Source organism: Ascaphus truei, chromosome 2 (assembly GCF_040206685.1).
Source record: "Ascaphus truei isolate aAscTru1 chromosome 2, aAscTru1.hap1, whole genome shotgun sequence".
Classification (NCBI taxonomy): Eukaryota; Metazoa; Chordata; class Amphibia; order Anura; family Ascaphidae; genus Ascaphus; species Ascaphus truei.
This window is the reverse complement of record NC_134484.1, coordinates 84,019,702-84,091,790: the sequence shown is the minus strand read 5'-3', so window position 1 is coordinate 84,091,790 and position 72,089 is coordinate 84,019,702. Positions and strand designations below refer to the sequence as shown.

General features: G+C 45.4%; 1 protein-coding gene across 1 annotated transcript; it reads right to left on the bottom strand.

The window, feature by feature from the left end:
• Window positions 1–24,457: 24,457 nt before the first annotated feature.
• Window positions 24,458–42,153, bottom strand: SNX16 (sorting nexin 16). Its single transcript, XM_075583020.1, has 8 exons — window positions 42,051–42,153; window positions 41,268–41,693; window positions 36,531–36,617; window positions 35,600–35,748; window positions 32,350–32,419; window positions 32,021–32,157; window positions 31,145–31,261; window positions 24,458–30,669 (listed from the first exon to the last, which is right to left on the bottom strand). Exons 2-8 carry the CDS (start codon window positions 41,628–41,630, stop codon window positions 30,564–30,566), a joined length of 1,029 nt encoding a protein of 342 aa, XP_075439135.1. The 5' UTR covers window positions 41,631–41,693; window positions 42,051–42,153; the 3' UTR covers window positions 24,458–30,563.
• Between the last annotated feature and the right edge of the window lie 29,936 nt (window positions 42,154–72,089).

Here is a 72,089-nt window from a genome sequence, read left to right as displayed (position 1 = left end):
TGTCCACTGCCCCCCCCCCCTCCTGTCCACTGCCCCCCCCTCCTGTCCACTGCCCCCCCCCTCCTGTCCACTGCCCCCCCCCTCCTGTCCACTGCCCCCCCCTCCTGTCCACTGGCCCCCCCCTCCTGTCCACTGCCCCCCCCTCCTGTCCACTGCCCCCCCCTCCTGTCCACTGCCCCCCCTCCTGTCCACTGAACCCCCCTCCTGTCCACTGCCCCCCGCCCCCCCTCCTGTCCACTGCCCCCCCCGCCTGTCCACTGCCCCCCCCTCCTGTCCACTGCCCCCCCTCCTGTCCACTGAACCCCCCTCCTGTCCACTGCCCCCCGCCCCCCCTCCTGTCCACTGCCCCCCCCGCCTGTCCACTGCCCCCCCCTCCTGTCCAATGCCCCCCCTCCTGTCCACTGCCCCACTGCGCCCCCCCTCCTGTCCACTGCCCCCCCTCCTGTCCACTGCCCCCCCTCCTGTCCACTGCCCCACTGCGCCCCCCCTCCTGTCCACTGCCCCCCTCCTGTCCACTGCCCCCCCCTCCTGTCCACTGCCCCCCCTCCTGTACACTGCCCCCCCCTCCTGTCCACTGCCCCCCCCTCCTGTCCACTGCCCCCCCCTCCTGTACACTGCCCCCCCCTCCTGTCCACTGCCCCCCCCCTCCTGTCCACTGCCCCCCCTCCTGTCCACTGCCCCCCCTCCTGTCCACTGCCCCACTGCCCCCCCCTCCTGTCCACTGCCCCCCCCCCTCCTGTCCACTGCCCCCCCCTCCTGTCCACTGCCCCCCCCTCCTGTCCACTGCCCCCCCCTCCTGTCCACTGCCCCCCCTCCTGTCCACTGCCCCCCCCTCCTGTCCACTGCCCCCCCTCCTGTCCACTGCCCCATTGCCCCCCCCCTCCTGTCCACTGCCCCCCCCTCCTGTACACTGCCCCCCCCTCCTGTACACTGCCCCCCCCCTCCTGTCCACTGCCCCCCCCTCCTGTCCACTGCCCCCCCTCCTGTCCACTGCCCCACTGCCCCCCCCCTCCTGTCCACTGCCCCCCCCTCCTGTCCACTGCCCCCCCTCCTGTCCACTGCCCCCCCCTCCTGTCCACTGCCCCCCCCTCCTGTCTACTGCCCCCCCCTCCTGTCCACTGCGCCCCCCCTCCTGTCCACTGCCCCCCCCCCTCCTGTCCACTGCCCCCCCTCCTGTCCACTGCCCCCCCCTCCTGTCCACTGCCCCCCCCTCCTGTCCACTGCCCCCCCCTCCTGTCCACTGCCCCCCCCCTCCTGTCCACTGCCCCCCCCCTCCTGTCCACTGCCCCCCCCTCCTGTCCACTGCCCCCCCCTCCTGTCCACTGCCCTCCCCCTCCTGTCCACTGCCCTCCCCCTCCTGTCCACTGCCCCCCCATCCTGTCCACTGCCCCCCCTCCTGTCCACTGCCCCCCCCTCCTGTCCACTGCCCCCCCCTCCTGTCCACTGCCCCCCCCCCTCCTGTCCACTGCCCCCCCCCCCCTCCTGTCCACTGCCCCCCCCTCCTGTCCACTGCCCCCCCCTCCTGTCCACTGCCCCCCCTCCTGTCCACTGCCCCCCCCTCCTGTCCACTGCCCCCCCCTCCTGTCCACTGCCCCCCCCTCCTGTCCACTGGCCCCCCCCTCCTGTCCACTGCCCCCCCCTCCTGTCCACTGCCCCCCCCTCCTGTCCACTGCCCCCCCTCCTGTCCACTGAACCCCCCTCCTGTCCACTGCCCCCCGCCCCCCCTCCTGTCCACTGCCCCCCCCTCCTGTCCACTGCCCCCCCCTCCTGTCCACTGCCCCCCCTCCTGTCCACTGAACCCCCCTCCTGTCCACTGCCCCCCGCCCCCCCTCCTGTCCACTGCCCCCCCCGCCTGTCCACTGCCCCCCCCTCCTGTCCACTGCCCCCCCTCCTGTCCACTGAACCCCCCTCCTGTCCACTGCCCCCCGCCCCCCCTCCTGTCCACTGCCCCCCCCGCCTGTCCACTGCCCCCCCCTCCTGTCCAATGCCCCCCCTCCTGTCCACTGCCCCACTGCGCCCCCCCTCCTGTCCACTGCCCCCCCTCCTGTCCACTGCCCCCCCTCCTGTCCACTGCCCCACTGCGCCCCCCCTCCTGTCCACTGCCCCCCTCCTGTCCACTGCCCCCCCCTCCTGTCCACTGCCCCCCCTCCTGTACACTGCCCCCCCCTCCTGTCCACTGCCCCCCCCTCCTGTCCACTGCCCCCCCCTCCTGTACACTGCCCCCCCCTCCTGTCCACTGCCCCCCCCCCTCCTGTCCACTGCCCCCCCTCCTGTCCACTGCCCCCCCTCCTGTCCACTGCCCCACTGCCCCCCCCCTCCTGTCCACTGCCCCCCCCCCCTCCTGTCCACTGCCCCCCCCTCCTGTCCACTGCCCCCCCCTCCTGTCCACTGCCCCCCCTCCTGTCCACTGCCCCCCCCTCCTGTCCACTGCCCCCCCTCCTGTCCACTGCCCCCCCTCCTGTCCACTGCCCCCCCCTCCTGTCCACTGCCCCCCCTCCTGTCCACTGCCCCACTGCCCCCCCCCTCCTGTCCACTGCCCCCCCCTCCTGTACACTGCCCCCCCCCTCCTGTACACTGCCCCCCCCCTCCTGTCCACTGCCCCCCCCTCCTGTCCACTGCCCCCCCTCCTGTCCACTGCCCCACTGCGCCCCCCCTCCTGTCCACTGCCCCCCCTCCTGTCCACTGCCCCCCCCTCCTGTCCACTGCCCCCCCCTCCTGTCCACTGCCCCCCCCTCCTGTCCACTGCCCCCCCCTCCTGTCCACTGCCCCCCCCCTCCTGTCCACTGCCCCCCCCTCCTGTCCACTGCCCCCCCCTCCTGTCCACTGCCCCCCTCTCCTGTCCACTGCCCCCCCCTCCTGTCCACTGCCCCCCCTCCTGTCCACTGCCCCCCCCTCCTGTCCACTGCGCCCCCCCTCCTGTCCACTGCCCCCCCCTCCTGTCCACTGCGCCCCCCCTCCTGTCCACGGCCCCCCTCCTGTCCACTGCGCCCCCCTTCCTGTCCACTGCCCCCCCCCTCCTGTCCACTGCGCCCCCCCTCCTGTCCACTGCCCCCCCCCCTCCTGTCCACTGCCCCCCCCCCCTCCTGTCCACTGCGCCCCCCTTCCTGTCCACTGCCCCCCCCCCTCCTGTCCACTGCGCCCCCCCTCCTGTCCACTGCCCCCCCCCCTCCTGTCCACTGCCCCCCCCCCTCCTGTCCACTGCCCCCCCCCCTCCTGTCCACTGCCCCCCCCCTCCTGTCCACTGTCCCCCCCTCCTGTCCACTGCCCCCCCCTCCTGTCCACTGCCCCCCCCTCCTGTCCACTGCGCCCCCCCTCCTGTCCACTGCCCCCCCCCCTCCTGTCCACTGCCCCCCCCCCCTCCTGTCCACTGCCCCCCCCTCCTGTCCACTGCCCCCCCCCTCCTGTCCACTGCCCCCCCCCTCCTGTCCACTGCCCCCCCCTCCTGTCCACTGCCCCCCCCCTCCTGTCCACTGCCCCCCCCCTCCTGTCCACTGCCCCCCCCTCCTGTCCACTGCCCCCCCCCTCCTGTCCACTGCCCCCCCCTCCTGTCCACTGGCCCCCCCCTCCTGTCCACTGCCCCTCCCTCCTGTCCACTGCCCCCCCCCCCTCCTGTCCACTGCCTCCCCTCCTGTCCACTGCCCCCCGCCCCCCCTCCTGTCCACTGCCCCCCCCTCCTGTCCACTGCCCCCCCTCCTGTCCACTGAACCCCCCTCCTGTCCACTGCCCCCCGCCCCCCCTCCTGTCCACTGCCCCCCCCCCTCCTGTCCACTGCCCCCCCCTCCTGTCCACTGCCCCCCCCTCCTGTCCAATGCCCCCCCTCCTGTCCAATGCCCCCCCTCCTGTCCACTGCCCCACTGCGCCCCCCCTCCTGTCCACTGCCCCCCCTCCTGTCCACTGCCCCCCCTCCTGTCCACTGCCCCACTGCGCCCCCCCTCCTGTCCACTGCCCCCCCTCCTGTCCACTGCCCCCCCTCCTGTCCACTGCCCCACTGCGCCCCCCCTCCTGTCCACTGCCCCCCTCCTGTCCACTGCCCCCCCCTCCTGTCCACTGCCCCCCCCCCCTCCTGTACACTGCCCCCCCCCTCCTGTCCACTGCCCCCCCCTCCTGTACACTGCCCCCCCCTCCTGTACACTGCCCCCCCCTCCTGTCCACTGCCCCCCCCTCCTGTCCACTGCCCCCCCTCCTGTCCACTGCCCCACCCCTCCTGTCCACTGCCCCCCCCCTCCTGTCCACTGCCCCCCCCCTCCTGTCCACTGCCCCCCCCCTCCTGTCCACTGCCCCCCCCTCCTGTCCACTGCCCCCCCCTCCTGTCCACTGCCCCCCCCTCCTGTCCACTGCCCCCCCTCCTGTCCACTGCCCCACTGCCCCCCCCCTCCTGTCCACTGCCCCCCCTCCTGTACACTGCCCCCCCCTCCTGTCCACTGCCCCCCCTCCTGTCCACTGCCCCACCCCTCCTGTCCACTGCCCCCCCCCTCCTGTCCACTGCCCCCCCCTCCTGTCCACTGCCCCCCCCTCCTGTCCACTGCCCCCCCCTCCTGTCCACTGCCCCCCCTCCTGTTCACTGCCCCACTGCCCCCCCTCCTGTCCACTGCCCCACTGCCCCCCCCCTCCTGTCCACTGCCCCCCCTCCTGTACACTGCCCCCCCCCCTCCTGTCCACTGCCCCCCCCCTCCTGTCCACTGCCCCCCCTCCTGTCCACTGCCCCACTGCGCCCCCCCTCCTGTCCACTGCCCCCCCTCCTGTCCACTGCCCCCCCCTCCTGTCCACTGCCCCCCCCTCCTGTCCACTGCCCCCCCCTCCTGTCCACTGCCCCCCTCTCCTGTCCACTGCCCCCCCCATCCTGTCCACTGCCCCCCCTCCTGTCCACTGCCCCCCCTCCTGTCCACTGCCCCCCTCCTGTCCCCTGCCCCCCTCCTGTCCACAGCCCCCCCCCTCCTGTCCACTGCCCCCCCCTCCTGTCCACTGCCCCCCCCTCCTGTCCACTGCACCCCCCTCCTGTCCACTGCACCCCCCTCCTGTCCACTGCGCCCCCCCTCCTGTCCACTGCCCCCCCCCTCCTGTCCACTGCCCCCCCCCTCCTGTCCACTGCCCCCCCCCCCCTCCTGTCCACTGCCCCCCCCCCTCCTGTCCACTGTCCCCCCCTCCTGTCCACTGTCCCCCCCTCCTGTCCACTGTCCCCCCCTCCTGTCCACTGTCCCCCCCTCCTGTCCACTGTCCCCCCCTCCTGTCCACTGTCCCCCCCTCCTGTCCACTGTCCCCCCCTCCTGTCCACTGTCCCCCCCTCCTGTCCACTGTCCCCCCCTCCTGTCCACTGCCCCCCCTCCTGTCCACTGCCCCCCCTCCTGTCCACTGCCCCCCCCTCCTGTCCACTGCCCCCCCCCCTCCTGTCCACTGCCCCCCCCCCTCCTGTCCACTGCCCCCCCCCCTCCTGTCCACTGCCCCCCCCCCTCCTGTCCACTGCCCCCCCCCCCTCCTGTCCACTGCCCCCCCCCCTCCTGTCCACTGCCCCCCCCCCTCCTGTCCACTGCCCCCCCCCTCCTGTCCACTGCCCCCCCCCTCCTGTCCACTGCCCCCCCCCTCCTGTCCACTGCCCCCCCCCTCCTGTCCACTGCCCCCCCCCTCCTGTCCACTGCCCCCCCCTCCTGTCCACTGCCCCCCCCTCCTGTCCACTGCCCCCCCCTCCTGTCCACTGCCCCCCCCCTCCTGTCCACTGCCCCCCCCCCTCCTGTCCACTGCCCCCCCCCCTCCTGTCCACTGCCCCCCCCTCCTGTCCACTGCCCCTTCTCCTGTCCACTGTCCCCCCCTCCTGTCCACTGTCCCCCCCTCCTGTCCACTGTCTGTCCCTCCCCTCTGGGGGTTGGAGAACGGAGAAAGAGGGGGATCACAGAAATAGGGGGATAGAAGGGAGCGTAAAATTTAACTCACGGGCAACGCCGGGTTTCTCAGCTAGTAATATATATAATCTTTAACTGTGCATGCAATGCCTGCTATATAATATATACCCTGTTCACTTGCGTAACTATGCATTTGTAACCATGTATTATTTGTCATCATAACTCTATGCCCAGGACATACTTGAAAACGAGAGGTAACTCTCGATGTATTACTTCCTGGTAAAACATTTTATAAATAAATACATTATGGTCTAGGAACCTTTGTCATAGTGATCTTGATTGTAATTCAAATTCTTTGTTATCCATACAGTTCCTCTTTAACCTTATGAACTGTCCATAGGGTATATTGTCTACCCATCTTGGATGATGACAACTGGTTTTTAGTTGTTACTATCAACAGGTATAAAAAATGTTTTCATTTTTATTTTCCCCTCCTCCACATAGATCATGAGATCAAGGAAGTCAACTTTCATTGGACTATATTGATATGTAAATCTTACATTTACATAATTGATATTGATAAAAGACATGAACTGTTGAAGACTTTCTGAATCCCCCTTCCAAATAATTAAAACATCTATGAACCGCTGCCAGAGGACCAAGCTCGCACCGAGCCCAGCATAGGGCCAGATGGTGTTATCCTCCCAAACCCCCATTGTAAAGAAGTTAGCCTAGCTCCGTGCGAACTTGACCCCATGGCGATCCCACATTTTTGTAAAAAATATTATCCATTGAAATTTTTTTAATTTTTTTTTATGGTTTAACATAAAATCTATACTCTCCGGTATCAATCCTGTCTGGATCTCCAACATTTCTGGGTCTCTATTTAAAACTTGCTTTATTGCTTCACATCCCTGCACATGTCCAATTGACATGTGCAGTGATGTTATATAGCCGGTTGCTGGAGTAGACCTTCCTATCATTTAAAATTCTCTATAACATTCAACACATCTTATGTATCTCGTAAGTATGATCTTAGGCTTTTCACGTATTTTTGCAAGTAAATGTCAATGTACTCCGATAGATTTTGTGTCAATGAGTCAATCCCGGAGATAATGGGTCTGCCTGGGAGTTTTGTCAAGGATTTATGGATTTTAGGCAGGAATTTTTTAGAATCCCTATTTCTTTGCATTTCATCAAAATTGATGTAAATTCTCCTTGGTAACCAGTAGTAGGCTCGAGTTAAGTTTTTTTTTCTTTATCTCGCAATAACCTCTCTGCCTCTTTTACTGTATATAGTCCTGCCTATTCATTATAACCAACCCCACTTTTTTCAGCCTGTTTAATCACAATACTTGTATCATCTGTTAACTCTTTCAATGCTTCCCTTCCCATTTTGTTTAAGTTCTGTCTATAATTTTTTTTGTTGTTGTTTGCTAGCTCTTCAAAGTCATTTGAAATTAGCTATGCAAAAACGTCTAGGAAATTACCTTTACTACCTCTCGGATAAAAGGTGGATTTCTGCCTTAGCTTAGTGTGTATAAATTCAGGTGCGTCTTTTTCAATTACCTTAGGCAAGTCAATTCTGGGATTCACCCAGTTCCTCAGCTCTGCATCTTTACTTAAGAAAAACCTTTTCACCGTTAGTTTCCTTAGGTATTTGTTACCATCAATAAATAAATCGAAGCCACTGGGAAAACTTGTTGGTGAGAATGTTAAACCTTTAGAAATCTCTCTCTCTGTTAGATGTTAGTATTTTTGAGCTAAGGTTAAATATATTATTGCTTATCTTTCTGGTTTCTTTATGGGATTTTGTTTGTCCTCTCCCCCATTCCCCTCGCTGTTTCCTTCTCTTTTCCGGGTGACTAGAGGATCTTTTTCCTTCAAAGAAAAAAAAAAAAATCTGTTGGTCTCCGATAGATTGGGGAATCTCGCGTTCTCTTTAAAAACAAAAACCGCGTTCTTGGTGAATTGCTAGCCGCTGAATTGAATCTGCCTTCTTCGTTTGGTGTCTCTCCCCCTCTTTTTTCTCTATTATGTTTTTTCTAGAATAGTATCTAGGTTCCCATGATGTTTGTCTCTTATTTTTTTAATAATATTCCTTATTCTGGTTTTGGTTTGAACATTCAGATTTATTTTTATAATGCCTGTGGGGAGACCATTTATCATGTTGTCGATCATACTTTTGTGGGGACCTGTATATATCTGGTATGTGGGAAGGATGATTACTCCATTTGTGGCGTGTATCATACCTTTTAGCCTCCCTGTGGTTTGACTGGTCACTCTCAGTTTCATGTTTTCTTTTTCTGAATCCCCACTTTGTAATCCGTTTCATTTAAATTTTTTATAGTCTTTAAAGCAATATTCCCCTTTTCTAGCAGGTCAATTTTCTTTTGTAAATCTTTATCTCAATTCTTTATAATGTCCAATATATGTGGTTATTACCACACACACACACACACACACACACACACACACACACACACACACACACACACACACACACACACACACACACACACACACACACACACACACACACACACACACACACACACACACACACACACACACTAATTTTGACCACCTTAGATTGTAGTATGTAATACATTAATCCCGTTTTGAAATTGGTCCTAACATTTACTAAGGGAACTGTAATATTGCGGTCTATGTTAGACAAACCAGGTCGGTTCAACATATAAGGCCGAGTCCATAGATGGACAGGCCGTGCTGAGGCGTGCGGACGCTCTGCGCTGAGCCCCTGCATCCTCAATGAGGATGCCTTGAGAGGGGGCTCACGCGAGCGTCCGCAGGCGTGCTGACGAGTTGGATGTTTCAGCCGAGCGCCAAGCTGTTTTTCTTCGCGCTGTCGGCTGAAAACCTCCAATCACAGCACAGTAGCGTCAACGTCACGGCGCCGTGACGTCGGCGCCGTGACATTGACGTCAGTGCGTCGCGGGCAATTGGCCCAGCGACGTCACTGCCCCGCCTCCAACCACCTCCCCCCGGCTCCCTTCGCGCACGCTGGCTCGCCTGCAAGTTTGTGCAATCGCGCTGACTGAAGCAGGCGAGCCTCAGCGTTAGCGCGCCTCCGCTCTCCCCACCCCTCTATGGCCCGGGCCTTAGTCATTCTTGTAAATCCAATGACTGCAAGTTTTTTTTTTTAAGTAAAGGAACAATTCATTTCAACCAATGGCAACTTATAGATGTCTATTTAAGCCTATCATGATATGGATGAAGAATAGGACTCCTGACGAAGCTTGTGCCCAAGCAAAACGCATAGCGTTCGAGAAGAGAGGAACATCCGATTGAGGGAGGACCTCTGTTCAAGGCTGTCGAGGTTTCTGGGTAGCCGTAACCGGAAGCAGCACTAGCCGGCACTGAACAGCTGTCCCGACCAGCGTCGCAGAGGTGGTGCGACTGCCACTTCCGAAAGGAGGAAAAAAAAAAAAGTGTGGTGCTCTAAAAAAAAAAAAAAAAGCCAAGAAATTGTATAAAACAAAAAATAAAGTTCAATGAAGTTGAATGATGATTCCTGTGGTATAACCCCCCGAATAATAAGGGAATTATTCATTTTTATGGGTACACGCTCTCTTGGACATCATTTATTTTTCCTTGTTTCCTGAGTACCAGTCCCTTTTTTCCCCCATTACCTTGTGTTACTTACCTCAGAAAAAACGGAAGCACACCCCCTGCTGTGGAAGAAGGCTGGATAGCCATGAGGACATCACCAACCCCAACGTGAGTCATTTATCATCACATGCAAATCCTCCATTCCGATATCATATGTTTGGACACTTTATTGTGAGGTCCCTCACTGCATTGCTCGTGGGGACACTAGCCTACTAGTCGGATTACAATGGAGTAGTGATGACCAATACGGTTGTTCCACGTGTTTATGGGTTGGTATTCCCTTATTCATTATTCGGGGGGTCATACCACAGGAATCATCATTCAACTTCATTGAACTTAATTTTTTGTTTTATACAATTTCTTGGCTTTTTTTTTTTTTTTTAAGAGCACCACACATTTTTTTCTTTTGTATTGTATGTCTTTATTTATATAGCGCCATAAATGTACATAGCGCTTCACAGTAGTAATACATATCATATAAATAACAAATATAAATAACAGATCATGGGAATAAGTGCTTAGACATACTGTAAAAGTAACATTAAGGAAGGAGTCCCTGCTCCGAGGAGCTTCCAATCTAATTGGTAGGGAGAACGTACAGACACAGTAGGAGGGAATTCTAGTAAGTGCGTCTGCAGGGGGCCAAGCTTTATGTATCATGTGTCCATGATTATCCAGTGCTATTCATATGCTTCTTTAAGCAGATGTGTCTTAAGGTGAGTCTTAAAGGTGGATTTTCTCCTGTATACTACTACATGTGAGGTTGCTCAATCAAGCCTTGTTAAAACATTATATGGATTTCATAAGAGCGTGTTGTATCCCATTATATATATATATATATATATATATATATATATATATATATATATATATATATAATATTTTTTTTTTAATCTATTTTTTTTAATTGATTCCAACAATACTGGGAGTGATACTGAGGGTGACAATCCTATGCAATGTGCTTTTTGTTGCTCAGATAATTTCAAACGAGCACGTAAGGCAGAACAAGTTTTTGATAACACACTTGAGCCAAATTGTGATGATGTGTCTGATTTAAGAATACAATTCACCAAATTGGAGAAGTTAGTTACAAATAACATACGTACCTGGTGGGACATTATTGCAATACAAAATTATATACAAACAAAGAATAACCAGGGGTTTGCGTATAAAGAAATCTCCCACATTTGGCTTTGTTGATGCGGACTTTGAAAAGAATTGGAAAGATGCCCTAAATTGCTGTTCTTTTAAACTAATGGATCTAATTGTAGAAGTAAGAACCAAAGAGAAGAAAAATTTGGATAAAGAAATACAAGTACTTCAAACTGAGTTACGTCAGTATATTTCTATAGAGGGTTTTAATGAATTAGATCAGATCCTCTCAAACAACATAGAATCTATGGAGAAAGATGTAATGGCCAAAAAACAACTAAAGTTTGAAAGGGACAAGCAGGATTATATCTGCAACCAGGTGTATGTCTGGCAAAAACCTGCCCCTTTTAAGAAGTTTAATGCCTCTACTCCACAGAAAACAACTTCTCAAAAACAACAACATAAATCAATTTTGAAGAAAAATATTTCTTTTCATTCAGCAAGCGGGGAATCTGATCGTTCTGATTATGAGATCCCTTCCCAGGCTACAACTTCTAATCATGAGGAAGGTGGCGAACGAGACCGTCGGAATGACAGCAGAGGAGGATCCAGTAGTACTTTTCCATTCAGATTCCAACAAAGATAGAGAATATGAGAACAGGACATTCTTTGGAGCGTCAAAAAACCAGAGGGGTTCCAACGGACAAGACGAAGCAGAAAGAAAAGATCCCAAAAACCCACAAAAGAGAAAAAAGAATTCTCATTAGAGGATATGGGGGTGATCAATCTATCGGGTACACCCTTTCCCAAACAGAAATATCAGTACTCAATAAGGGACTTAAATTAGCTCTGGACTCAAAATTTAAACTTTTTGACACAATAGATTTACATAAGTATGTGTGAAAATTAACGCTAAAACGGTTTTTTTTGAGAATAAGGGTTCTGATACAGGTGTCCCTAGCGAAGATGGCGACAATGCCATTGATTTAGTTTCGGATGATTTATTAGATGATATGGGGGACACTCCTAATACTAAGTTCACATTTAGTGAATATTGTTGTGCACATGATTTGAATTCTTTGTTGGAAGAGAATGAGAAAAGGGATGTACAGTAGTTGATACCAACAATATTCTGGGTAGCATTGGTTCTGGTTTCAAGAAAAAGTCTATCTTCTTTCCAGTACATATGAAGGGACATTTCCTGACCACATTTGAGAAACTTGGAGAGGGATTTGGTTCTACTCTCCAGGGGTTACACTTTTGAAGTGTTGCCCCTGCGGAGTAGATTCGGGAATCTCTCTCCACCAGAGAGGGAGGCATTATTATCTCTTAAGTCCAATGACTCCCTGGTTATTGAAGGGGCTGACAAAAGGGGGGGGGGGGGCTGTGGTAGTCCAGAGTAGGACCCAATACAGAGATTAGGCTTTACGCCAATTAAATGATGTGTCGTCCTATTCTGTACTAAGGGGCAACCCCACATCACATTTTCTCAAACAGCTTAGATCTCTCTTAGATGATGGATCTCATTTAGGGGTCCTTGATCATAAAGAGTTATAATTCTTATTTCAACCATACCCTACAGTCCCCATTTTTCACCATCTCCCAAAGGTCCATAAGACATTGGTCTCCCCACCCGGGAGGCCAATTGTCTCTAGCATTGGTTCTTTGGGAGATGGTGTTTTCAGATATGTGGATCATTATTTACAGAGCTTTGTAAGAGAACTTCCCTCTTACGTAAAGGAAAAACCAGGGGAGCGAAAATACCTAGGAGAAAATATATAAAACTACCATAGTGCAGTTAATGTTAACAAAACAAAATAATGGTTGAACTCTCAAATTGGCAAATAAGACACGCTAGATAGCAAAAATTGAGGAGCAAAAAATAGGAGGTAGTGTAGAATTCAGAAGAGAAACACAGAGCCCAAATAAAATACCAAAAGCGTTTATCCAACACTGGTAAAAATGAAGGCTTACAAGATTCCAAATTGGTTACAGCATGGGTGTAGGGGTAAAGGTGGTAACCGAGTCGCGTTCTCGGGATCCCGTCACACCGCCGCTGCGTCCACTGGTCTCCGTCCTGCACCTCTGCTCGGAGCCGATACGTCACTTCCGGTTCCTCCACCATCAACCGGAAGTGACGTATCGGCTCCGAGCAGAGGTGCAGGACGGAGACCAAATGGACGCAGCTGCGGTGTGACGGGATCCAGAGAACGCGACTCGGTTACCACCTTTACCCATGCTGTAACCAATTTGGAATCTTGTAAGCCTTCATTTTTACCAGTGTTGGATAAACGCTTTTGGTATTTTATTTGGGCTCTGTGTTTCTCTTCTGAATTCTACACTACCTCCTATTTTTTGCTCCTCAATTTTTGCTAATCTGAATATTCATTGATGGACATTCACTGATGCTATCTAGCGTGTCTTATTTGCCAATTTGAGAGTTCAGCCATTATTGTGTTTTGTTAACGTTAACTGCACTATGGTAGTTTTATATATTTTCTCCTAGGTATTTTCGCTCCCCTGGTTTTTCTTTTACGCTTCTATTTTGGACCTTGAAACAGTCCTCCAAGGGTTTGAGTGTTTTATTTACCACCTTTTTGCACGGCACATTATTTTGAGTATTTGTCACTTTATATGTTCACATTCACTGTTTAAGAGGTTGATAGTGTGTTAGAGCGCCATCTAGTGTTATTTTTGTATAACTTCCCTCTTACATTAGGGATACAGTAGTAGCGACCTATTGGAACAGTTGGAATCTATCATTTGGCAAAAAGGTTTCATATGGGTAATGTTGGACATTACATCTCTGTATACTGTTATAGACCATCAAGGGATGGCAGCTGTCAGACATTATCTTGAGCACTCCACTTTGTCACTTGTACAGAGCACTTTTATATTAGATTGCATTCACTTTCTACTCACTCATAACTACTTTATGTTTGATGGGGCTTTCTATCTCCAAACACGTGGAACCGCTATGGGCACTAGTTTTGCCCCCCTCGTATGCAAACCTATTTTTAGGTTTGTGGGAGTCGGACCACGTGTTTGGTGATAGAAACCCCTATCGACAGTATATAACTTTTTATAAACGATATTTAGATCACCTTATTATTATTTGGCACGGGGATGTATATTAACTTTTATTATTTATAGAATACCTTAATGACAACAATTTAAACCTGCAATTCACTCACATCATTTTCATCACATACATTATCTGGACGTATTATTATTTATTGACATTAATATGTTTATTAGTTCAGATGTCTATAGGAAACCTAATTCACGCAACACCTTTTTAAGAGCTGACAGCTGCCATCCCAAGTCCCTTCTGAGAAACCTTCCGAAGGGTCAATTGATAAGATTAAAAAGAATTTGTTCCAACAATAAGGATTTTATCAAACAATCCCATGAACTTCTTACCAGGTTCCAAGATAGGGGCTACTCACCCACAGATATGGAAAAATCATTAGAGGAAGTTAATAAAATTAGCAGGGAAGAATTATTGGTTAAACAAAGGAAAAAATCCCCCAAACACAACAATAAGGGTATTAATTATCCTTTATTCATCACTCAATACAATACTCAAGTTGGTCAAAGCAAACACATTATTAAAAAACATTGGGAGATACTTCCGGGGGATCCTCTTCTGAAACACGTCTATGCGGAGGGTCCCCAGTTCGTTTTTAAGAAAGCCAGAACCATTGCCAATTCAGTCTCCTTGAGTCTTTTTCCAAGCAAACAAACAAAACATTAATACTAGACGTTACCTAAGGGCAGCTTCAAATGTCTTAAGTGTATCTCATGCAAATATATGTTGCCTGATTCATCATTCACATCGTTTGTCTCTAGGTGCAAGTTCCCTATTACATCATTCATCAACTGTGATACTACATTCACGATTTATATTTTAAATTGCAGATGAGGTAAACAGTATGTGGGCCGCACCACTCGTGCCCTGAAAGCTCGTATTAGGGAACATATGAGACTTATCAAAAGGGGAGATCTTGTTCACCCAGTGGCACAACATTTTACCAACTGCAGATTAGGAAGCATTGATACATTTTCTTATATGGGGATAGAGCATGTGCCAAATCCCATCAGAGGGGGCAATAGGGTGGAACTTCTAGATAAACGAGAACTTTACTGGATTTTTACACTTAAGACCAAAATACCCTATGGCCGCAACTCTGATTGGGATTTGGCACCATATCTTCATTGATTAATAATTGTGTGTTCCGTTGCCATTGTTGTTGAATTTGTTGCCTTATGATTTGGGGGTTGTCCTGCATGTTATGCAGGTTCAGTCTGGAGAAGGGAGGTTTATGATTATAGATAATTTGTTTATCACATGAGATAGTTGGACTACTACTCAAATTCTATATCTATATCTTATTGGGGTCCACACATTCTCATTTAATTTCTAGATCAACTTTCCCTATTCTGTACATTGTCCTCATCTATATTCATCCCTTGTGTGTTATAGTTTTAGTTCTATCAATACCTATATGGTGTGGATATTGAATCTAAATATGAATTCCCTAAGTATACTGTTCAAGCATATGGTTCTCAATACTAGTAGTATATTAATTAATTAACATATAATATTTCATTATAACAACTATGATTAATTTATACATTTATTCTGTTTTTTATATTATTGAATACATTAGTCAGCCTCAGTAACTACATTCTCAGTCTCTTTACAGCTCATTAGACGATTTTTCCTTTTTTCAATAGATGTTGACATTTTATACATATGTGTATGTATTTAGAGCGGTCATTATTTCGCACTATTATAGGCCTATATGCATTTATCCATGAGTTAATTTGTCCGTCTTATTGTTAGGTATTTTCTTTCTTTTAGTAGAGATATTCAATAATTTATGTTTCTTTTTAAATATTTCCTTTTTTCTTTGTTTTTCCATTTTTGAAAGTCATACCAAGTATTCTAATTTGTGTTTGTTCCATTGCAATTGTTTTAATGTCTTTCATCAATAAAGTTGTAATGTTTCGTATGTTCCACGGTACGCGCTGACGTCATCACGTTCGCATCACTCCTGAGGGTTTCAGGAAGTGAACGGCGAGTGGACAGCTGCGCAGCTCATGGGCATTTAAACAGACTGGTGAGTACATTTGATAGTCACCTTGAGAAAGAGCTTACACTTGAAACGCGTTGGTGGGGGTCTGTGTGCCACGTAATGTAGCTGTTTTTTGCATGATCCATTAAATTATTAATTTTTATGGGTACATGCTCTCTTGGACATCATTTATTTTTCCTTGTTTCCTGAGTACCAGTGCCTTTTTTTCCCATTACCTTGTGCCACTTCCCAAAGAAACTGTTTTTTACTCATATTGCTTGAAAATATCAGTCACAATGCAAGTTTGCATTTGAGAGGCTCGTTTTATACGGTCACAAGTTTTGGTGCATATATTTGGTGATTGTGTTCTCTTTATCTGAGATAATCCACCTCATCACACTACTCATTCGAGTTAGCCACTGATAGTGATATGCAAATTGGTACATTCCAGTGAATGAGCATAACCTTTGAAGCTTTCTATTTTTGACATTCAGATTGACACCAACAATACTACTTTATGGTCTGTTTTTTGCTTCTCTTTTATATGCCCTCCACTCCCTCATCAGTTTGGATTCCATATCATTTACCCCCCCCCCCCCCACATGCAGAACCAATAATATGGCTAATGGCCAAGCTAACAAGACATCCCTGTCCACCTTCACTGGAGTTGTTGCCCTTACGAAAAGACACATTCCCTGCACCCCCATTAGATAGTGAGGCACTTAAAGTGAACTTTTAAGTGAGAAATATAGTTAGACTATAGTTTGACTAGAGGTGACTGCATCCTTCTGCAAACTCTTCTACACATGGCAACAAACGGTGAGTTATTCAGACCACACTATGATCCCTGCTGTTTAGTCTGCGCGCACACACACACACACACACACACACACACGGCTCACAACAGCTCCATGCAGCACTGCCTACCTCTGGCATAATGAACCTGCTTTTTACCTCCACTTTGTTCTTTCTCATGGCCTCATTGAAATGTTATTCTCTCTATCCACTACAAACGCCTCCCTCCTGGCCCATGCCCAACATCACCATACACCCTGGATTACTCAAATGCCTTGCACTATCTACTGAATGTTGGTGGAGAACCCTGAAAACCAGCACTCCAACCACTGCACACTCAAATGGCAAACATCATAAAGTAACAACTTGCAAACAACTACTCAAATTTCTACTCATACTATTACTCTCTTTAGCAGGTGATATTGAACCTAATCCAGGTCCTCCCACTTCAACTCTGTCCCATACCCCTGAGAATACCCCCTTCAAATTCCAAAAAGGGCTATCTCTCGCCCATATAAATATCCGGAGTCTGCTGCCCAAACTGGATGAACTAAGGGCATGGTGCCTTATGCATAAACCAAAAGCCATCGTTCTTACAGAAACATGGCTAACCCCTAAAACTCCTGATGCACATATTGCCATTCAGGGATACTCCATTTTTAGGAGAGATAGGTCAAAGAGAGGAGGAGGGGTGTTATTTTATATTGCAGACACCTTACAATTTACACTGTTAAATTGCCCCCCAAGACCAACCTCTTTTGAAATCCTAGTTGACAGAATCTGCCTCCCCTTCTCTAAGCCCGTCCTGATTGCTGGCATCTACCGCCCCCCTACAATCTCTGACTGATATCACCCAGTTTCTTGGCTCCATTTCCTCTCTGAATGAGAAGAGTGAGCTGCTAGTTCTTGGGGATTTCAACTTCAATTGGCTTGACCCAAAAAAACACAAAATCCACACACAAATCAAGTCGCTTAACCTATCGCAACTCATTTCCCAACCCACACGAACAAACCTGAAATCGCACAACCATTCCTTGCTTGACTGGATTCTCTCCTCAAATCCCAGCAGAATCTAATCCTCTGGCATCCTTCCTGACATTTTCAGTGACCATGCAATAGTATACTGTGTAAGGAAAATTAAACCGCCCCAATCAAGCCCTAAAGTTCTCCTCACTAGAACATTTAGAAACTTTAACCCACAACAGTTTCTGGCTGACCTTACCAACTGCCCTTGGCACAGAATCGATTTAATTCCTGACCCTGATTCTGCGCTCGACTATTTCCAATCCGAGTTCTTAAAACTCTTTGATACCCATGCTCCACTACGCAGAATAAGGGTACGGGGTGCCCACCTTCCATGGGTTACACCTGACCTTATAGCACTCTACCAGTTCAGGGATGCCTTGTGGAAAAGCCACACAATAACTGGCACTACCAAGGATCTCAATCACTACAGATGCCTGCGGAACAGGTGCACAAGGCAAACAAGGCATGCAAAAGCACAATATTACTCGGACAATCTCCTCCAGAACAAATCAAACCCAGCTAACTTCTGGAAGGTTATCAACAACATATTCCAGCCTTCTAACCATCAACACTCAAGTAATATCACCAAGGGTGATATTACTCTGACAAACCCCACTGACATTTCAAATGCATTCAATGATTACTTTGTGGGGTGTGCTACTAACTTATTAGCAAAACGCAACACAAACCACAAACCTGAATCTAATCCTGGGAGTAACCCTATAGCCCCACCCCCTCCCAACATTGCCCACAATTTTCAATTCGGCCCAGTATCCGAACAGATTACACAAGCAGCCAATGTGGACCTGACTTACTACAATCTAGGTTCCTAAGACTTGGTGCCCCAGCAATTGCCAAACCAATTGCTTCCATAGTCAACTCTATCCTGTCTGCAGGCCATATCCCTAAGACCTGGAAATCTGCCAGAGCTGTCCCAATCTTCAAAAGTGGGGACAAAAACACTGTCTCAAACTACAGACCAATCTCCCTTCTCCCAATCCTATCCAAAGTCATGGAAAAATGTGTCCACTCCCAATTAAGCGATTACTATAAACAAGACAAATTTCCCTAGCCAATTCCAATCTGGTTTTCGCCCCAAAACACTCTACCGTAACTACCCTGCTAAAAGTGTGCAATGAAATCCAGTGTGGAATAGAACGGGGACAACTCACTGGTGCAGTATTCCTAGATTTTGCAAAGGCTTTTGATACTGTTGATCATGCTATCCTGCTCAACAAACTCCAGAGCTCTGGAATAGGGAAGCATGCTTTAAACTGGTTTCAGTCCTACCTATCAGGTAGATCCCAACATGTGTCCATCTCTGGCTCTAACTCTAACCCCCTGGATATCACCTGTGGCGTCCCGCAAGGCTCTGTTCTGGGGCCCCTACTCTTCTCAGTGTTCATCAACGATCTTCCCACAGCTTGTCAGGAAGCCTCAATACACATGTATGCAGATGACACAATCCTATATGCACACAGCCATAGCTTCTCTGACCTTCAACACATACTTCAGTCTGACTTTTTGAGACTCGAAAACTGGATTTCCCAAAACAAACTGTTTTTAAACACTGACAAGACTGTAACAATGGTGTTTGGGACCAAGACTAAATTTTTAAAGCTTCCAGCGACTGAGCTCCAGATTAGAACCAACACTAACACCACCCTAACTCCTGTTACTAGTTTTAAATACCTGGGCATATTGTTTGACTCCCACTTAACATTCGGGATGCACATCGATACCCTGACAACCAAGACCTATGCCAAACTAGGGGTACTTTACAGGAACAAATCCTCCCTAAGTCTCCTGGTCAGAACACGTATCGCACAGCAGATGCTAATGCCAATTATTGACTATGGAGACATAGTATATGGCACGGCACCTCAAACCCACCGTAGCAAACTTAACAGCCTCTACAATTCAATTTGTCGTTTTGTTCTCCAATGCAACTATAACACACATCACTGCGAAATGCTCAAAGAACTAGATTGGTCATCACTAGAGTCTAGGCGCAAAGTTCACCTTTCCTGTCTTGCCTTCAAATTCTTTATGGGCAAGCTACCCAGCTACCTGAACAAGCTCCTCACACCTACCACACGCAGCACTTATCACCTGAGATCAGACTCCAAAAGACTGTTCATGGTCCCAAGGCTCAACAAAGTATCCGGACGCTCCTTCTCTTACCGTGCACTCCAAAACTGGAACAACCTACCAGAGACTCTTAAATCCACCACCAGTCTAAGTTCTTTCAAATCTAAGGCTGTCACACATTTTAATCTGGTCTGTAACTGTTTCATTCGCCCATAATATAAATGATCTTTAACTGTGCATGCAATATCTTGTATATAATGTATACCCTGCTCATTATGTAACTGTATTTGTAAACATGTATTATTTGTCTTAACTCTGTGCCCAGGACATACTTGAAAACGAGAGGTAACTCTCAATGTATTACTTCCTGGTAAAATATTTTATAAATAAATAAATAATAAATAGTACTCTTCCTCTTATCTATCACTAGAACGTCATGCTTTTCCACATGCTATTCATTATATGTCCTATGGGGCAGTGACCTCCAGACCGACTGTGTGTAATTATTTGTTAACCTGTTTGTTTTGCTTGTTATGGTCTTTCATACGGTGTTGTAGAAAATGCTGCTGCCCTACAAATAATAAAATTGGTTCAACAGAGCTGAGGTCCCACTTCACAGCTTATATTGGAAGTTTAATTACGTTAATAAACCCAACCATATAAACATATTTTTCACAATTTGTTTCATATTAGATGTCTAACACTTCAAAATGAGGTGTGAAAGCTCTAAAGCAAACATCTACACAATATAAAATACATACTGCCTCCTATAGCTGTGACTGGGGTTGTCTGTTACTATTTAGAAACTTTGCACTGGCAGTCATTTAGTGCAAATATTTTACAATATTTTTCTGAAAGAAAAAAATAAATGAATAACTTCACGCTACAGTATGTAATAAGCATGGTCTGACTGAACGAATTGTGTAAAAAAAAAATAATAATTTTTCTTTTTTTTTTTAAAGCTCTTTTATGCCAGTGCTTAATGGCATATTAAGCACCAGTTTCGGAATCTGGATTAACAAGTATTCTCTTACTCGCATCAGTTGATTGTCTAACCAAGAATGGACATTGCAAAACAGAAACAATGCAAACAGATCTAGGATAAAAACCACCTAAAAATACCACGAGCATATGAAAAAGAAGTAATATTATACAGTATACAATAAAGCTACAAAAGACCGCATGAGTTAGGTGCTTTTCCTGGCATGCAAAGTCAAGCAACAAAGAAAAGCATCATATTCACTTGCAAGAGACAAATCCAATTTAAAATGTGTGTAATACATGAAGACAACAGAAGCTGCCAATTAAGGCACGTTCTATAGCGCCGCGCGTGCGGGATTTCAGTTGGCTGACGTTAGTCAGCCTTTCTATAGAAGGGCCGCGCGCACACGGCAGGGAGAGGGGAGCCGACAGACATCGGCGAAGATGAAGAAATTAATCTTTTCGTGCCGCTACCTGGGCTCAAATGTATGTATGTGTGGATGTGTGGATGTGTGTTTGTATGGATATATGCGTGGATGTGTTTGTATGGATGTATGCGTGGATGTGTGTTTGTATGGATATATGCGTGGATGTGTTTGTATGGATGTATGCGTGGATGTGTGTTTGTATGGATGTATGCATGGATGTGTGTTTGTATGGATATATGCGTGGATGTGTGTTTGTATGGATGTATGTGTGGATGTGTGTTTGTATGGATGTATGCGTGGATGTGTTTGTATGGATGTATGCGTGGATGTGTTTGTATGGATGTATGCGTGGATGTGTTTGTATGGATGTATGCATGGATGTGTGTTTGTATGGATGTATGCGTGGATGTGTTTGTATGGATATATGCATGGATGTGTGTTTGTATGGATATATGCGTGGATGTGTTTGTATGGATGTATGCGTGGATGTGTTTGTATGGATGTATGCATGGATGTGTGTTTGTATGGATGTATGCGTGGATGTGTTTGTATGGATGTATGCATGGATGTGTGTTTGTATGGATGTATGCATGGATGTGTGTTTGTATGGATGTATGCATGGATGTGTGTTTGTATGGATGTATGCATGGATGTGTGTTTGTATGGATGTATGCATGGATGTGTGTTTGTATGGATGTATGCGTGGATGTGTTTGTATGGATGTATGCATGGATGTGTGTTTGTATGGATGTATGCATGGATGTGTGTTTGTATGGATGTATGCATGGATGTGTGTTTGTATGGATGTATGCATGGATGTGTGTTTGTATGGATGTGTGTGTATGTGTGGGTCAAGGATTGTAAAAAAAAAAAAAAAAATATTTATTAGATTTTTTTTTTTTAAAGGAAAAAAATAAATAAAAACTTTATCTAGGACTTACTTTCACTCACACAACCCATGCACCCACATATACTCACACATACACACTAACCTGCAGCTCCCGGCTCTATATACATGAAACGCATGCGGCACGTGCACGCGCGTTCGCATAGGAACGCGCGGCCGCATGCTGTATAGAACAGCCCTAAGAGGCACAAGAGATTTTGAAATGACAAAGCAATTCATATTTTCAGCACTTGAAGTATTGGAGGAGCTGTTTAATTATCAAATTACTTTTCGTGCGGGGAGAGGGAGGATGAGATCAATAAGTTTATGTAACCCTCCTTGCCCAACGCGAAAAGGAGTTTACAGAGTTGAACTATATACATGGCAATGCTCAGTCTCTCATACCTATTCAGGGTACTGGGTCTGTGCAGGCTGAGCGTGTTTATGCAGATAGAACAATGATGGGCGTAGGAACTTTTACAGTACAAACAAGAGCTTTATTCACAGCCGTTGATAATGCTGTACGTACAGACAGATTTCTCTTTAGACATTGATTGGTGGCAAACAATATTGATACTTGGGGCTTCTTCCTCTGGCAGCTCTCACTCCTATGCTGGGGGAGGTACTTAGGCCAATTTCCATTAATATTTGTCTAGATTTGCAATCTCCTGCATAGCTTCCCTAGGGTCCCATGTGGGGTGGGCCCCTGTTGGGGATAGGCACAGTTCTCTCTGGGATGAGTATCTCGTTATTGGGTACAGTATGCCTAGTCCACACGTATTGGATCAGGAGTTTACAAAGAACTTTCCGGTGAGGCCGAACCAATTATACTCCCGAGCTACTACTCTGAGAACGGATGTTAAGCACGTTTATTCATCTTTCAGCATGAGAACAATCTTGGGCCAGTGCTATGGTCGGCAACTATATATGGCACGTTCCTTAACTGAAAACAATGGTAACAAAACATACAATACACAAACATGGTTGCTGGCATCCGGGCTGGCTGGATTTGTAACGTGATGATAATGGAAAGCACCAGGAACTTCTCTCACAAACGGTTTCTTTATTTACATAGAACAGCATACACACTTGCTCTGGGTGCTCAAGCAGCATCCCAGAGAGGCACATTGCTCTTCACCTTTTACATCCATGGATAAATCCTCAATGCCTTGAATAGCAGCATCCTACCAGGACCCTTTCGCAGGGGCACATACTCATTCAAGGATCTACATCCTGTCACCCTATGCAGCACCCTCCTAGTCCCTAACTTCGATGCAGGTGTGGTTGTGGGACTTGTATTTGAAGCAACTCCCTTATGATACTTTCAGGCCCTATTCAAGGGACCTCTCAAGGTGTCAAAAACACATCACCTGTATTGGTTAGGACACACCGCACCCTACAAAAATGTGGCCCCATTTGAAATAAGGGACACATTCTCTCACTGTAAAATAATGAAAAGGTGACCATACATCCCTACACAAAGTTTCACATTTAACTAAAACATACTCTATATACAGTGAGATTCCTTTCAACTCCCAGGAACCTGGCAAAAATAATTATACAAATCACACTGCCAAGTCATTTGCACAATAATGGTATTGATTATTTTAATTGAGTCGTAGTGTGCTTGTATTCTTGATATTATAGACATCCGAGATGGCAGACCCAGATACATGGCACCTAAATAATATGCCTGCTCAGGAAGCCACTATATGCCTAGGTGATGCAAATATAAAAAAACACTGTGTGAAGTCACAAGTGCAGTGGTGTAGATCAGGGGTGCGCAATGTGGGGATGGGCACAAGATTTTTCTGGGGGTGGGCAGCAGCTGCAGAGGCCCCACGCTCTTCCCCACGACATTTAAATTAAGTGCCAGGGGAACGCGGGTGGCCACGGCAGTGTCTCCTACCTTGTCTTGAGTGACGCGTCACCCTGGCAACACGCGTCAAATGACACCGAGGGTCACATGACCCCGTACGTCATTTGACACCGGATTTTAGGTATGATGGGGAGCGAGCACAGGTTCTGGCAGGCATGGGGGCGCAGCGCACAAAGTTTACTCACCCCTGGTGTTACCATGTGGTTAGGCCACATGAATTGCAGCAAACCATAAACGTAACAGAAAGAAAACCCTTCAGCATGGCAGTACGTGTTGCTTTTAAGTTAAACACAAGGCAGAAAGAGTACTCTAGTAGTTACTTGTATACACAAAAGCTGCGTGAGTGGTTCCAAACAAGAGTCAGTTTAATGCGGAGGCATAAAGGCACCCACAGCAAAACACCACCTGCACCAGCCACTTGTAAGAGATGCACAGGCCTTAAGAGAAGAGAAATTAGTACAAGTTTGTATTTTCAGACAGAGTAAGGAAATAAAAGCAACAAGCATAGTAGACTTGTGTAAACATGATTTACGTCTGCAAGAGCTGAAGATACTGAAGATACACAAAATACTTTTTCCTAGCCTAAAAATGAGAAGAAAAAAAAAATACAACTTTCATGTTCTGGAAATAGTCATTCTATCTGAGAAAACATAAGCAGATTGAGGTTTTCCTCTACTACTGTCCTATATAATTATTGAAAGGGAAGAACTACAACCAGGATGCATGGAAAAGTGGGTAAAGTAATAAGCATTTTTTTTTAATAGTGTTGCAGTTATCTGATATTACAGATTTGGAAGCACAATTTCATATTCTGTTACCTTGTCTAATTTTCGGATCATGACTGTACACACACACACACACAATGCAAGTTGAATTCATCAATTTACATACAAATTAGGTTATTTCACAGGTGGATTGAATCCGTCTGCATATTTTCCGATTTAAAAGTTTTTTTTTTTTTTTTTTTTTAAAGCTTCACATTTCCTATGATTGAAATGATACCAAGCATAGTGCAGGATGAGAATATCCAGTTTACATGATGAGCTTGTTCACATCGCTTATCTTAATTGGCAAAGATTGGGCAGGTTACCTGTGTAATTCAACTCAAAAGTAAAAGCTGTAGTCGATCAAACCTCTTTGCAATGGTCCAATTCCCCTTAATATAAAAATACAAGATTTAAGGAACCAAAAACAAAAAAAAATCATAAAATAAGTACATTTTAAACACACTTGTCCTATAAACACGATGCTTCACAATATTGTTTGTAGAATATTATGGTAGAGAAACAATGTCACGCATTTTACATCAGATATTTCGTCACACTAAAAAATACAAGCACAATGACAAAGATGAATATAAAACAGTGACCCTTTATCGGCATTGTGCAAAGGCTTCTCAGAATGCTTTCCCCTGTAACAGTTCATGTTCTCCATTAACCTATTTGTATCCCCGATAGGCCTGAAACACATTGTACTTAAAATGTACTGCATGACCTTGTGAGGAAAAAAAAATATTAAAAAGGAAATCTCTGTTGCTGGAAAAACATGCATAGATTACTCAAATATAATTTCCAACATGGTTTTGTAGTTTTTTTTACAAAGACAATATTTACAGGTAAATAAACAAATCATGCTTGACATTTTCAGTACGTCTACATTACAATTTGACAGCATTAACAGTTTGCTGCCTGACAGGATTGCCACACATTGCTCGCTGCAGGACTTCAAGCAGTACAAATGTTAAAGAAACAGAGCTGAATAATAGCACAAGTAAAAAACTCATCGAAAAAAAGCATAAGAAACCAATGCACTTTCAGAAGTTAAGTACAATTTGCATTAGTGGGATACTTTAGACATCAATTGCAGCAAAAATTGTTATGAAAAGGCACTTTATAAACCTGATGTCCTACAGCAAATAAAAGCCACTTAAACTTGGCACCAAAATTCTCTTACATATAAAGTGCATCAATCACATTGTGAATGGTGGGTTATGACAAAGAGTAAATTTGCACATGTACTGTAGAGTTTTCAACAAAGGTTCAAAACCGGTGCTTTTTGTATAATGGTCTAGTCTCCGCTTTCCAATTTTGTCAGACTTGCTACTATATTTCCTATTTATTGCATTTATGGTATTGAGTCATATACCCAACGTAATTCACATAACCCTATACCAAATGTGTGAATAGCCAACAAAATGCATTTAAAAGATTACAATTTTTACAACCTGTTTTTGAGCAAGAACTTCACAACAAACTGCCAAGTACCTTTAATGTTTGTAAATATAATTTTCTTGATCTCTGAAGATTTCCACAACAGGCTAATTTTACTTTTAGAATTGCTCGTACCAGTGTTGGTGGCTCACTGACGTAATCTTAAACATACGTACTGCAACATATGCAGCATAATGATGCAATAGAATCTCTGCTAAAGAAAATCGCCTCTCTCTATTTATATCACTTGTGCCCAGTCCTAATGTCACAAAGTTATCAAAAGAAAAATTGTAAGAGGTAGATTTTCAGTTAAAATACTAACCACCAATTTCCTTAAAGGTTTTCAATGCATGAACCTCACTCGCCTTCCAAACCGTAAATAAACAAAGGTGTAATTCCACACAGAAGTATCTAGAAAATTAGCCAGCAACTTCTTCTATACTAATCGTTGTTCCAATCAGGTTACGGTGTTTAAACTGAATATACAAATCTATAGACTGGACATGCAAATGAAGATATGCATGTAGTATGTCATTTCTTGACATTTGATTGTACTCCGCTTTAAGCTTGGCAGTGCAAGCTAGTTAAATAAGTTCACAGCCAGAAAACCATTAAATACAACTATTTAACATCAAGATCCCATTGTGGAAGATTACTATTTGAAATCAAAGTGACGTACTGTGTGGAAATTGGAAATGTGGTACAAAAAAAACTCAATGGGTTTTCAAGGAGCACAACAAAATGACATTCAGATCTGCTCTTATTGTACTATGTACTGGATAACCATTTGTATACTTCCCTATAAATAGCTGCTTACCTACAATTTGTGATGAAACCAAGAAATGCAAATGCTTTAGAATAGGTAGGTCTTCATTAGCAGAAGGGAAGCACTAAGTATAGCTATATTTAAACACATGAAAGGTGCAGTCTGTGACACTATCTTTATGCTTCCCTAACATTTCTCTTTTAATCTGCAGCTCTCCAGATAATGCTGCGCCCCTTCCCTTTTCAGGAGCACAATAGGACTTCCTTTTTTTTGTTATGCAAGAAATAACTTCACTCTTGGTTAACTGCATAGAACATGATTTCTCAGGTGGAAATTAAAGAATAAAACCAGCACAGTTCAAGGTACTTTGATTTCCTGTGTCTTTTAAAAATGCCTTGTAGAGCGCGTCGCTGTACCTGTCGCTTTCTTGTGCTGGAGAAGAGTTCTTCTCATATGAATAGCACTAAGCTTCCCCCCCCCCACCCCCCAGCACAGGCAAGACTTTCACAGCATATTGAACAGGGACCTAACTGTAGTTTCTGGGAATATAACAGGACATATATACATACAGGATTAGTTTATAAATGAGGCCTAAAAAATGCAATGCATTTGCTTTGTGGCAACAGGCTTTCCTCACCTTTTTCCCAGTTTATAGCTGGTTATGCCGTCACGCAGTCCCTTAAAACACAACCAATTCCATTACTCAAAAAAGGTCACCATGTTATGTGATAGGTCAACCGTTTGAGTTCTTAGAAGCTACAATCTAAAACTATTTAGCCAAACCGTAAAATAATTATTTTAGCAACATCTATGATAGATTAGGATTAAGGCAGCGTCATGCTTAAAGGCCCATAGGAGAGAGAAAAAAAACTCACAGATTTCAAAATTCAAATTAAAAAAAGGCAATGAAAGGTAGGTTTAATAAAACTTTTAAATAAATATGAGGAAATTGTGGTGTAGAGATGCAAGCTGTAATAGTTTGCAACCCCCTTCCCTACATAAAAGAAACATTTGAAACCAATTCCTTGTCTTGCTAACCTTGGCTATAATTCCAGGTTTAATATATTTTTTGACTAGGTGGGAAGCAGTAGGTTTCCATAGCGGAACAGCATTGATTTCAACTCTGGAGACCACTTGCTTCCCAAATATTGACATAGGAAATGTCTATTTAAAAGGTCCTGCGGGTCAATAGGAAGCTACATCATCATGTCTTGCGGTTTCCTATTGGCCCACGTGCCAAGGGACCTTTAAACAGAATGGAGATACCAGCATCACCTTCCGATGCATCACAGGGAGCAGGGGGTCACCAGAGCCGAAATTAATGCGGTTCAGCTACGGAAACACCCTACTTCCTGCCTAGGGGGGCAATATAGATATATATATTTTTTTTTTTAAGAATAAAGGTAATTCAAACATTTTATATACTCATGTAATAATCTTTTCACTGTTTTTTCTTTGGAAATTAAGAAAATATATATTTTTTTATTGAGCTCCTGAATGAGGCTGTGCTTGTCAATCAAGGTTTTACTTAAACCTCTAGCCCCTCTGTGCCAGTTAGATAGGGGGGCTGTGACTGTACATATTTGTTCAGCACACAAAAGGGAGTATCTAAAGACAAACATGTCCCACCTCACCAGGTTTACAAACTAACTTTAAAAAAAAGTTAAAATGTCTGTAGATAGATTTTTGTAAAAAAAAAAAAAAAGTCATGTTATTTATTAAAACAGGTCACTGACCCTTTGGTCCTAAGAGGCAGTGCATTTGAAATTACCCTATATTCATGTTACAAATGCAGATTCCAAATCAAACTCTCACTGGCAGCATGGACTCAAATGCCTTTAAGAGAAGGGAATTATTACAAATGGCAGAAATGTAACAATTAAGAAATTAAAGTTGCCATTTACAGCTTTATTGTATCTGCAGTCGTCCACCCTTACACTTTTTAGCAACACCCCAATAAATTAGGACCATGCATACATACTTCCCAAGAGGCTGGTAAGGATTTGGGGCCATATTTACAGAGCAGTGCTACTCCATAAGACACATGTCAGTATGTTTCAGTAAATATGGCCCCTAACACCTCATTGAAATTCAAAGGAGTCTTCCAACAGGGAAGGTGTCTTATGGAAGAGCACGTTACTAAATATGGTCCTTTATCTGTGAAAGAGATAATATAGCCTACAAATGGAAAAATGATTTTCCAAATGCTTGCACAAAAAGGGTATTAACTATAAAAATGTACCTAAATATTTGACTTCTATTGACAAACTTTATGCAACAGACTGCAAGTTTAAGACCCAAATTACTGCTGAGCTACAAAAAGAAAAATTCAATGTAGGAAATGATCTGTGCACGCTTTAAAAATTAGATCACTTCGTTGTGATGAGGATATTTTTCGAGGTTTCATTCAGAAATTGTTAGGAATGGTCAACACAAATGCAAAATCTTAAACTTGACACAGTGCGGCACTTTACCACATATATATTTAGCTGACAATTGATATAAAAACAAAAAACAAAACATGCATGCAAGGCCATAGTGTGGTTACAGATTAGAACCTGATGATTACTGCCTATAAAATACCACTCCTACGTACTCCCGGCAGCAAAAATAATGACATTTAATTCCTGCCCTTACACCATAAAAGACCTGCTGAGTATGTTACAGAATATTACAATGGTTCTTGGTTCAAAATTGTAGTAGCTGCATTGTTCCGGGAGAAATGCAGAGTCATTGTAGGTTATAACCTTTAAGGAGGCAAACATTACAGTTCTTCATAGATTAAATTATAGTGTACAGAGCTTTCAAAACATCATGGGTTGCTTCCTCAACCTACAATTAAACATTCATTTCCTTTTCTTTCATAGCAGGCTATCTAGCTGTATAGAATATTATAATCCTAGTCTCTCACTAAATTATGCTACAAATGTTCTGAGAGCAAAATGTGATAGATATATATAGCATCTCAAATTTTTGCATATCTCGATATTCATATTTCATCGCATATTTCCAACCACACAATCCTAATTTATAAATACTTTGCAATTTGGTACTTCGTCTTCTTACATTACATCTTTAAAATATTGGAAATATATATATAAATTCTAAAAACAAGACTTAGTCAGAGGTACCTATTATCTACATTGTGGTGATCTTCAATCCTAGGAGTATCTGTTCACTGGCGCATTAGCACTTGCTAAAGTCAACACCATTGATGAACCCGCTTGATAGCACATGCTTGAGGCTTTCAATACCATTCATTTTAAACGTGACTTGTCAGAAGTAAGATGTGATTACTACAAATGCAGGTTTTCACGTTAACCAGTGTCCAAGAACACTGTAGTTGTTGCATTTACGCTCAGCTACCAAGAAATCCTCTCTTTATGGACATCTTCAGTGTTGAAGTGTGGGTAAAATAACTTTAGATTGGCAATGACCACATCTTGAAATGAGTGATTCTGTGTGTATAAAGAATATAGAAACTGTGGCAATGCGGTGACTGCCCTCGCGGCACTGAAAAGTTTAACATTGACTTCAAGGACATTTTCAAAAGTGCTTAAAATAATGCCTCTGTTTATGGGAAACGGACTCCAACAGATAAACGGACAATCTAGATGAATCTTTATAGTGCCTTATTTAGTCATTTTAAACAGGCTTTAGGTTTTCAGTTATTATATCCAACTTGATGGGACTGGTCAAAAAGCAGCAATGATTACAGTTCCTATGCTTACGATTGTCAATTTCCTGTATATGTAAACATCCTGTATGTGCACGTGAGGGCCCCTCTGCAGCGTTGCCTTCACTGCACGGCAACAGTTCAGAGTACTCCCGTGGCACAAGTTAACTATTCCTATGGGCAGATTAGGTCTCGTCATCAGGATGTGCCACCTCAGCTACTTCAATCTCTGGGAGAGTAGACCCATTCAGGGATTCAACCCAGCAATTCTCATGACTCTCCTTATAAGAGCTGAAAAACAGGAACAAGGGGACTTCGTGAAATGCCAAACAGATCTTTCACAAGCCAGGTAACGTACATATATGCTTTTAACAAAATGTTCTTAGGACTACCCATTTTCTTCATTTAAATAAAGCGGCTATCTTTTCATGCAATGAACTGCTTACAACTAACAATACAGACCCTCCGGTGACAGAAAAACCCATTATAAACTTTGCTCACCCCTGCGTGTTGAAATTGTTAACTGTAAACTCTTTTCAGTTACTCATTCTCCCTTCTGTTAACCCGCCTCATGACAAACACATTTCAAGGCACACAATTCTTCAAGTGTAATGATGAAATATTGCAACTGCTGGTAACAGGGCAACCTGACGAGAATTGTTCTCCAATTCATCAGAAATGGTCAATCTTGACAACGTGCATGTACTGCTGTAACGGCATCCTAATTTAGAGCCATGGTTAAATATCTGCATCTAGTATAAGTTACCATTTATCTGCTGAAGCCGCCTGATCAGCTTCTATTGCGGAGGACTCCACCTCTCCACTGCACTCGCTCTCCTCACCAGAAAGCCTGCGTGTCTGTCCTTGTCCTGCGGCCATTTCCCTGCAAGAGATCATACTACTCATTTCTGCTTGTACGGAACCAAGATTTCAGTTTACCAAACCACACATTGGTAGGAGTAACGTCTTATGTATAGCAGAAAAAGAAAAAACAACTGTTGTGAATTATAAACTAGGAAAAAGGCAAATAAATGCAATGAAAACCAATATGCTTACATTTTCTAATAGCTTTAAGTATGGAGCAGAATGATATACAAGTTTGAGTGAGAGATCGAATGAAGATTTATGCAAGTTCAAATTCACTTGCCTTTAACTTTTATTAATGCATTATTTTAGCATTTGACCTGAAATGTCCAATATGTGAGAAAAGAACATTCATTTAAAAAAGGTAGATTTGTAATCTACAGGCTCTGCTGTAAAACAGAACATATGAGGTGTCTAGGTTTATATTAACAATATTATTGTTATTGTGCTTTGAACATTGCCAGCACTAAAACTCCATTACTCAGGAGTACAAACACCCTCAGTGTTCAAGTGGTTAAACAGAAACAAGTAGTACACATTCTATGGACTTTAAAAATAAATAATTTTGTATTCTAAGCTGGGGTATAAATCGTAGGTTCTGACTCGTGGAGCCTAAAAAGGGGTCGTTCGAAGCAACAGGTGTTCAGGTGTTATTTACCAGATAGACGACATGTGCCTAGTTACATGTTGTTGAAACAAAATATGGCTGTTTTCTTTCTTTTTTTTTTTTTTTTTTTTTTTTTTTTTTAAACTACACCTGTCAATGAGAAATACTTACTGTAGTCGGGTTTCTAGTGTCTCTATGTGCAACTGCTTTTCATTTAACAGCTTCTTCAGCGACTCAAGCTCTTTCTGTTTTTCAGCAAGATCTTTTTGAAGTCTGTAATTTGTTTCTTCCAGCGTTTCACAAAAAGCCTTCGCAAAAAAGATAAAGGGGTCCAAAGTGTGATAAGTTTGCTGTGGTAAAATGTGCAAAAATGCACGTGCGTTTATAGTATGAACAATCTTACAATATTCCTTTATAAAAATGAAAAGTAGAAGGACCAATATAAAGGGGGGGGGGGGGGGGGAAAGCAATGCAGATTTAGAAAAGTGCTCAACACTTACCCTACTCTCTTCGAGACTATCAAAGGGACCAGGGGGATCATCCAAACACAGAAATAGTCTCACTGCAACACTAAAAAAAAAAAAAAAAGTGCAAATGTTTAATACAATGGAATGCTCACTTTTTATAGTAATTACAATGCGTCACACCAATGTCATAGTGCGCCAAAACAAAACACTGCCTTGTGGCTTCAAACAAGAGATCTCTCTGAATAGGAAATGCTCGCATCGTAATATCTGTGTATCACCGGCTCATGTCTGATCCATAAATAATCATCTTCATTGAATAATTTTAAATGTACTTTTCACAGAAAGGTACAACATTTTTTAATCCTCACCCCCACCCCCACCCCCCTAGTTTCACTTTTATTTCCTTAAACCATAGGCCACTGTGAGCTTGTTCCCGATGTGGCCATTTCATCCTTCATTCATTTCTCGCCTTTACACCACTGACTGGTTTCTCTGGCAGCATGTAAAATGGGTAATAAAAATAGCACTAAAACAAGAGAAAAAGGTGGTGTGCGCACAGTTGGGCCAAAAAAACCCAAGGGCTTGGTTACACATTTTTTTTGCCACAGGCATGATCTCCCCCAGACAGGTATTAAATGTACAGATATTGCCTTTCCCGTAGATAACTGCAAAATATACAAAAATAAAATCATAATTAATTGCTAAGTTTATGATTGAACAATCCAGGGTTTTAATAACAAAACAGACCACTCATTTTTCTTTTTCTTAGCTAGAATGTTTTGTTTTCAGCTTCCCATGTTATCCACTCAAGTCACTGTGGTCCATGTAGATACAACAGTCTAGATAGAAGGAAGATTCTTGTTCGTTAATGAGCAATTCACCTTTTTCCCTACTAAAAGCCCTTTTACATTTCTAGTGCCACTGCTACATTGTTCTCTGGGTACACACATTTCCAAGTGACCTCCTTCAACCTCTCTGCTTTGTGGAGATTGAATACATCATGCCAAATGGGACCATCTGTTGTGCTAGAATAGCTAAAAAAAATAGATGAACAAAGCTAGGACAATATAAAACAAATAGGCACTAAAACAAATGTTTCAGATAATAATTTCAAACTGCAACATAACTCCTTCAATACCAAGCTAGGATACTGGGAATTCTCAGGACATTAAAGCAGACAAATAATGTTCTATGTTTTAAAGGTTCCACACTAACCATTCAACTTAAATATATCACAAAATGGCCAATATCTGTTCTGCACAGAATTTTCCAAAATCGGTACTCCACCCTACTTATAATATATGTTTACATAAAGTATTTCATTTTCAGGTACAACACCCCTGGCAAGATTCAAACTTGCTCTACGGCTTCAAATATCAAACCTGTTAAACTGAAAACAATGATTTGCAAGACACAATTAAGTGCCGGAATGTCCTGTATTATGTATGCATGTCCTGTATGTCTTTATTGATATAGCTCCATTAATGTACATAGCGCTTCACAGCAATAATACATGTGACAATCATATAAATAACAAATAATATAAATAACACAAAGGGGAGAAGTGCTCAGACATAAAACATTTAGGAAAAGGAGTCCCTGCTCCGAAGAGCTTACAATCTAATTGGTTGGTAGGAATAACGTAAAGAGACAGTAGAAGGGCTTTCTAGTAAGTGCATCTGCAAGGGGCCAAGATTTATGTATGAGGTGGTAATGATCAGCCATGAAATAGGCAGCCATAGTGTGCGCCTGAGTAAGCAAGATCTTTGCTGATCGGTCACTGGACTACAGATCGATCGTCAGCTTAGATAATTTAATTTCCTTAAAAAGGTATAAAACATATATACATATCAAGAGGTAACGCCCTTTTAAACAGGCCCTGCACCTCGATGCATGTAACCTCTGGAGGGAGAAAATACCTTTGGACCACACAAGTAAAGCATGTCCAATATGGAAGTCAACAAAACTATATAGACAAGTAATTTTGCCCAACATTGGTTCTCATAATATTAAAATCCATGAAGCATATTAAAATCCATGAAGCATCGCATACAGCACAAGGCAAGTTACCGATGAATTCTTTACATACTCTATGCAAATCTTCTGAGGCCCGAAAAAACGCTCTCTCCTGCACTCCAGTATATGATAAATGCAGAATGTGAAAAGTAATCAGGACAAACACGAGATGTGAGAGCCGAGATCAACATCACACAGAGAGAAAAACTAGAAAAAAAAGCGATGATATTCACTTATATAAACAGTAAGAACTTGCACTCACCATTAGCATTTTCTTAAAACAAATATTATTCCTTATGCATTGGTGCTCAGATCCACTGCCTCCACCAATAGGCTTACAGACAATACAGGAACAACAATGGTTTGGATCGGCACTCAAATATATTGCAAAGTATAAACATTTGTTTGGGAGAAATGTTTACCAACAAGAGAGCAGCAGATATGGCGATTAGGTATAACCCCCCCCCCTCTTATTTTTGTAAACATTTCTCTAAAAGACAGACTCTGCAATAAAAGTGAGTTGAATCCAGCTACATTGATACTGCAAGGCCGTGCGTATAGTGCCAGTGACGGACGACGGTGCCCAAAAACAAATACATTGCTGCCGTCGCGTGCACTTATAGTAAGCGCGACGGCGGCAATGCGACGGAGCGGACTTTGGAAGCCGGGAATATTTGATTTTTCAAGGGCTGTCGCCTCATGTGACAGCCCCTGAACAAATAAAAAATGCCCGGAAGCCCGCGATGCCGGCGCAAAGCAAAATATAACTTTCGCTAGCAGCGATGTCACCCGTCCCGTCTCCCTACGCGGGCACTATACTCGCAGCCTAAGCCTTCTTTTAGAGATATAAAAAATGGGTAAAAGCAGAGCACAGCATTCGCAAAAATATGGGGCTACAAACCAAATGTTAAGTTAAAAACACCTTTATTTACTCTGGTGGCAGCATGCACAAACAGTTCAGTCACTCTTCAAGCAAGTTGAATATCCTGAGCAGTTATATCTATGGCCATCATTGATTCATTGATCTTGAGCACTGATATTTAGAACTGTGTTCTTTTTTCTCTACTTAAGTCTTCTTTTATACTTTGAAATATATTTAATTGCCGATCCAAACCATTGTTGTTCCTGTATTCACTGAATATCAGTCACCTAGATGCCTCAGAGAAAATCCAATTAATCCCGCAATGTAAATGTCATCCCACAATGGCACTTAAATGGTTAAGTAATGCCAGAATCTTTGTCTTAAAGAAAAAAATGGTTCTCGTACCAGTTTGCAATGTCCTTGTGAGCCACCAAGTTCTGCAGGAAAGCTTGTAGACCAAACTGTCTATCCTCTAGGAAGTCATACTCATAATTATCCTTGAACCAGCGCTTGGGTGGAAGAGCAAGTCGGAAACCTGGAAACATTTCTTTCAGCTGATGAGGATTTAACAAAAGAAAACAGAAATTTAGACACTGGGTCATAAGTAAATGACCCTTACTTATGAGAAGACAAATGGTTAAGTATTTGACTATATATTTCTTGTCATATTGGATGTAGCATTGGTAATTTTTGTTTTTTATTGGTATATTCAATATACCCTTAACACCACCAAAGAACAGGGGATAATTGTGGGGTAAAATACCTCAAAAGTATCAGAGCACCATGCCCAAAAATGTTTATTGCCGCCAAAAGGTGTTAATCTCCTAAAAGTAGGCCACGTAACAATTGATGCCAAGAATACTTTAAAAAGGTGGAATTTACCAACATATTTTAAATATAATTTTCCCCTCTTGCAGTCACTTCTCCTATACTTCTTAAAATATTGCTGAACATAAAATAGAGATTGTTTTGAGTATCTATGTCTGAACCATTCATGCTCTGTGAATACTATATTATTGGCAAAAATAAAAGCTGGTGATGAAGTTATTATGAACACAGCAATTCTTGGAAATGAAGATGCATTTGTTTTTTTTACTCTGTTTAGCAACGCAGCTACTGTGTTAAGCAGATACTTGAAATAATTACCTTCATGAGTGAATAAGTGCTCCTTTAAAAACATACATTTATTTATAATTCAAACAAGCAAGCTAGTTGCGAACAGATGCCCTACACCGATTACCATATAAATGAGAATAGAGATGTTTGTCAGTCTTTAATATTAGGCATTAGAAAAGCATCCAGATACAAAAGCAAATGCCAGGAGATTGTTTCTTACCTTTTCATTAAGTCTTGAAAAATCAGTATACCTTCTGAACACAACCCAGCTCTCCTCTGGGCTTTTCCTGACCAAGATCTTGTAAATCTGCCAGTCAGAAAAAATATTTTCAACACATTTTTTGGAAAGGATGCATTTTTGATCCATATTAAAAATAGTAACATACTTAAATAATTGCAAAGTGCATGAAAATATAAAACTGGAATAGAATTAATCTAGGAACCAAGGCATGATTTTTTTTCTCACTTTCAGCGAAGCATTACATTCATCGTGCAATCACTGCCCAAACTTATTAGAAAACCTAATGAGTGTTGCACATCTTCTTCTTAGTACCATTAAAAGTCATTCAAATTCCAACTGTGCCCCGCATGGAAAGGAAAGTCTAATATAATGCATCTCATTTCCAATTTCTGCTTCATAAATCAGTCTCATATTCAAAATGAGAAAAATGACAGAGCTCTTTCACTTAACTCCTACACTACCAAAGAGGCCTGCAACACATTGTTTAGCAATGGTAAATGTGTCAGTGATATAAAGAGAACATGGGCAAAACTCAAGGACTACCCATTTATGATTGGCACTGTAAATGTTATACAACAAAAAAAGAGGTAGCGCTAATCTCAAACACCAGAAAATGGCCAGCAGCCTGTAATATAACTCTGACACCCAAGGTCAGACAATGGAATGGAAGAAAAGTTATATCTATGGGCTATGGCGCTTGGCCCCAAAGTGGACTAAATATATAAAGGATATATACAACCATATGAAGGGTAAAATCCACCTGGGTTCTCTTCGTGCAGACAATCAATCATGTAAAAGAAATAACAGTGTAATACAGTAACTAACAATGACATAAAACACAACTAACAAATGCTGAGACAAACAGATGCTGAGACAAACAGATGACTGGGATAAATAAAACACATTTAATAAAACAGCTAAATAATCAGTGAAAAGGTAAAACACACAATATAAAATAAGTCCCTTGTGCACTCCAGCAGTAGCTGGACTGTCCGCTTACCAGACACTGGAAGGTATAAAGCGGTGGATAATTCAGAGAGTATCTCCTCTTGTGATGGTTGCTGTCAGCTCCAGGGTATCTTGTGGTAATCGTCGTATGCTTCCAGGAGAGACACTTCCAACCTTCCAGGCCACAGACCTCCGCTGAGCCGCTGCAACGGGCTACGTCTCACAGACGGGACGCCGCCACATGCGCAACAGCTGTTGTCCATGCCACCTTGCGGAGCAAGGCTCTGACGACATCACTTACTCGCATTTGCCGTTCCTGATTCAGTGCTGCTGTTGCGCATGTGGCGGCGTCCCGTCTGTGAGACGAAGCCCGGTGCGGCGGATCAGCGGAGGTCTGTGGTCTGGAAGGTTGGAAGTGTCTCTCCCGGAAGCATACGACGATTACCACGAGATGCCCTGGAGCTGACAGCAACCATCACGAGAGGAGATACTCTCTGAATTATCCACCGCTTTATACCTTCCAGTGTCTGGTAAGCGGACAGTCCAGCTACTGCTGGAGTGCACAAGGGACTTATTTTATATTGTGTGTTTTACCTTTTCACTGATTATTTAGCTGTTGTATTAAATGTGTTTTATTTATCCCAGTCATCTGTTTGTCTCAGCATTTGTTAGTTGTGTTTTATGTCATTGTTAGTTACTGTATTACACTATGTAATTTCTTTTATTTCTTTTACATGATTGATCGTCTGCACGAGGAGAACCCAAGTGGATTTTACCCTCCATCTGGTTGTATATATCCTTTATATATTTAGTGCACTTTGGGGCCAAGCGCCATAGATATAACTTTTCTTCCACTGTAAATGTTATGGTACATTATCGGCTGAACTTCCATTAGTACCATCAGCTCAAAGCGGACTGCCTGATTTTGTATTATTAATCCAATAATTCCCCCAAATTGTCAGCTGACCACATTTTTACTTATAACTTGCACGCTCAATGTTCGGCTCCCCCGATACAGCTGCTAACGCTGCATGAGGTGAAGCGCCCTGTTCTCTCTGTGCAGACAGCTATGTCGCACTTACAGGCTCCCACGCAGCAGTGACTGTTTGGAGCAAAGCAGAGTTGTGCACAGGCTGCAGGTCCCAAAACACCTGCACCACCAAACGATTAAGCCCAGGGGCCCATAGAAGAAGCCATAACCTCTAGAAAGCAGGTTCACAGCTTTAACCACCACCACCGTTATCAAACTTTGGCTCCTACATTTTTTATATTTTTGTCCACCCTACCACCTGATGAAATGCGTATGGGACCTGAAAGTTGCATTCTCTGTGGTTACTTAATACATGGAAGTTACTGCAAAGAGAATATTGTGATTAGAGCTGTATTTTGCATCTTTTATTGAGGAATTCTGCTCCCATTACATTTATTGTCTATCGTATTAGCCACACATCCAGAGTTGTCTTCACTGAAATTCCCCCCTCCATCTTTTCTGTGTCCACCCATGGTATAATATTTATTAATAGCACAAGAGAACACCTCTAGAACAGTGTGAGAACCAGACTGGATGTTCTCATTGCAAATCTGAATCGAAGTTTACATTCGAGTCATTGTCCCCAACCTGGGGATTGATTTAATCACCACTGTAATACCCTAAGTCCCATCTCACAGGCCCTTCCGTTTGAAAGACTAGCTGAGTCCCGCGGCCTCGTCGGGGCATGCGCCGAGTCCCGCCGCCATGACGTCACTTTCATCACGCGTTTCGTTACAATCAATTAAATTTTTTACATGAAAACCCTGTGATGCCAGCAAAGAAGTTTCACTTAACAAATGTCTGTCACTAACTACAACGAAACTTGTCTTTTTGGAAACCCAAATAATATAAGAACAGCTAACAAAAAAAAAACCACACAAATCTAATACGGTTCATAATTTTAACATGCAAAAATATTGTTGCAAAAATATCTCTAGAATTAAAGCCACACTGTTCGCCTCTACTACTTAGCATTAATTTAACAGTGTAGGAAAGCTATTGTACCCATATTTTAGAGTGATTTGTACAATATTTATGATTAGAAATGAGAGCTGTCTGCAAAAATAAACACAAGCAGAAATAAGACCATGTACCCAGATTTGCCCCTAAGCATTTCTTCACTGTCTACCCCTAAACATTAGAAATGTCTTCACTACTATCCCCAATCCCCTGAATGAAGGCTTTGCTACATCCACAAACCTATTTTCTAGCAAGCACTGTGTACGGTTCCTCATGTCATCCACTTGCAGTTTTGAGCCACTCACATCCACAACAAACTCATGGCACCTCACATGCCTACAACCAACTTCTTAGCTGCCCTCCGAGACTTATTTGTGCCTCTTATCTCTGTAACTCGGGGTGGTGGTCGGATATCATCTTCAGGGCTGCCAACAGGCCAAGTTTTCAAGATCTAAGCAACAGGTAATTAACTAATTACTACTCAATCAAAACGCTTAGATATGCAATAACCTGAAAATCTGGTGGCCAGAGCTTTAATCTGTGACGATTTTAGAGACATCTTTAGAAAACCTTGTAAACCCACCAATATCCTCATTACAGACTGATCATTGTATGGGATTGGATGACATGTACAACAATGTAATAACGTCCTTCCCAGGGTGCACATGCCTATTTTTATTATGCTTTGCACACCTTTAGGCCGCACTTATACTGCCGGCGACGCGACCGATGATGTCACCTGTCGCCACTAGCGAAAGTTAAACTTTAGTTTAAAGCGACGTCGCTGGCAACAAGGTCAGTGACGTCAAGAAGTGGGCGGGCAGCGATCTCTGATTGTCTCTAAAAAAAATCAAATTTACCCGGCTTCAAAATTTTTGGTCGCTCCATCGGAGACGTTGCGTCACCGTCACTATAACCGCAGCCATACTTTTCATGTTATGCTACAGTGACGGGGGGCGGGGGTGGGCGCTGTACTTGAATTGCGTTAACACTACTGACTTTCATCAGTGTCACAGCAGAACACCACCCATTGCCACCCAGTTTGCAGAATAGGGGTTTCCAGTTTGACGCAAGTCAGAACACCACTTTATATTTCTGCAGTATAACACAAGGTCTAACAACGCGCATTTGTTCTCAATTAAAATTTAATCGTTTTTTTAAAATGAAATCCATTTCCAAGAAACGAAAAAGGCCACCCAAGCTTCAGGCACCCCTGGCAGCAGCAGAGGCACATCACCAGGCAGCAGCAGACACACAGGCACCCCTGGCAGCAGCAGACACACAGGCACCCCTGGCAGCAGCAGACACACAGGCACCCCTGGCAGCAGCAGCTGCAGAGACACAGGCACCCCTGGCAGAAGCACACAGGCACCCCTGGCAGCAGCACACAGGCACCCCTGGCAGAAGCAGAGACACAGGCACCTCTGGCAGAAGCACACAGGCACCCCTGGCAGCAGCACACAGGCCCCCCTGTCAGCAGCAGAGACACAGGCACCTCTGGCAGCAGCACACAGGCACCCCTGGCAGCAGCAGAGACACAGGCACCTCTGGCAGCAGCACACAGGCACCCCTGGCAGCAGCACACAGGCACCCCTGGCAGCAGCAGAGGCACCCCTGGCAGCAGCAGCAGAGACACAGGCACCCCTGGCAGCAGCAGCAGAGACACAGGCACCCCTGGCAGCAGCACACAGGCACCCCTGGCAGCAGCAGAGACACAGACACCCCTGGCAGCAGCAGCAGCAGCAGAGACACAGGCACAAAGCAGAACATAAACTCACCGTAAATTTGGCTCGTTCCTCCATCACTTCGTAACCCAGGATAGTGGGGGTAGAGGGCCTCTCCTCCAGCTCGGCCTCGGGAACCTGGGCAGCGCCTGGCTGTGTGCAATACTCCACCGAGTTATCACACTTAGTCCTAATGAGTGGGGGGCTGCTGCACGGGGCGGCCGGGCAGCAGCTCACCGGGTCAGGCACACTCATCTTCTTGTAGCTCGCAGGGCTGCTGTCCCCGGGGGGCCCTTTGGAAGAGTTGGAGCTGGCTGAGCTGCTCCCGCAGGAAGAACTCCTTTGGCTCCTACTTACCATTTTACCCGCAGCTGAATTCCCTATTGGGATAGGCACAGGTACAACAGGGGCTGCCATGTCTCCTGTACGTTGCCAGCTTGCTGTGCCCCAAAGAGACGCAGTCAGCCTATCCACCCCATTCTGGAATAATAAGAGAGACAACTGGCTTTATTCACCGCAAACCGGACAAGTTGCCGAACAAGAGCGAACTTCCTGCGTAACAAGCTACAGGCTCGTGTATGTAACAAGTGCGTGCGGTATTGTGTTGTTTCCCATCACTTTACAGCCGGGAGACTTTGTGCAACACCTCCCCAGCGCCCTATGCTAAGCAGCAGCTGATGGGCAGCCGCGCGCGCCGCCTCAGTGGGGTCATCCTCGCGCCGTTTCCTCCCCCCCACGGGTTCCCAAAGCCACTCGCCTTAGCGCGAGACTCATGTAAACAAACGAGCTGGTCGCGCGCACCCAGCCCACCCCCAAGCCATCAGTGTTTAAATTTACCGGGAAAGCTGACCCCTCGCCGGGATCACACCGGGAAATAGAAACAGCTGGAAACCCGGACGTACAGCGCGCATGCGCGATGACGCCGACGCCTAGGGGCGGGGGCGCGAGCCGGACTCACGGGCTGAGCTCGGGGACAGGGAGGGACTAGGAGAGGACGCTCCATCCCTCCCGTGGTGTGCAGACTTCTGATTGCCGCCCTCCCTGGGAGCTCAATACATGGTGCACAAGAAGTTAAAAACTATCAATTGCCACTGCCCACTGCTTGTTTCTCCCTGTCTCCCACACTTTCCCCTCCCTGTCTCCCACACTTTCCCCTCCCTGTCTCCCACACTTTCCCCTCCCTGTCTCCCACACTTTACTCTCCCTGTCTCCCACACTTTCCCATCCGTCTCCCACACTTTCCCCTCCCTGTCTCCCACACTTTCCACTCCCCGTCTCCTACACTTTCCCCTCCCTGTCTCCCACACTTTCCCCTCCCTGTCTCCCACACTTTCCACTCCCTGTCTCCTACACTTTCCCCTCCCTGTCTCCCACACTTTCCCCTCCCTGTCTCCCACACTTTCCCCTCCCTGTCTCCCACACTTTCCACTCCCTGTCTCCTACACTTTCCCCTCCCTGTCTCCCACACTTTCCACTCCCTGTCTCCTACACTTTCCCCTCCCTGTCTCCCACACTTTCCCTCCCTGTCTCCCACACCCACACTTTCCCCTCCCTGTCTCCCATATTTTCCCCCTTCCACTCCACCTCCGTGGAGGGAAAGGGGAGGAGGGGGGAGGGAAAGGGGCGAAAGGCACTTGAAAAATAAAATTTTGCCGGCTTCCAGTTTCCGCTCCGTCGCGCGCACTATAAGTGCACGCAGCGGCAATGTATTTGTTTTCGGGTGACTAAGGAATCTTATTCAGGACGTAATATTTCTACCTTCTGAAAGCTGTCACACTACATCATTCTTACATGCTAGCATGCTCCCAGTCTTCTTATCTTCTGTAACAGTTTCTTCTTTGTTTAGTGTTATTATATTTACCGTGAGTTTAAGCTGTTTTTATTTTTTTGTATCTATTCCATCGCATAGAACTGTGCCCCACATTGACAAATGTAATTTTTGAGAAATAGCGAAATTGATAACGAGTTTGGACACACATTGCTATACAAAGACAGATGCTGCATGCATTGCAAGTGCTGTGAAGGGTTCCAGGGAGGATCATTTGGACCTCACATGATCCTTAGAGAGAGTTGAAAAGACTTGCACGGTAGCTGAATGTCATCAAGTAAGAGGACCGAATGTAAGATTATGGCCAAATCTTTGTCAAAACAAACGATATACTGTAGTAGTAAATGGGATAGAATTTTAAATTCATTTCCCGTGTATTTGATTTTACTAATGATAGACACTCCTCATAGGCAGGGCTCGACAAATCCACTCGCCCGCGGCGAGTTGAAATTACCAGCGGGCGAGTTTAGAAGCAGTGGAGAACAGCGGCGGCAGAAGAGGAGGACCACAAGAGCGAGCAGGCGGCAGAGGTGGTGGATGCTGGACGCCCCAGGTGCAGACACTGAAAGTCTTTACTTCAGTAAAGACTTCCGGGTCGCACCGCTGAGGCGCACTCTTCACCGTTCTTCCTCCTGTGCCGCTCTTGTTGCACTCACATCGTCCTCAGTTTTCTTCTCCGGCCACGTGCTGTCTTCCTCATCTGCTCTGCTCCCGTGGTCCTCAGTCCTCTGCCGCTGTCCACCTCCTCTACTGCCTGCTCAGCTTTCGTGATCCTCAGACCTCCAATGGTTAAGTGAGACAATCCATTTCCTGGATACTATGGTATATTTAATAGGAGGTCATTTGGAAACAGATATTCATTATTTAAAAAATAAATTAATAAAAAGGATAGAAACACCCTCCTTAAATTTGATTGTTTCTATTCAGACAACATGAAAACGGGATAACCGTTCAGCCAATTTCTACATGTTAAAAGAATTGTCATCGAGTGCCAAATCACAGGATAGATTAGACAATATGCAGAGTAGGTTCTGCAGCAGGGGTTATGATCCAACTACCCTAGATGAACAGATACAGAGAACACAGGAGATAGAAAGAGAAACATTCATTCAAGACAAACAGAAACAACAGGATAGACTACCAATAGCTTTAATTTATAACGCAGCAAGTGTGCAGATTAGAAAGATCATAAGAACACACTGAGATATTTGAAGAAGTGAACTAAGACTAACTGATTTAACAGTAAACCCCCACCCCTTTTTTGTTTTTGCCTATAAGAGAGCCTGTGACTTTAGAGAGATTCTGGTGAAGGCAGACTTTGCCTCCTCTGAAAAATCAACTACCATATTTTCGGTGCCCCTGAAATGGGCACTTTCCCCTGTTTGCAGTGTGTGCAATGCAATTCAGTAATTAAGGGAGACCATTGTGTGCAGCCGCAAACTGGCAAGAGACATACGATCAATTATTATTCTACTTGTCTGTCTTCCTTTGGTGTATACTTCCTTAAATGTTCCTTTGGGCTGTTGCCCATTAGGACTATTACAAATATGCATAGTCAGCATCCATTCCTGTTGTATAGACACCATGCCCAAGGGTCGACAACAAAAACTGACAGTGCACTTTTTCTGTTTAGTAATCACTTTTTTTGTTGTTGCAATTAAGTATATAAAGGGTTAAACACCTGTAAATTAAAAATGGAGAACACAATTTTTTGAACAAAGAATGGTGATTGTCAGCACTTAGTCGTAAGATTATTTAGGCCTCTGATTGTTTTTTATTTAGAGGTGTAGGGTTCGAATTATTGTGATAGGATTGTGTTTTTAATGATAGCCCACATGACTGCAGTCCTGGAACTAGAGTAAGCTCATTTAGGGATCTGAATTGAGTTGCATATCAACAAGTAGCTGGGAATGACATCCGGCTGTCATATGATTCAGTGCATCGATACCGGTAGTGAAGTGATATCAACCAATATAGCGCAGGTAATTCAGCAGAACTTTGAGGGTTACATTGCTAAGGTATATAAGGTCAGTGCAGGGTGTACATCATAAGCTGTTGGAAAAGGCCACGGGCCCAGAAACGAAATTGTTTATTTTCTTTACCCAGTGAAAATTTTGTATTACACATATAAGTTTCTACACTTTTAGAAACAACATTTGGTTGTAGTGTTATTTTTCTATAGTAGTATTTCCTCTTTTGAGTACTGAATTGATCCATTTTTGTTTTTTGGCTATTGCATAAGGTACATTTAGTTCAATGAGCTACAGTAGCAGGTGTCTTTTTGTGCCAGAAAGATTGTTATGACTTAGCACTGCATAAAAAATATTGGAGGATCTGGTTACCTTGGCTTGTCCATAGGGTGAACTAACAGCCAATTTTTTGGTTGTAAACCTCTAACATTTCTCTAGTTTATTTATATGAATCACAAAAAAAAAATACGCTCAGCACTTATACAGTATTATAATATTATAAACAATCTTAAAGACAGGTGCACAAATATAATTAGAATAAATGTAGGATAAAAACGTTAATAAAAAACAAACATATGGTACATACATTTCTGAATGTTTCAGTCCTTGTTGGGACCACAGTGGGGTATCAGGAAAAATAAAATACATGTATAATGAGTTCTAAAAGATGTGCAAATGTGCTGGATCCATTGAAGTCAAAGGGAGTTTCCATGCTTTAGTGCCCAAACTGGAACAACTGTAGTTTAAAGCAGCAGTTCAAGCAATATCCTACATGTGTGATTTTTTTTAAATAAATCAGTTCTGTACTATGAGAAAAAAATGTTTTAAAGACATTTTTAATTTTCTCATAATTTGTTCTTAAATTTAATTTTCTAATGTAGGAAGCATTTCCAAAGTGACAGCCCCCTTCCCCTTCTGATAGGCTCTGGCTCTTGAGCCCCGCCCTCCCTCTAGCAGTGTACCAATTGTATCTAGTAACTGCCCAGTCACATAATATTCTAGGAACTACATTGCCCAAAATGCTCTGCAAGAACAGAATTAAATAACCCTTAGCAAGCAATCTATTACAGTCGATTACAGGAGAACGGATCGATCTGCAGCTTAGCTAATCACTTGTCAGTGTGCAGATTGTATTGATGCACATATTGAACGGGGGAAAAAAAATATATATTTTTTTTAAACGGCAGCTTTAATGAGTAATCCCCATAGTACATAAAACACACACAACAAAATCAAACATTACAAGGATATACTGTCGATGTAACACAATGTTATTAGTATACCAAAACGTCTCTTAAACTGCTGAATCATGCACTGGTAAGGGGTATTTTTCCTGCAATATTACAAGTGTGTAATGTCCTTATCCTCTCTCCCTCTGAAATTTTACCCACATATTCAAGAACAGTTTGTTTTCACTGTTAGTGAAAGTAATTGTGTAACTGTTAAGGCTATCTGCTATTGATATATAATTGGAAAATCCTACTTGAGTTGCTTTGCTTCAGATAGTGTACGGTATATCTTTGGTACACTATTTCAACCGAGCCACTTCTGATTTGCAATCTCTTCTCATCCTCATCATTCCTAGGTTAATGTGTTTCCTTTTATTTCTATATAAGATGATGGGTATACAGTATGATTTATTATTAAACACAAGACACAAGTCACATTACAACAAGAGACTCACTAGGAACCCTGCACTTGTGCACAGCACATCATGGCTTTCTTAGAGAACATTCACATCTAATTACGAGTTGCAGAGACAGTACACTGAGTAAGGGGTAATACATTTTCTTTTTAAAATATAAACAAACAACTTCAGCAGTCCTGCATAGTGAATTTACTTGATTATTAAAGACAAATGTAGCCGGGCTCCCCTCGCCCGCATTTATTGTTGTCGGGTGGGAGGGTTGCAGCAGGGCAGGGAACGCTCCGGTATATCGGAGGTTCCGTGTGATAGGGCGCCGCCATGTTGGGAGTTGGCGCAGGCGCAGAAGAGGTGGAGCAGGAGGTTGCGCGTGCGCGGGCATAGTAGCCAAAGCCCGCGAAGGAGGAGTAGCTCTCATAGGGTGGAGCATAGGGAACTACGAGTTCCAGCAGCCCCGTGGGACCCCGTGACGCCCGAGGACCAATCGGGTGGTAGGAAGGCAGGAAGGAAGGGGGATATAGGGGTCGAGGGGCGCGCACGTTGCTCAGAGCTAGCGGGAGGAGGAAGGAGACGGAGCTCCAGTGTAGGGAGGCATTTAGTCTCTACCTAGGCCTTATACCCCAGGCCCAGTTAGGCCCTTAGTCCCCGTAGTGTGAAGCAGAGATAGGGACAGGCCCTAGACAGGTTCCGGTTCCCTTACTGTGCCGTTCAGTATAGCTTAAAGCAGGCTTGCACAACTCCAGTCCTCGAGGGCCGCAAACAGGCCAGGTTTTCAGGATATCCATTCTTCAGCACAGCTGGCTCAATTAGTGGCTCAGTATGACTGAGCTACTAATTGAGCCAGCTGTGCTGAAATAGGGATATCCTGAAAACCTGGCCTGTTTGTAGCCCTCGAGGACTAGAGTTGTGCAGGCCTGGCTTAAAGAGACAGTGTGTGGCTAGCAGGAGGTCTGAGCTCAGACCCTGCTATTGTTGCTGCAGTGCGTCTGGGTGGGATCGTCCCGGACGCCTATTGCTGGAGACACCTCGCCTCTGACCCTTTGTGAAGATCCTTGGCAGGCCCGGGAACTGGAGTGCCCGGCAGGTAATCGACAAGTGCACCAACTATATCACCATCCATACAGGACATAGTGGCTGCGCAGTCACACATACATATTTCACTTGAGGGTGGGGGACATATTGTGTGGGGTTACTGGACACGGGGTGAGATCACCCGGTGGAGGTGGAGGCAGCGTCCTGCGAGACGCAGTAGTTAGTGTCTCCTCTAGGGAGGGACAACTGTTGATATATATTGCCTATTCTAGTTCAGTAAAGTCATTCGTTTGTTTTACATGCTGTGTATGTGTGAAGTGATATACAATTGTCCTGCGAGGAACCACTCCCCCTCTGGTGGGAGCCATCACAGGTGGAAGCGCTGCACCAAGTACGAGGTTGTTCATATTGTCATACGTGCCCCAGGCTCTCCGTGGCAGAGGCTTAGGCCCTGTGAGCCTACAGGTTATACAGCATATGGTAGCGGTCTGTGTTCACTAGGACACAAGGCTACATTTGGAGGCGCTGCTGAGATCTTAGACCTGGGGTGCCCCCCCGACTATACTCACACCTGGCCACCATGGCCCTCCCCTCGCATCAGAGAGTGCGTGATTAGGCGCGGCAAACGCCCGCCCGCCGCGTTGTGGCCGTGACCCAAGTACCTATGGCCTTACCATTAGAGACATTGCAAACGGCCCTACGACAACTACCGGGTTTTGCCAAAGCCCGCCTAGTAGACGTCCTCATATACCAAGACGCTAAGTGGAACATTTTGCTGGTGGATTGTCGCCGAGATCTGATGGTCATTGAGCCCGCTGTCCCTAAATACCTGCAGCTTCCCAACTCCCCACCCGGCGGAAGCCCCTTTGTCTACCCCCTTCGAGACCCCCCCTTGGAGGGACCGGGTGACGACTGCCCTACCCTCACCTCCGCTCCCTACCCGGCTAGTGAAGCGGGCAGCTGTCGGTCAGGATTTAACTATCAAGGGTCTAGCGTATCAGAAGAGGCTGGTTTGTGTAGTGAGATGTTGCAGAAACTCAATGACAAGGTAGGCCAGCTAACCGCCCCACCCAGTTTACCTCCGTTAGTAGAAGCCCTCACTCTGGCCACGCATTCTCAGAATTACCGGAAATTGAAGGCCTTCTCCGGGACCCTACCCGTCCCGACACGGGAAGATGGGATAGACTCCTGGAAGGAGCACACCCGGGGTGTGATGGAAGAATGGTCCTGTACAGATGCCATGAAACGTCAACGCCTCATGGAGTGCTTGAGGCCCCATGCGTCCACTCTGATCAGTATTCACTGAGAGCAGCATCCTGATCTGACCTCTCGGATGATGGTTGAATTCTTAACCGAAGCCTACGGCGTGACCGAGGATGATGGAGCCCTGTGGGCCAAATACTATGCCATCAACCAGAAAGATGGAGAAGACTTATCTGCCTACATCCACCGAGTACAAATTGCGTTAGGACCCTTGCTCCACCATAAATATGTAACGGCCTCGCCGATGGACGAATACCTCCCTATTGCGAACATGATCCGCGATAACCTCACTAAACGGAGCCCCCCCTCGTTCACCAAACTGTTACAGCAAGTCAAAGAGCATGAGGCGCATCTACTGCTTCATTCTCCCCAGAAAGCTAAAGTAACCGTCAACTCCAAAAACAAAGGGGGTAATGAGAAAAAGGAAGACCCCCCGGATAAACCCGGCCCCGAGCGACCGAAATACGCCGGATGAACCTCGCCTCCATACAATCGCTGCACTCCGCCGAGGGATCTGTCCTACTACAAGTGCGGGAAGAAGGGGCATATCTCGTATGATTGCCGGATGGGGGAGTCCCGTAACCGGAGCCCCTCGCCAAAGAAGTTCACGCCTAATGCTATGGTATGTGGCGTCTACGTGGCCAGCGGAGAAGACCCTGTCCCCAACCAAAGTGGCGAAGGTCCCAAAGACGAGAATAATCGCGTGGGGCCGGTAGCTCTCATACGGGTGCTAGTAGACGGCATCTATTCCTCCGCCCTATTGGACACGGGATCTCAAGTGACCATCATATATCGAGGGTTCTATGATCAACACCTCCAGAAGCGACCCTTGAAGTCGGCCGAGCATATCAAAGTAAGAGGGCTAAGCAATGAAGACTACCCCATCGACGGCATAGTGACGGTGTCTGGAAATTCAGCAGCTCAACACCGGGAAGTCTCACCCCATGAATGTAGACGCTCTGGTGTGTCCGGAACCCAAAGACCTACCTAAGTACCCGATCATTCTGGGCACTAATGCGGACATTGTACAAGCAGTTATCAGGGCCTATCTGCAAGAAACCAATGAGTTGCCCATGTCCAGTCTCCAGCTGCAGCTTTTCCAGACGAATCCGGGCCCCCCTCCTTCAGCCTCGGAGGACTATGGGCTGCTGTTCTGCGGCTGAGATGGTCTGACCAGAATCTCGCCCGGGGAGATACAGAGGATGCCCGCCTGGTGCGCATATGCTGAACGGGTAGACACGGAGCAGCTCTTTTCCCTAGAAAGCACGCCAGAAGAAGATGTCAGCAGAGGATACCGGCTCGTACCTGAATTCCGGGATTGGCCAGCCGCCATCCCTCGCCGCATCTATGTGATGGTCCAGAATCTATCTCCATTCCCCATGGCCATCGACGCGGGACAGAGAATAGGGAGAATTTATCCCGTCAGCTCAGTGGATGAAGCGGTGCAAGTCAATGCTACCCGAGTGGAACGCCCCGGCGCAAAGCTGGACTTCGACTTCGGCTCGTCTGGGTTACCAGAGGACTGGAAGGAAAGACTGCGAGTTCAATTGGAAGAGAGGCGAGATGTATTCTCTACCGGAGAGATGGATGGGGGGTGCAGCCGCAGTGCCCAACACGCTATTCGGATGAGTGATATGAAGCCATTTAGGGAACGATCCCGCCGGCTCGCCCCTAGAGACGTAGATGATGTACGGATTGTCCTCCAGGAGATGGAAGAAGCCGTGATCGTCACGGAGTCACGAAGCCCTTACGCCTCACCCATAGTGGTGGTGAGAAAGAAGAATGGGACAGTGAGGCTATGTGTGGACTACAGGACGCTGAACAATCGGACAGTGCCTGATCAGTATAATCTTTCCTGCATAGAGGAAATCCTGAACGCCCTCCATGGAAAAAAATGGTTCAGTGTGTTGGATCTCCGATCTGGCTACTACCAGGTGCCCATGAGCCCAGAGGACCAAGAGAAAACGGCGTTCATTTGTCCACTGGGGTTCTATCAATTCACTCGCATGCCCCAAGGTATATGTGGGGCCCCCGCCACCTTCCAACGGCTAATGGAGAAGACCTTAGGTGACTTGAACCCCCGAGAATGCCTAGTGTATTTGGACGATATCATCGTCTTCGGGCGAACACTAGAGGAACACGAAACCCGGCTCCTGAAGGTGCTTGACCGATTAGCTCGAGAGGGACTCAAACTCTCTCTGGATAAATGCCGATTCTGTAGGACGTCTGTGACCTACGTGGGACACATAGTGTCCGCGGAAGGGATTGCCACTGATCCCGCCAAAATAGAAGCCGTCGTAAACTGGCCCCGACCAGACAATGTGGTGGAGTTGCACTCGTTCTTGGGGTTCTGCGGGTACTACCGCAGGTTTGTGGAGAGATATTCCCGTCGGGCCAAAGCCCTCAACTGCCTCCTCAAAATATATCCCGAAGACACAGGCCGGAAGGCCACCCCTGCCCGACAACCCTTCGGGGACAAATGGACTGCAGAGTGCGAGCAAGCCTTTGTGGACTTGAAGCAGAGTTTGACAGCGGCCCCAGTATTGGCCTATGCCGACACCGAACAACCGTATATACTACATGTGGACGCTAGCCTAGGCGGATTAGGGGCGGTGTTACATCAAAAGTATCCAGAAGGGTTACGACCCGTGGCCTACATCAGTCGCAGCCTGACGGCCAGTGAGCAAAATTACCCGGTGCACAAGCTTGAGTCCCTTGCCCTGAAATGGGCCATCGTGGACAAACTTCATGATTATCTCTACGGGGTTTCGTTCGAGGTGCAATAATCCGCTCACCTATATCATGACTTCAGCTAAACTCGACGCGGCAGGACACCGCTGGCTTGCAGCCCTCTTCAACTACAACTTCACATTCAAATATAAACCGAGTCCCTTGAACATTGGGGCAGACGCCCTGTCTAGACCACCGGGCTGGTCGCAACCCCTGACGACGACCAATGGGAAGAAATCCCGGGACCCGGGATGAGGGCCCTGTGTTGCACTGCTGCCATAGTCAATGATCAAGTGGCCTTCTCTGAATTAAGAGTGGCCGACTCCCTAGGGTGCGCGTCCAAAGCCATCCCGGAAGCATATAGGGACCCCAGTGGCATGCACGTTACCCCTGACAAGATCATAGCCTTGAAGGATATGGTGCGCTATCATGAACGCGACCCGGTAGCGGGAGCCATCCGCTATGCTATCCGAAAAAAACGGCCAGACCTCCTCAAACATGCCCCTGGCGACGTGGGAGGCATACTGATGCGGGAAGCCGATAAATTCGAAATCCGTGACAATTTATTATACCGAGTTGTAGAGTACCATAACCACCCGAATAGGAGACAGCTAGTACTACCTAAAATGTTACAATATCTGGTGCTCCGGTCTCTACATGATGAACATGGCCATCTGGGGGTAGACAAGACTTTTGGATTGGTGAGGGATCGGTTCTTCTGGTCAAAGATGAGAGAAGCCGTGAAGCATCACTGTCGGCGGTGTGTTCGGTGCATCCAACGGAAGACATTGCCCACCAGGGCTGCCCCAATGGGCCACTTGAAAAGCACTGGGCCCATGGACCTCGTATGCATGGACTTCCTATGTATTGAACCAGATAGCCGGGGCATCGGCAATGTGCTGGTCATCACTGACCATTACACGAGATATGCCCAGGCCTTCCCGACGAAAGACCAAAAAGCCATCACGGTTGCCAAGGTACTCTGGGAAAAATACTTCATACATTATGGGCTCCCTCAACGACTACATTCTGATCAGGGCAGAGACTTTGAAAGCAAATTGATAAGAGAACTACTAAAAATCTTACACATTACTAAGTCCCGAAACACTCCCTACCATCCGGAAGGGGATGCATTGCCTGAACGATTCAATCGCACGTTACTGGATATGCTGGGCACGTTGACGGGAGTGAAAAAGGCTGAGTGGAGCCACCATGTGGAAACATTAGTGCACGCTTACAATTGCACTAGACACGATTTCACCGGATTTTCTCCATACTTTCTGATGTTTGGTAGAGAGGCTCGACTGCCTGTGGACATATACTTCTGAGAGTCTCCACTGATGGATTTCATAATACCACTCACTTCAAATATGTGCAGAGGTTATAAGAGAACCTACAACGGGCCTATCTGCAGGCAGAAAGATCTACAGAAAAACTGAACGCAGGGAACAAGAGGCGTTATGATCACAAGGTCAAACATAGAGACATTCAGCCTGGAGATGCAGTACTCCTTCGCAATCTGGGAGTACCTGGGAAACATAAGTTGGCTGACCGGTGGAGAAAAGGAGTGTATGAGGTAGCATCACAAATGCCTGCTCTTCCGGTTTATCGTATTAAGGACTCGGAGGGTCGGGTGAAGGTATGGCACCGAAATCATCTACTGCCTATCCCACAAGTAGAGGAGGGGGAAGTGGAATGGCCTGCAACCTCATTGGATGGTGAAATGACACAGGGTGAGAACGGTCCTGAGACCGGCCACACAGTTCATCATGAAGACCCTCAAGAGGGAACCTCTCAAATGGGCCCTCAACAGCGAGCACCTCCCGGTGGAGCTACGGGTAAAGGGCTCGGGGAGCACATGCCCAATGGGGTTGCTCCGGAAAGTTCTACATTGGACCCGCAGAGTCCCTGTTTTATACCGTGCAATGAGCATATAGAGACTGTAATCCCCACAAGGGAAGAGGCTGAACCTCAAGACCAATATAGTCATTCTCCCGAGGGAGTGACTGAAGAGCAGTTAAGGCGAAGTCAAAGAAATGGGCAACCTCCAATGAGGATGACCTATGATCAGTTCGGGGCACCCCACTATGAGGCTCAGCAGTGGGCTCGCAACCGAGTAAAGTCAGTAATCGTGATGTTCAGTGAGATGTACAATCTTATTTAGAGTGTGGAGGATGTCGTATGTTATGCATTTTTCATTATATAAACGTTGTACCAGTTCAAAGGTATCGTCCAAGCGGGGACATTGGAATCCACAGGGGGGAGGATGTAGCCAGGCTCCCCTCGCCCGCATTTATTGTTGTCGGGTGGGAGGGTTGCAGCAGGGCAGGGAACGCTCCGGTATATCGGAGGTTCCGCGTGATAGGGCGCCGCCATGTTGGGAGTTGGCGCAGGCGCAGAAGAGGTGGAGCAGGAGGTTGCGCATGCGCGGGCATAGTAGCCAAAGCCCGCGAAGGAGGAGTAGCTCTCATAGGGTGGAGCATAGGGAACTACGAGTTCCAGCAGCCCCGTGGGACCCCGTGACGCCCGAGGACCAATCGGGTGGTAGGAAGGCAGGAAGGAAGGGGGATATAGGGGTCGAGGGGCGCGCACGTTGCTCAGAGCTAGCGGGAGGAGGAAGGAGACGGAGCTCCGGTGTAGGGAGGCATTCAGCCCCTACCTAGGCCTTATACCCCAGGCCCAGTTAGGCCCTGAGTCCCCGTAGTGTGAAGCAGAGATAGGGACTGGCCCTAGACAGGTTCCGGTTCCCTTACTGTGCCGTTCAGTATCGATTAAAGAGACAGTGTGTGGCTAGCAGGAGGTCTGGGCTCAGACCCTGCTATTGTTGCTGCAGTTCGTCTGGGTGGGGTCGCCCCGGATGCCTATTCCTGGAGACACCTCGCCTCTGACCCTTTGTGAAGATCCTTGGCAGGCCCGGGTACTGGAGTGCCCGGCAGGTAATCGACAAGTGCACCAACTATATCACCATCCATACAGGACATAGTGGCTGCGCAGTCACACATACATATCTAACTTGGGGTGGGGGACATATTGTGTGGGGTTACTGGACACAGGGTGGGATCACCCGGTGGAGGTGGAGGTAGCGTCCTGCGAGACGCAGTAGTTAGTGTCTCCTCTAGGGAGGGACACCTGTTGATATATATTGCCTATGCTAGTTCAGTAAAGTCATTCATTTGTTTTACATGCTGTGTGTGTGTGAAGTGATATACAATTGTCCTGCGAGGAACCACTCCCCCTCTGGTGGGAGTCATCGCAGGTGGAGGCGCTGCACCAAGTACGAGGTTATTCATATTGTCATACGTGCCCCAGGCTCTCCGTGGCAGAGGGTTAGGCCCTGTGAGCCTACAGGTTATATAGCATATGGTAGCGGTCTGTGTTCACAAGGAAACAGGGCTACACAAACTGTATCCTGACTAAGAAAACTTTAATTCAAATGTTTTCATCTGAAGTAGTCATTTTGCTTTTAATACATCATGACAGGCTTAACTATCATTAAAATAATCACGTTAAGAGAGTAATTCTATATACTGTATGCTGTAGCAGCTGTTGGGCTATTTTTATCCAAAAATCCCTGTTTAAGTCAATGGGAATTTTTGGCTGAAAACCGCCTCAATGGCTGCTTTGGCAAATATGGAATAAAGCCCTAAACCATGCCAAGTTATTGATTTTCCACCATGTGCTGCCATGTTCATTGTTCTACATCTCTGCTTTCTAGCTGTCACTTCTTGTGATGTAATTTATAATAGTGTCTGTGAGAGGGACTATTTGGTAAACGCAAGAAGCGTAGTGTTTGAAAAAAAGTGTGAACGAACTATAAAGTGGCAACATGGCAGCTCCCTGTTCTACTTAAAATAAAAAGAATAAAACATCTGAAACATATATGCATTTGATTCTGTCTACACCTCAATGGTCCTAGATGCACTGAGAAGACAAAATGTCGAAGAAGCTTACATTGATTTTATAAAGAACATTTACAAGAATGCCGCATCAACCATTAGATAACTTGAAGATACAAGCAAGATAAGGATCAGCAAGAGAGTGTGGCAGGGAGACACCATGTCACCAAAGCTTTTCACTTCAACTCTTGAAGAATTATTCAAGACAGATTGGGAAGAAAAATGAATCAAAATCAATGGTGAATATTTGAGTCACCTACGATTTGCAGGTGACATTGTTATTTTTGCCTTGAGTCCAGAAGAACTCCAGCAACAAATTGGAGAACTCGCCAAAAGCAAGTAAGAATGGATGCCGCCGTATGAATATCAACAGGACCAAAGTGTTGTTCAAAAAATGTGTAAAGTCTGTGAAGATTGAAATAAATGGAATAGATTTAGATGAAGTTGAAGACTATGGGGCCTATTCATTAAACTTCGATACGTTCAGTGCATTACCGAGCAGGTTTGCATGTTCTTACTGCACTATAAGAAATGCATGTCAAACCGGTATTCACTAAGAAAAATAACAAGTTTTTTTATAGTCCGGTAAAAAAATGCAACATCACACTACTTTGTGTGTTCCCCCCCACCCACCATACTTATCGCACTACTTGTTTTTGCTTAAACTGTGATTTCACACCAGCAGCCTTGAAGAGCTGCACGGAGAGAGCAGCATCTCCCTGCACAGCTCTTGCAGGCGATAACTCAGTTTTAATAACAGAGTATTGTAGCAGGGGGTCTCCTGAGCTGAACCGCATTAATTTCAGCCTCGGGAACCACCTGCTTTCCGAGTAACAGGCCCCGGTATGGGGTGCCGGTATCTACCATGCGTATAAATGTTCCCGTCACTTGACGCGGGACATTTAAACAATGCAGGGAGATACCAGGGCCTGTAACTCAGAAAGCATGGGGTCTCCGAGGCTAAAATTAATGTGGTTCAGCTCAGGAGACCAGCTGCTTCAATACTCTGTTATTAAAATTAACATTAAAAAACCTTCATTATCTTAGCGGCTATCCGTTAAGGCAATGAAGGGGTTAAGCCTTGTTTATTGGGGCTGAAGGGGGTACTTGCCCCAGGGTGGGTGTTTAGGCCTACCGGCAAGGTTGCGGGAGAAGTTAACCCCATCATTACGCTATGGTAATGAAGGGGTTAACCACTCCCGCTACCCATTCGGTAGGACTAACCATCCACCCTGGGCTATTAACTACCGGAAGAAAAAGTGAATGGGTTTTAAACAAAACAAAAGTCTGTGACATTATCACAAAGGTAAAGAAAATAAAATAGTAGTGGGCAGGACATATCGCAAGAAGAAATTACAATTGTTGAACAAAATGGTACTTGAGTGGATTCCAAGAGATATTAAAAGACCAGGACAACAACGAAAAGTAAGATGGGAGGATGAAATCAGAACATTTGTTGGAGCAACGTGCAGAAGAGAGACTTGCAACCGCAATACCTGGAAGATCAACAAGGGCTGAAGATGATAATATATATTGTAGGAGGAACCTGATTCATGTATCGTCATTGGATATGCTATTCTTAAATAAATCTTCATGAAGATCCAGTGGAATATGCATCTTTGAGGAGGTTTTGATACAATAATAAGTTGTGGAACCCTAAACAAAATATTTTGTTTTTGTTTACAATCATATTTAATTGACAAGGAGTTTATGCTCTTGTGGCTCTCTTTAGTTTTCTGTAACAACCTGGTGTCTAGTGTTTTTGTGAGTGTAAGGAATCGGGGAACATGTCCCCTGCGGCATGTTCCCTCCTTACCTGCTGCCGCGCGCCTCCCCGCTCTGGTTACATAGCGCGCGCGTACCCGCAGCTCTTCACTTCGTGCCACAGAGCTTGGCTCTGCCCCCTCGTCGCGTCGCGCGTCTGTCACGTGCGGCATGCTCACGTGATGGTGTGCACCGCTCCCCAGCTGCGTGGCAAGTATTTCTTATTGCCCCCTTGTCTCCTGCAGCCTAGCCTCCGCAGAGGCTGCACCTCCGCTCCGCCTCCCTTGCTATTGGTTTCTGTTTACTTTAAAAGAGTTTCACTTTCACCTTGCTGAGCATAACCTGTGTAGCCATGTGTTCCTGCGTTTGCTGTGCCTTGTTCATGTGTTTTTCTCTGCTGCTTTCTTGTGTACCGACCTGGCTTGACATTAGGACCCTCTCTGGATAAAGACCCCGGCTTGCCTCTGACTACCCGCACTTCTCCATCCCTGACCACAGCTTTCGGATATACGACCACTCTCCTGGCTCCAACCCCAGACCACGGCACAACGGATATTGACCATCCCACTGGCTCTGCCCCTGGACTCCGGCAAGTATCTCAACTAACTTGATCTCTCCAAACCCGGCTTCGCTGACTATCCACTCTCCAGGCGTGCCTCCGCTGCTGTGGGTGCACAGTCTTGTACTTTCCCACCTCAGTGCCGGGGCCCTGCCTTGTTCGTGGTGAGCGCAAGCGTTACAGTGAGCTTTTTTCGTCTCTGTTTGTTTTATGTTCTTTGTGTTCTAAATATTTCTGAAGAGAGGTCACAAAGTCATTAAAGCCAACAATAGTTTTACAGCTCAACGCACTTCAGAACTTGACATCCAGTCATAGCTGAGGACTTTGTATAAACATGAGATGGAATGGAGGATAAACAGTTGTTTCATGGATTGAGCAGTTGTAAGTGAACACAAATGTTTTAATATTTCTGGCCATTTTAGTGTTACTATTTTGTGGCAGCACATTGCAGAATATTTTTTATTTATGTTTGCCCATTGTTTAAGGAATTATTTGTTAATATAATATTTTACTCCTACCATCTATTAATTTTTAATAGCTAATGTACTCTTATCCTTGGAAAAACATGCAGCTGTCTGCAGAGTGCACATCCGATGGAACCACCATTCTCCTTAGCTTCCCAGGTGCCTCCTAGTCCAACAATTACCTGGATATGCACACTTCAAATGAAAAATTCTTTGAGTTATACTCCTTTGTTTAAAATGTGTTCAAAAAATTGTATTGCACTATTTTGACCTTTTTGTCACCTCTATATTTGCTGAGACTTACAACTTGGACTGTGGAGTCATTGACGTTTTGTGACGATGCTCGTCTCGAATCAGGAAGCGAACTCGCAGGACTGAGGTAGGGATGCAAAATAAACGACTAGAGCCCAGGAACAGAGTCCTGTTAGAGTATCCGAAGTTGGTAAGCAGACAGAGGTCAGGGCTGGTGGCAGGGGTGCAGGGTGCAGAGTCAAGGCAACAGGTCATTCTGTAGCGACACAAAACGGGGGGGGGGGACACGAAACTGAAAACGGAGGGATGTGAACGGGGGGGGGGGGGGTTAAAACGAAGTGGTGGTGTGAGGGGGGGTAAAACAAAGTGGTGGTGTGAGGGGGGTAAAACAAAGTGGTGGTGGTGGGGGGTGTAAAACTAAGTGGTGGTGTGGGGGGGGTAAAACAAAGTGGTGGTGTGTGGGGGGGGGGGGTAAAACGAAGTGGTGGGGAGTTGTAACGCCTGTATGCCCGCAGACTTGGCCAGTCCCCAGTACTGAGGTGGGTAAAGGTATAACATGCGCCCACAGCAGTGAGGGCATGCCCGGAGTGTGGTAAGATGCGTTGCCAGGCCTGGAGAGAAAAGGGTTAACGATATACTTGCTGAGTCCGGGGTGCCAGAAGTCGGAGGGTAATGTCCAAGAGCCAAGGGTCAGGGGCAGGAGAAAGCAGCGTAGTGAGGTCCAAAGCAGAGTCCAGGGGTAGAGAGGTACACGTAGTCAAACCGAGCCGAGATCAATCCAAGGGTATCCAAACAAGGGCAGGGACAGGAACCAGAGCTGCAATAGAGAGCTTTGCAAAGTCACTGCACACAGGAGCCACAGAGAAGCTATGCTGAGCGATGATGGAGAGGGCAGACTGGGGTTATAAAGGAAGGAGGACCAATGGTAGCCAGGGGTGGAGCAGAGGGTTGTCTGAGTGATCGCAGGGATAGGTCCAGGTGAGCAGGGAGTGTTACGCTGGTGCTGCCCGCAGACCAGACCCGTCCCCTGAGCTGAAGGGGGAAGTGGTAATACACGCACCCGCAGCAAAGGGAGCGTGTCCGGAGTGTGGTATAAAGTGCTGCCAGCTCAGGTGTAGTAATGTAGATTGGTGCAGCCATAACAAGCCAGGTGAGTCTTGTTGGTAACCTGAGTATGCCTGTGCGGGGGCGGAGCCTAAGGTCCGGGGGAGAGGAAGAAGAGAGGAAGAAGAGAGCGCTGAGCAGAGGAATTGGAGATGGTACCTTGAGGTGGATATTCTTAGAGGAGAGCCATACCAAATCTCCTGGCTTGTAACTTGGCGCCGAACAACGACGACGACGATCGTCGATAGTTTCGATCTGCGAGAGGATTCGAGAAAGTAAGACTGAATCCTGGACCATGCGGTTTGGAGGGAAGAAATGCGTTCATCTATGGCTGGTACTCCAGAAGGGATGTTGGAGATGGGTAGACAGGTAGGGTAGAACCCATAATTTATAAAGAAGGGCGACTCCCGGGTGGCTTCGTTTTTTGCAGAATTGACGGCGTACTCTGCCCAAGAAAGGAGTTGAGCCCAATCATCCTGGGAATCGGATATAAAACATCTCAGGTATTTCTCCAGGGATTGATTGATTCTCTCTGTTTGGCCATTGGACTGTGGATGATAGGCAGAAGAGAAAGAGGAAGAGATGCCCAATCTCTTGGTGAAAGTTCTCCAAAATTTGGATACGAATTGAGAACCTCGGTCCGAAACAATAGAAGAAGGAATCCCATGGATCTGGAAAATCTGCTCCGTAAAGATATCAGCAAGGGCGGGGGAGGTGGGTAATCCCTTAAATGGGATAAAATGGGACATCTTCGAGAACCTGTCCACGACCACCAGGATAGTGTTCATTCCTCTGGACCTGGGCAACTCCACCATGAAGTCCATCGAAATGTGGGACCAGGGGCGGTCGGGAACCGGAAGAGGTAACAGAAAACCCTGAGGCTTTTGACGGAGAGTCTTGCTTTGCGCACACGTGGGGCCCGCGCGGGTAAACTCCAGAATATCTTGAGACATCCTTGGCCACCAGAAATTTCGACGAATGAGATCAGTAGTCTTTTTAAAACCCAGATGGCCTGCAGATTTAGAAGAGTGACCCCAAGACAGGATCTCTGGAACAAATTTGGAGGGTACGAAGAGTTTATTGTCGGGAACGACCAAGTCCTTAGGAATGCGTCTCTGGGAGTGCAAAATCTTGTCAAGATTCTTGAAGAAGACATGGCGAGAATCCTTTCCTGTGGAAGGATGGTCTCCAAAGGTTCCTCTAGTCTCTCTTCGGAAGAATGTATTCGGGAGAGTGCGTCTGCCTTTACGTTCTTGGTCCCGGAGATATATGAAAGGTGAAAGTCGAATCGAGAAAAAAAAAGAGCCCAACGAGCCTGTCGTGGACCAAGGCGTCGAGCGTTTTCTATGTAAAGGAGGTTCTTGTGGTCCGTGAGAATAGTAAACGGCTCCTTCAACCCCTCCAGCAGGTGTCTCCACTCTTGAAGAGCCATCTTCACGGCCAGAAGTTCCCTATTACCCACGTCATAGTTCCTCTCGGCGGATAAGAATTTCTTGGAAAAATATGCACAGGGATGTAACTTATCTTTAGGCGTGGGTCTCTGAGAAAGAACGGCTCCAGCGCCGCAATCAGAAGCGTCAACCTCCAGAACGAAGGGAAGTTCAATGTTAGGATGACGGAGAATAGGTGCAGATATAAAAGCTTCCTTGAGTGTCTCGAAGGCGGAGAGGGCTTCGGATGACCAAGCAGAAGGATCAGCTCCTTTTTTTGTGAGCGCAGTGAGAGGTGCCACAATGGTAGAAAAATTACGATAGTAATTAGCGAACCCTAAAAAACGTTGTATGGCCTTGAGAGAATTGGGTCTTGGCCATTCAGTAACTGCTTGAAGTTTACCGGAATCCATCATAAAACCTTCATCGGAAATGATGTACCCCAGGAACGGAGTAGAGATCTGATGAAAGGTGCACTTCCCCAGCTTGGTGTACAAATGGTGTTCACGGAGACGGGAAAGGACGTAGGAGGTGTGACGTATATGATCCTGGAGATCTTTGGAAAAAATCAGGTTATCATCCAAGTGTACAATTACAAAAATATTGAGTGCCTTACGAAAGACGTCGTTGATGAAATCCTGGAAGACCGCGGGAGCATTACATAAGATAAAAAGGCATTACAAGATATTCGTAGTGTCCGCTACGCGTGTTGAAGGCCGCCTTCTATTCATCCCACTTCCTGATGCACACCAGATTATAGGCACCACGTAGATCCAACTTGGAAAAAATCTTGGCCCCCTGTAATTTATCGAACAGTTCGGTAATAAGGGGAAGGGGGTAACGATTTTTAATAGTTATGCGGTTCAAACCCCTGTAATCGATACAAGGCCTCAACGAGCCGTCCTTTTTCTTGACGAAGAAAAACCCAGCCCCTGCTGGGGAATTGGAGTGACGAATAAAGCCTTTCTTGAGATTCTCCTGGATTTATTCATCCATAGCGTGAGATTCTGGTAACGACAAGGGGTAGGTTTTGGACTTGGGTAGGGAGTAACTTGGAACCAGATCGATCGCACAATCGTACGTCCTGTGTGGCGGCAAAAGGTCAGAGTGTACCTTATTGAAAACGTCCCGGAATTGGTGGTAAACGGAAGGTAGAATAACCTCAGGAACAGAGGTATTGGCCAGCAGTTGAGAAGTTTCGCCTGACCTCGGCCTCCAGGAGATGGGAGCAGAGGAAGTCCAGTCAATGAGAGGATTGTTAAGCTGTAGCCATGGAAGACCAAGGGTGATGGGTATCCCAGGGCGTGAATGGCATCGAGAACTAAGATCTCCTTGTGCAGATGTGTGGACAGAAGCAAGGGGACCGTCTCTAAGGATATGTGCAGGGGTAAGAGGACGTCCATCGATACCGACGAGTGCGATGGGAACTTTCTTCCTCACGAGCGGTATGCGGTTTAGCCTGGCGAATTCAAGGTCCACAAAGTTTCCTCCAGCTCCTGAGTCAATGAAAGCGGCGGTAGAAGTCTGGAACCTGAAAGGGAGACTGGAAATGTAAGTTTCTTAGGGAGTTCACCTTTATGGAGGGGACGTGGAGACATTACACCCAGAGAGAGCCCCTCTGTACTCACTGGGTGTTCCCGTTTCCCGGACGCAGTGGACACTCCCGAACCAGATGCTCCATGGATCCGCAGTAGAAACACAATCCCCCGGCGTGGCGGAACTGCCGTATCGGTGTGCGGATGCATTGTACCCCCAATTGCATTGGCTCTGGCAACTCCAGTGCAGGACGAAGAGGTGTGGTAGCACTTGAGAGCGCAGGAGTGCTGCTGGGAGTACTGGAGAAAGGAACTTGAAAGTTATGGAAGCGAATGCGCTGACGCTCTGAGTGGCGTACCTGGATACGTTGATCCACTCGGACGGCCAAATCAATGAGGAGCTCCAATTGATCCGGCATGGATTGGCGAGAGAGTTCATCCTTGATGGGGTCTGCCAGGCCTTGCCAAAATACGGAGACGAGAGCCTCTTGTCCCCAGTTAGTCTCGGCTGCTAGAGTCCATAATTCCACAGCATACTGTGTCACCATTCGCCATCCCTGAGTGATCTGGAGAAGAGAAACAGATGCCATCTCCCGACGAGCGGGGGAATCGAATACTTGTTGGAACTCGGCTTTAAATGCCGGGTAATCTTGGGTAAGGTCAGAACGTCACTCCCAAACCGGGGAAGCCCAAGCCAGGGCGCTGCCAGTGAGCAGGTTATAAATGTAGGCTACCTTCTTGCGACCAGGATGGGGAGCCATTTCAAACTGCACCTCACACTGGTTTAGGAAACCCCTATATTCTTGCGGTTCACCTGCATAAGGCTTGGGGGTTGGAATCTTTACATCGGAGCTGCTAACTGCGCTTGCGGAGTCGGGGCTTACAATTGGAGAGGTCGGGGTCGGTACTCGGGCAGAGAGTACTGTGACCTGGCGTGTAAGGGCCACAATTTGATCCACCATGGCCTGGTTTTGCTGAACCAGATTGGAGAGAAACTGTTTTAGTTCGGTCTTGTGGGCTCGACATAATGTTACGCCGGTGCTGCCCGCAGACCAGACCCGGGTGCATGCCACATTCATGTTGTGTTCTCAGCCGCGGGTCATGCGCGGTTGATGCGCCGTTCATGCGTTTAATGACAATGGTTCGGATTTAATAGGTTGCAATTCTTCGCGTGTCCGCCAGATGGCAGATATTCATGAATTGTAATGCGCATGCGCTTCAGTAATGTGTCGACTTGCATGTGTTTCCTTTAAAAAAGATACCACAGTGTGCTATTGTAAATTGGCCTTGAGACTGAAGGAAGAGGTTACAATAATGTATCAATTTAGGCTTTTCATATTAAAGAAAGACAAAGACCAGTTTCTGTTATTCTCCAGAGACCCGCCACCATGAGTGTTCAAGTGCAGCCCGTTTCCCAAAAACCCGACAGAACTTACGCGTATTTGATATGGGCCGCGATTAATGCAACAGATGATTAGATGGCAACAGTTGTTAAAATTTATCAGTATTTTATCGAAAACTATGACTTTTACAAATTTTCGCCAGCTCCTCATGTGTGGAAGCGTGCAATAAGGAAAAGGTTATGTAGCGATCCATGTTTTTATCGTATTGATCCTGAATTTATTGGAGGGTATTGGTGTGTATCACCGGCTTTTTCCTTTATCTATGATCATGCAAACGGCAAAATTCGAAAGGTCGTGTTAAAAACAACTAAGAAACGACAGTCGCTGGCAAGCAATGCGCCAGCACCAGCACCGGCTTCCAATAACGGTCCCACCATCAGTGACAACCCTTGCTGTCAGTCCACGCACGGATACCTGCAGCCTGAGCCGGATTTCTCGTGCAGTTTCAAGCAAGCTTGCATGTACCTAAGCGATTTCCAGCCTCATCAGTGTCACAGGAGACTCCTGTGGCGTGTAGGATCTCGGTGGCCGGAACAGCAGGAAGCGAAGTAGGGGTCACAAGCAGGGGTCCGAGCAGGCGGCAGGTAGCGAAGTCAGGTAACAAGCAGGGGTCTGAGGCAGGTGGCAGGTAGCGAAGTTAGGTAACAAGCAGAGGTCGGCAACGAGGAGACTGGAACAGGACAGGCGGGGCAGGACAGGTCCGGGAGCAGGGACTGAGAACGGGAACAAACAGGGACAAGCCAGATAACCAGCAAGGGCCTTACTGTAAACAGACGCAAATACAGGTACAGGAACAGATCAGGATCAGAGGCATGTGCATAGGAGTCTGACTTGAAACAGAGGCAAGGGAGGAACAGGAATGGGAGGTTTATATAGGCAGGCTGGGAGGTGGAGCACAGGTGCAGAGGTGTCAGGTATCAGAGTCTGGAATGTTCCTTAGTTTAGCAGCAGCAATCCCGGTGGACAAGTATAGGTACTGCAGGCTAGAACAAGACATTGAGAGTGGCAGCAGTCCCGGTGGCCAAGCATGGGTACAGCAGGCTAGAGAATATGACAATCAGCTGACTACAGGTGTAGTAGTCCCGCTGCCAACTGTCAACGTGTATGATCAAGAATACTGGACTGGCAGTGGCCCTGCGCAGGCGCCAGCTGATTGGGAAATTCTATGGTGAGTAATGTTGCCGTATTTTTTTATTTTGAAAATATCAATATCGGTGCGATTCAAAAGTCAAGCGATTCTCCTGTAAGCAATATCATTGGCTGAGCGGCTTCTACAGTACTGTACTGCAGATACTGGACAATTGGTGGAACGCTAGGTGCATGCGCATTGGAACCTTCTTGAAATGCATATGCGTGTCATTACATCGACGGTAGGCGCATGCGCATGTGAACAGGAGACGACCCCCGAGAAAATTATTGGTGGGACTGGCTGAGAACTTCTTTAGGGGGCTGACCATTACAGTAAAACTTTTCTTTTTATTTTTCCTCAGAAAGAAAACGGCTAATGGAGGGATTTCGATGGATAATATCTCTTTGTGTAACAATGCCTGCACATTGCAGAATCAGATTTAAAAAACCACGTACCGGAGTCTACAGTTTAGTGGCTGTTGTTATTGGTTAGGATAGAATACCTGAAACAGTATGCTGATGTTTTCCGACCGTACAGTATACAGTACTTTTTTATATACAGTATTGAAGGAAAATCCGTTATTTCCTCCCCTGGCTTCAGAACCAAAAGGAACCTATTCTCTGCCAAGAAAACTGAAGCCTTGTGACTGGATACAATCTGCACCATTTGCAGCAGACTTCCCAGGAAGCTTTCACGCCCTGCCACTGTTATCTTTGATTTTTGATGAACTTTTCAGGCCTGGTAGACGAACGAAATGAAACGTAACGCACGCCAGGTTTCAAGTCCTTTGTCTCAATTTATTACTCATAGGGTTATGACTTTTATACAGAAAAAAAAAAGATATTGGTTAGAGGCGTAACATTGGCGTATCATAGGAGTATCCTAGGTGTGTCTTGGGCGTAGCTTTGATTAGAGGCGTGATTTAGGGGCAGGACATATTAGTGGCGTGACATTTGGGACGTGTTTTCCCAATACAAGCAATGTCTGAATACATAGCTTATTCATTGTCTGTTATCAAAAGAGACCTTGAATCTTTAGCAACTATATTACACTATTTTGCTTCTTGCAGAGAACCATTCTATTATATTCTAACTAAAACATCAGGAAATTGACAACACAAAAGTATCATAGTAATATCCTGACCAGGAAGAAAGGAAATGCAATTTGGCAGAAACTGAGTGCATTTAGGAATTATATTTCAGCAAAAGGCTGACTACAGAATCTTAACTAGTTATGACCAGACAAAATGGAAGCTCAACATGAGTGCAGATTCTGGCCTGACCTACTGGTCTTAACACTTCCCTCCTTTTTGTTCTCTAAAAGAACAAATACCCTTACTAGGTACTCTTCTCTATGACTATGGCCTTATGGGGACCAATAGTATCATAGACTCTGTTCATGGCCACATATGAATTATTAGTTGCATACATGGCGTGAGATGAAACTGAAGGTTTCCTTGAGACAAATGAAAGCATTGCACACTTAGTACAGTGAAAAATAACAAAAATTGCTGCGATTATGCTAATCACTACAATTAAACCATAGAGAATTTTCATACCCAATTCTCCGATCCAACCAGTGAGTCCTGACATCCAATTTAAGCTAAGGCCTGAGGATTCTTTATGCATCCTTGCCTGAATTTCCTGTAGCTTATCCATATCTTTATGAATAGCGCCAGACTCATCTTCAATATAGGCACAGCACTTCTGAACTACAAATTTACAAACACCTCCTTGTGAGGCTAGCAGATAATCAAGAGCCATTCTATTCTGTAATAATACTGTTCGGATATGCTCTTGTTCATTAGTCAGACGGATAATAGCAACACTTGTCTGATTAATAGCATCATCAATATTTACCATAAGATCACTTAATTTAGAATAGAGATCCAGAACACCTAAACTAGGTATAAAAACCCTAGCTGCAATGCGGGTTAGACTAATGGTCCTGGTCATATCTTTTCCATTTCTCAGCCTCCCTTGGGGTAACGTGTCAGATACATAGAAAGTGGGAAGGATGAAACCCAGATAACAAAGGGCAGTGTGATTTCAGGGTACAATCTTAGTGGCCCACATGCCACACAACCAATATATATATATATATATATATCATTAAATATTTCTATAGATTAGAAAATGGCTTACATCTCAATATGTCACATAATTTAAGGGTCAGCTATTTGTGAGAATTGGTGGGGGCTAATTTCTGCTAAGAGTGACTGCACAAATATTCTTCTTGCCCCCGTCTTTCATACTGCATTTACTCAGAATGGCAAAACGGACCAAGATGGCTACTTTGGTCAAAATGGCTGACTTGTGATCCTTTCCTTGTGGTTGACTCACGTCCATTTGTGACCTCCCACCTTCCTCATATCCAGTCTTCTCAGTCCCCCCCATATCCTTAAGAGACAGTCTATTTAAAGAACAGAACAGTTAACCGTTTCATAGTCCTGATGGACCAAGATGTCAAAGTTGTGCATAACTTCATTCCTTTCTTTTCCGTCCATTATATCAGCCCAGTTGATTTCTTCTTTGGTCTCTTCTTCTGGGGGACTGGCGACATCATCACCGCAGAGAGGCATAGCGTCGGTGGGGGTTGCAACGCACTTCTGGATCAGTTTTTTGCTGTACTTAATACATAAAGAGCAATGAGTAGGACAAACACACACATACAAAAACATTCGCTTGCTTCACTCAAAGCAAATCAATCCAACCACCAAGTCCCCATGGTCCCTAAATCCTGGATAAATACACAACATTGCGCTTTAACTAGGGCGCATACATGCCCCTCCTTTTGAGGCTAAAATATAGTCTAGAGCTATTTTATTCTGCGGAGCCATTAATTTAAACTAAACCTATTCTTGGTTAAGTGAGTAAATGTCTGTGGTTGTTTGATTTAGGATATCCCTGTAAACCTGTCATACAGTAACCCAACTCCTACAATTGGGAATACATTCCCTGAAAATTATTCTTCCCATAGACTAATTTTTAGCACTTGTATATTGGATGTCTCTCTTTTGTTTCTAACTCTACCTGTGAGCAATTAACATAACCGTGTGTTTGACTGATAAAGCATTCTCCCACCGGGATATCATTCTGCAGGGAGATTCTATTAACCTATAAATCCAAACAAAATAAACAAAGTTAAACAAATAATACCTTATACTATTTTGTCATCCTTATGGGATGCCACTTACACAAACATAATAGAGCATACATTTGTAACTGAAAAATAATAAAAACCTGTAAAAATAAAAAGTTCAAAGTTCGTGTTTTGAGGCCTGGACATTTTTGCCTATAACCTTTCTCCCTTGATGATTAGTGGTCAGAGAGTATTGTGTCCATCAAAACACTTATTTGCAGGTGCTATGTCTTTGTCTTTATTAGCTGTTTGTGCCTAGGCTGGCACTATTTTGACGTGCGTGATGTGTATCCATGATGATAAGAAATTTTTACTGCAATGCTGGTGATGAGTAGTATTTAAACGGCCTTTTCATCTGGGATGAAGAGCGTGCTTGCGTAGAAAATGCTTGACCATTAACCCGTCTTGCGTAGGTGCACTTTCAGCTTTAACCTGTGCCTAGAGAGACTCAAAAATATATATTAGTTGCATGCAATACTTATTAATTGTTTTATTACCAATAACATGGTCCTTAATTCGTTACTTTGAACTACTGATGGTCATAACTCATCCCATAAGTGTCTCATAGGGAGAGAATTTATACCTAGAAATAAATTCTTGTATTAATATGATTACTACTATTATTAGCATCAAATTTTAAACTAAGCAACCAATGTGGACTTGACTTTGCTACAATCCAAGTTTCTAAAACTTGTTACCTCAGCCTTTGCCAAATCAATTGCTTCCATAATCAACTCTATCCTGTCTGCAGGCCATATCCCTAAGACTTGGAAAACTGGCAGAGTTGTCCCAATCTTAAAAAAAAAAAAAATATGGGGACAAAAACACCGTCTCAAACTACAAATCAATCTCTCTTCTCCCAATATACACTTACTCTCATTCATACCTAACTGCCATCTGCCATTTTCTCTGATGCAAATGGTGTCAACCTTTTAGTCATTTAATACTAACTAACCTTGCCCCACAAATCAAGCATCCCAACAGCCTGCACTCATGGCTATTGTCCCACACCCACAGTCACTCCTGGCTTTCACCTCAAACACTCCACTGTAACCATTCTGCTAAAAAAAAAATGTGAAATGCCCTGTATATAATATATACCCTGCTCACCCATGCAGCTGCACTCCCCCGTCCTTTAACTCTATGTCCAGGACATACCCAATAAGGAATAAATGGTTACAAAATTATACATTTGGCAGATATGATATATCCCTCAACATAGGGACGGCTTGCTACCTGCTTTGCTGTGACATCTGCAAAGGTATTATTATTTTGTACCAGGGGCCTGTCAGCCCTGTTAGTATGGCAGCAACTTTTTATTACTGCAAGAGCCCTTGGAGTTAACATTGCTATAATAAATTCTGAACCTGCTGTGCATTGTATATCATTTACAACATATCAAGTTCATATCAAATCTATAGGGATTTCAGAGAGACCTTCAATAACCTATGTATGTATCTCCCCTCTTTTGTTCATATATTATCTATAAATCTGAACAAAAATACAAAAATAGTTATGAAAACAGGTTGCTTGATATATAGCAAAATTAAACTGGTAAATAGATTTGTATGTGTAGTGACTATAAAAATATTTACTGCTTGTGTTAAAAGAAGAAAAAGCCTGCAGTAGGTCTTTTAACAACTGTGGCATTTACAATATAAGAAAAAATCCTGAAATCCTGAACAAAAGATTTCCTTTTAAAATAGACAAATAATTTTGAACTCTTTGCAAAGTGCTGAGCACACGGCCAGCATTAACTTTAAAAGACACTCTGACTTTAAAAAAAAAAAATAATAATTTTCAAAGCGCTTTTTTTCTTTTTCTTTCTGGGAAAACAGCCAGAAACCTCAAAGTACAGATAACGGGTTTCGCTGTCTAATTCATATTAACTGCAATTTTGTATGGTCTTTCAAAAATTAAATAACGGGAATATTTCAAATTACTTATAAACACCAAATCTATGCCAACAAGAGCATGCAATATTCTTCCACTCATTCCCCTGAATGCCTTCTGAAAGAAATCTCATATTCCTGCAAACTTCCATCAATACATCTTATGCTATCCCGTTTTAACTATGCCCTCTCTTAAGCTAAACAAAATATCTTCAAACATGCAACAGTTATAACATGACTAAAAAAACAGCAAGCTTGACCCTACCTGTCTTGTATGGCTTATACACTGCTTATTTAACGGAGACAATTCTCGCTAAAATAACTTTTGACCTCCATGCTGCTAAAGACAGATATCACCACACTCCGCTCACACCACTCAACATACCCGCAGCACCTGCCACCACGGACACCCTCCTTTTGAAGCGCTATGTACATTAATGGCGTTATATACATATATAATATAATATATTAATTCAAACAGTGCTTGTGATCTCTTACCAGCATTTTAAACAAAAACATCTTAATCCTGTAGAAATAAAATTGAAATGTATTATCTTACTGCTTTACGGAAAAAAAGACAGTTCTACATTACCTTGTTCTCATAAATAAACTGCTTAAACACAGAGCTAGTTAATTTTAATGTGAATGCTTCGCATTCTTTAAACTGTAAGGGAGAGGCTGTGCCCCTCCTTTTATTAAGATAGAAATACCACAAACGAAAAGAAATGTGTCCGGTTTAAAAAGTATCCGCCTGGCCAGGACGAATAAACCTTTCAAACTATAACCAGGGACAGAGCTGAATATACTCCCCTTTTGTTGTGAGGTATTTCTCTCTATATTCGGTGTACACCTTTTTAAAACCTTTTAAAATTTAGATTTCATCATGAGCAACTAATATTCATATTTTTTTTTGTACACAGATGATAATCAGCATAACTTTCACACAGTATCTTTCACACAAGAAATCATTCAGGAAAAAATTCATCAGGGTTACAAACAAACTCTTTTACATTTTTTTTTTTACAGAGACTTTCACTCTGAGCCCCCACGGGCAAAGCAGCACTTCCCTGCTTCTGACTGATAGTGGCACACTCTCTGCCAATGACCAAAACCACCATAATTAAAACAGACACCATTATTCTGAGATATTATTCCTGATTGATTTCTGAGACCAGCATAAACCATTAGTAGCTTATAGAAAAACAGACAAATAATTATGACAAATAATTGCAATATTTATACTTACACAATATAACAGGGTCGTTCAGCTAGATCAGAGCTAACAGTCCAGTCGTGCACAAAATTTACTGGATTTAACCAAAAAATTTGTTTAAAAGGGCCTATCCCAATTCTTCAGTCACAATTTAGGTCTATTAAATTCCCAGAGGGGGTGAAGCATCATATATAAAAATTTACATATATACTCACCACCTCTGTGAACTTCCCACTTCTAGACGCCAAAAACTGAAGGAAAATCCGTTATTTCCTACCCTGCCTTCAGAACCTAAAGGAACCTATTCTCTGCCAAGAAAACTGAAGCCTTGTGACTGGATACAATCTGCACCGTTTGCAGCAGACTTCCCAGGAAGCTTTCACGCCCTGCCACTGTTATCTTCGATTTTTGATGAACTTTTCAGGCCTGGTAGACGAACGAAATGAAACGTAACGCACGCCAGGTTTCAAATCCTTTGTCTCAATTTATTACTCATAGGGTAATGACTTTTGTACAGAAAAAAAAAGATATTGGTTAGAGGCGTAACATAGGCGTATCATAGGCGTATCCTAGGTGTGTCTTGGGCGTAGCTTTGATTAGAGGCGTGATTTTGGGGCAGGACATAT

Excerpts from the sequence above, each read along its gene's own strand:
- SNX16 (XM_075583020.1), bottom strand. The coding sequence starts at position 41,630 with ATGGCAGCCCCTGTTGTACCTGTGCCTATCCCAATAGGGAATTCAGCT. Across the intron at positions 36,618-41,267 it reads AGGAACGAGCCAAATTTACG|ATTTACAAGATCTTGGTCAG; the intron begins GTGAGTTTATGT and ends TCTGACTGGCAG. Across the intron at positions 31,262-32,020 it reads ACACTAGAAACCCGACTACA|GGAAATGGCCGCAGGACAAG; the intron begins GTAAGTATTTCT and ends GATCTCTTGCAG.